This window comes from Salminus brasiliensis, chromosome 2 (genome assembly GCF_030463535.1).
Source record: "Salminus brasiliensis chromosome 2, fSalBra1.hap2, whole genome shotgun sequence".
Taxonomy (NCBI): Eukaryota; Metazoa; Chordata; class Actinopteri; order Characiformes; family Bryconidae; genus Salminus; species Salminus brasiliensis.
Window position 1 is genome coordinate 32,793,033 of NC_132879.1, and position 70,270 is coordinate 32,863,302.

At 40.8% G+C, this 70,270-nt stretch overlaps 6 protein-coding genes and 2 non-coding genes across 8 annotated transcripts; all 8 read left to right on the top strand.

Moving 5' to 3' along the window:
• The first annotated feature begins 3,212 nt into the window (after positions 1-3,212).
• LOC140549671 (testis-specific serine/threonine-protein kinase 6-like) lies at positions 3,213-4,993 on the top strand. The gene is made up of 3 exons (XM_072673420.1): positions 3,213-4,027; positions 4,176-4,848; positions 4,958-4,993. Exons 1-3 carry the CDS (start codon positions 3,213-3,215, stop codon positions 4,991-4,993), a joined length of 1,524 nt encoding a protein of 507 aa, XP_072529521.1.
• A 4,828-nt stretch (positions 4,994-9,821) lies between these two features.
• Positions 9,822-9,961, top strand: LOC140550468 (U4 spliceosomal RNA). Its single transcript, XR_011979165.1, has one exon. It is a non-coding gene; the product is annotated as a U4 spliceosomal RNA (small nuclear RNA).
• A 9,843-nt stretch (positions 9,962-19,804) lies between these two features.
• Positions 19,805-21,585, top strand: LOC140549672 (testis-specific serine/threonine-protein kinase 6-like). The gene is made up of 3 exons (XM_072673421.1): positions 19,805-20,619; positions 20,768-21,440; positions 21,550-21,585. The coding sequence occupies exons 1-3, from the start codon at positions 19,805-19,807 to the stop codon at positions 21,583-21,585; spliced, it is 1,524 nt and encodes a 507-aa protein (XP_072529522.1).
• Positions 21,586-28,444: 6,859 nt separating this feature from the next.
• LOC140549673 (testis-specific serine/threonine-protein kinase 6-like) lies at positions 28,445-30,225 on the top strand. Its single transcript, XM_072673423.1, has 3 exons — positions 28,445-29,259; positions 29,408-30,080; positions 30,190-30,225. Exons 1-3 carry the CDS (start codon positions 28,445-28,447, stop codon positions 30,223-30,225), a joined length of 1,524 nt encoding a protein of 507 aa, XP_072529524.1.
• A 4,781-nt stretch (positions 30,226-35,006) lies between these two features.
• LOC140550473 (U4 spliceosomal RNA) lies at positions 35,007-35,149 on the top strand. The gene has a single exon (XR_011979170.1). It is a non-coding gene; the product is annotated as a U4 spliceosomal RNA (small nuclear RNA).
• Positions 35,150-41,240: 6,091 nt separating this feature from the next.
• LOC140549674 (testis-specific serine/threonine-protein kinase 6-like) lies at positions 41,241-43,021 on the top strand. Its single transcript, XM_072673424.1, has 3 exons — positions 41,241-42,055; positions 42,204-42,876; positions 42,986-43,021. The coding sequence occupies exons 1-3, from the start codon at positions 41,241-41,243 to the stop codon at positions 43,019-43,021; spliced, it is 1,524 nt and encodes a 507-aa protein (XP_072529525.1).
• Positions 43,022-51,464: 8,443 nt separating this feature from the next.
• Positions 51,465-53,245, top strand: LOC140549675 (testis-specific serine/threonine-protein kinase 6-like). The gene is made up of 3 exons (XM_072673425.1): positions 51,465-52,279; positions 52,428-53,100; positions 53,210-53,245. The coding sequence occupies exons 1-3, from the start codon at positions 51,465-51,467 to the stop codon at positions 53,243-53,245; spliced, it is 1,524 nt and encodes a 507-aa protein (XP_072529526.1).
• Positions 53,246-61,686: 8,441 nt separating this feature from the next.
• Positions 61,687-63,467, top strand: LOC140549676 (testis-specific serine/threonine-protein kinase 6-like). Its single transcript, XM_072673426.1, has 3 exons — positions 61,687-62,501; positions 62,650-63,322; positions 63,432-63,467. Exons 1-3 carry the CDS (start codon positions 61,687-61,689, stop codon positions 63,465-63,467), a joined length of 1,524 nt encoding a protein of 507 aa, XP_072529527.1.
• Positions 63,468-70,270: the final 6,803 nt, after the last annotated feature.

The following is a 70,270-nucleotide window of genomic DNA, read 5'->3' on the forward strand; positions in this document are numbered from 1 at the left end:
GAGGGCAGAATGAGAAGGGGGAATGTTTGAATAGTTGGCGGGGGGTCTTAACTGTGTCTTGTCACAGCACATGGACAGACAACCCGAATCGAAAGCCCCCCTCCCTAAAATGAGTAAGATGCTTAGACATCAATCTTTTGAACTGGGTCTTGTTGATTTGTTGAGAAGTAAATTCACAAGACACAGAGACTTTACACACTATTCATGTACAACTGCATCCTATTCCAGGATTGACTATTTTTGAACCCCCAAATTAGAGTTACATGGGGTAATAGACATTATGATACCTCTTATACTCTTTATTTAACTCACTTTTTTTATTTCCTAATGCAAACTGGAAGAAGGAAAAAATGCTATGTATGGAAACATTCTGTCTTATGACTTTAAAAAAATCTTCTGTATTTTTATCACAGATTTTTTGGCAGTTTGGTTTTAGGTTGTGTGGGCTTTCTGTTTAGATTCAGCTTTTGAGCTTTGCGTTCTGTCTCATGCAGTGGGTGAGAAACTAGTAACTTGGTGGTGATTTGTTTTAAGGCTTCCTTGCTTTGCCGCCTTCACAATGCAAAAATACCCATAATGCCTTTTCCTTTTGCTGTTTAAAACATGCCATGGCATTTAAGTGCTTCATATTTGGATAATTGTGTTTTCTTGCATGTATTTGCTTTGAATGTTCTAGTACAATAATAGTATGTTTGTATAACGCAGTTCATAATTCAGAAAGTAAGTGTGATAAACTGGTTACCATTGTTGAAATCTGAAGTAAAGTAGGTGTACATATATACTTCTGAAAAGGGTCAGCGTTGTTTTGTTTTTTTTTTGTTTTTTTTGTAAAAGCATTATCAAAGCTGTTGAGTTTAATTCTGTGTGTGTTCATTACTGGTAAAAAGATCTACCCAATACCCCACCATGCTGATTTGAAATATAATCAACCATGGCATTGTTTTCTTTTTATACAGAATTAAAAGATTGTTTTAAGAATAAGCTTGAATTTTGTTTCAGTATTATCTGTTGCAGTCAAGACAATTTGTTTGGCAGTAGGTTCAGCTTTGTGTTTCATCTCATCAAGTGGGTAAGAGACTATTAACTTGGTGGTGAGTTGTTTTAAGACTGTTTTTATTGTTTTTTTTAATTTTTGCCCATAGTTACAAACACATTTTTTCCTCAAGGGACCCTTGCTTTGTTGTGTTAAGATTCACGTAATGTGTCCGGATTTTGTTATCATTTGTAACGCCACCTTCACAATGCAAAAATACCCATAATGCTTTTTCCTTTTGCTGTTTGCAACATCCCATGCCTTTCTTGTGCTTCATATTTTACTAATTGTGTTTTATTGCTGTTATTTTCTTAAAATTTTGTACAATTCTACAATTTGCTTTTGTTTTTTTGACTTGGAAATATAATCAGCCATGGCAATTTTTTTTGTTCTGTAATGAGACTTGAGTCTTTTGGTTTCGTCTCTCTTTTTTCTCACAGTCAAGGCAGTTTCTTGGCAATTAGTTTTTAGCTTGTGTGGGTATTATGTTTAGGTTCAGCTTTTGAGCTTTGCGTTCTGTCTCATCCAGTGGGTGAGAAAATAGTAACTTGGTGGTGATTTGGCTGGTTTTATTGATTTTTAATTTTTGGCCCATAGTAACAAACACATTTTTCTCAAGGGTCCCGTGCTTTGTTGTGTTAAGATTCCGGTAATGCTTTTGGATTTTTTTGTCAATCGGAACAGCGACTTCACAATGCAAAAATACCCACAATGCTTTTCCCTTTTGCTTTCTACGACATGCCATGGCTTTTAAGTGCTTCATATTTTACTAACTGTGTTTTCTTGCTGCAATTGTCTTAAAATGTATGTTGGTATAACGCAATTCGGAAAGTAATTCAGAAAGTAATTGAAATAACCTGGTTACCATTCTTGAAATCCTCTGTAAAGTAGGTGTACATATATAGAGTTCTAAGTAGATATAACTTCTGTATTTTTGGCAATATTGTAGAGTGTAAATTTAATATGAGGTGTGATCATTGCTGGTTAAAAATACTGAAAGTTGCTGGTTGAAAATGGAGTTTGTATCTTTGGTTTCTTCAGGCTATTTGTGCTGCAATCAAGGCAGTATTATAGCAGTTTGGTTTTAGATTGTGTGGGCATTCTGTTTGGTGGGTTGTTTTAAGACTGCTTTTATTCATTTTTTTAATGTTTTTGCCTATAGATATAATGAGATTTTTCTCAAGGGTCCTTTCCTTTGTTATGTTAAGATTCTCGTGATGTGTTTGGATGTTCTTGTCAATCACAACACCGCCTTGACATTGCAAAAATAACCATACTTTTTCCTTTTGTTGAGCACGGAGAACACAAAGAGCACAAATATGACTAAGAAAGAGCACAAAGAACACACACATGAACCCATACATGAGTACAAATATGGAAATACATTAATAAATAAGTGTAGACATATGGAAACAGATAAATGCCAAAATGTGGCGAAAGAAATAAATACACTAAAACAAACAAAAAAATAGAGAAATTAATGTGAAATTGTGAAAATACCAAAGTAAAGATGTGGAAGTATGTGACTGATTTTACTGACTGCAGTGATTCATGTCCTAAAGTAACTAGACACCCTTTCTTCTGATTAAATTCAGCTGCTTTACGGCATCTGACACAGCTGTATTATTTCCATAGAAAAACACTGACCAATAGAACAGGACTTTCTACAGAAACTTTGTGGTGACAGACCCGGTTTCTAAATCTAGTCTCAGATCAAACAGATCTGACACTAAACTTTAGTATGAGTGAGGCCTTCATTCATCAGACCTGGCTGTATTCAGTCAGCTCAGTCTCATCACTGCAATGTGCTTCATGTGTTGCTAAGGTAACTGAAGGGGCATAGCACTGTACACAGCACTGTGTGTCCATACAGTCCTATACAGCCAATGAAGAGACTGACCTCAGTGACCCGAGTCCTCCTCCATTGTGAGGTCATGTCGATGACATCACAGAGCCTATAAAAAGGCAGGTTCCCCCTCATTGGCTCAGTTCGGATTCAGCAGCTCGGGAGACGCTTGATTCCTGCGTTCACACTGACGCCATTTAGCTGATTTTGCCTAGAACCATCTTATCTAGAACCATAAAGAGGTTCTACATTTGCTTGGGATATACAGGGAACAGTCCTTACAACCTTCTTAACCTTCTGACTTTTATTTCCTCTTTCCATCTACAAGGGAAAATGCAAACCAAAGAAGTCCTGAGGAGTTTGGGCTACGAGGTGGTGGATTTCATTGGTAAAGGGAGTTACGGTGAGGTTAAGCTGGCCACATCTCAAAGGCACTCCAACCATGTGGCTATCAAAATAATGCACCGCAGGCTGGCATCACATATTTTTGTCTCTAAACTTCTGCCCCGGGAACTGGCCATTCTGAAAAGAGTAAAGCACCCTCACATTGTTCAGGTGCATGAAATCTTTGAGATGCCAAACGGACAGGTGTTTATTGTGATGGAGGCTGCCGCAATGGATCTTCAACAGAAGATCTGGGAGCTCGGCCGCATTCCCATTGGCCAAGCAAAAATGTGGTTCTCACAGCTGCTCAGTGCAGTGGCCTATCTACATCAGCAGAACATTGTCCATCGTGATCTTAAATGTAAAAACGTTCTGCTGACTGCTAACGACCAAGTCAAATTAACCGACTTTGGTTTAGGCCGTTTTTCAAGGGGCTTTCCTGACTTAAGCAAGACCTATTATTGCACTCCCGAGTATGGTGCACCTGAGGTGCTTTTGGAACAACCCTATGATCCAAAAAAAAGTGACGTGTGGAGTCTAGGTATTATCTTTTACTCCATGGTCACCGGATCCACACCCTTCAAAGTTAACAGTTTGAAGAGTCTCCTACGTGTCCAGCGAGAACCCTTGGTGTTCCCACGTAGGATCACAGTGGAGGAGCCCTGTCGGGCCTTCATATCTTATATGCTGCAGTACGACCCCTCCACTCGGCCGTCTGTGACAGAGGTGGCACAGCACCCTTGGCTGCAGCCGAGGCAGGAACGGTAAGTAAACCACTGTGCAGGTATACATACATGAAGAACATTTTGAATGGGTCACTCAAAGTAAAGAGCTGTTTTGCAAATAGGTAACATACAGTATTAGTTCACTAACGATAAGTACACTAACACATTGCTTCTGTACTGTCTCCAGGGTTATTGGCAGGTTTGTGGTGGTGCCCGTTGAGGATCTGTGTCCAGACGTCAACCCACTTGAAACGTCAGAGGAAGAGTCTCAGTCTTCCTTCTCTTTGAACAGTAACATAGACAGTATATCCTCTTCTGCCTCTGAAAATGGGCTGGTGTTTTTCAGCACTCATCAGTCGACAGAGGAAGAGTCTCCGTCTTCTTCTTTAAGCAGAGACGTAGACGTTCTCTCATCTCATGGTGTCAGATGCGAAACTCTGATGCCTGAGCAGAAAGACAACAGCAGTGGAGCTGGTGCAAGTCTAACTTGCCAAAGGGTAGAGGCTGTGGAGGAGCACTATGGTTGCGTTAGCTGTAGTCCTGTTTGTGCTGCTATTAAAAGGGCAGCTAATGCTTATGTCAAGGCACCAATTCTCAGAGCCTCCCGGTCACTCCGACGGAGGATGAGGAAGTTATTCAGAGTTAACTCTGTGGTCCATGACACCACCTCTATTTCCCAGCAGAGTGCTCCTCATTCTGCTTCCCCTTCAGAAGCTCCTGCTTGTCTGTGTTCTGAGCAGAGACTCAAGGATGTGACTGTAGATGTCCCTCTCCATGGGCTAGTGGTGGAGACAGCACCTGTTCTCCCACAGCCCACAGTACAGAAAGGAACCAGGAGGCTGAGGTTCCCAAAATTTAAGGTATGTTAGGCAAATGTTGAGCGATCGTCACAGCCTCAGATTTTATACTTTAAATATTTGCTAGAAATGTTTCAGTTGATTCATATGTATCATTTTGTCTCGCCAACAGATCCTGAAGAAGACAGAGATTATTCACCCATTGTAGACATCTATTACGGCCCTGGTGATGACATACTACCGTTACACAATTTATTGGTCATTTATACGTTGTTCTGACCAGAGGAGGATGAGTCCCCCTAGTGAGTCTTGGTTCCTCCCAAGGTTTCTTCCTCCAGCTCTGAGGGAGTTTTTCCTTGCCACTGTCGCCTTTGGCTTGCTCACTTGGGGTTCATGTTGTATTTATTTATTTTTATTTGTCCTGTTTCCCGATTTCTGTAAAGCTGCGTTGCACCATCAGGTTGTAAAAAGCGTCATACACATCATTTGGACTTGTTATGTGAGGGGTAGGAGGGACACTGTCTAAACTGTGTCCATTAAGGGCAGTATAGCTCTGCACTCAGCTGAGGATATTGTTGGGTGGCTGATAGAACACTTTCTCTAGACATTAGGGATTGAGATGCCTCTGTAATGTTGCATGGACCTCGGGAACAGTGCCTCTGGACTGGCAATCCAAGGTTGTGGTCCTCATTAGGAAAGCGAACCAGAGAGTGTGTGGAAACGTTTGAATCATCACACCTCGGTTTCCCTCTAGAAAGTTTATGCCAGGGTAGTGCAAAGACGAGACTCAGAAGGAAAAATGCAGATTCTGTCCTGACCATGAAATTTTGGACCAGCTCTTCACTCTCTTTTGGATAGTTGAGGAGACATGGGAGTTCAGCAGTCCTGTCTACATGTTTTGTGGACTTAAAGGCTTATGACCATGTTCTCTGAGACATCTTGTGAGAAGTGCTCTAGGTGCATGGGATGCAAGGGTCGGTGATGCGAGCTGTGCAGTCCTTGTACTCACTGAGTCAGAGCTGTGTCCATATTTTCAGCACTAAGTCAAGCTTGTTAAGTGTTGCCGTTGGTCTTTGTCAGGGCTGTGCCATGTGTCTGCTCCTGTTTGTGATATTTATAGACGGGATAGCAAGGCGTAGCCAGGGGCAGGATGGTCTGGGGGGCCTCCAACGCACACTTGACTAGTTTGTAGCTAAGTGTATAGTGGTTGGTATGAGAATCAGCACCTTCAAGTCTGAGGCCACAGTGGTATCCCACTCACCTTTCACGACCCAGGACTTGCTAGAGGGATTGTATCTTATAGTATCTTATCTTAAGAATGAAATAGGGGTGCGAATCTCTCTGTGTCAGGTGATTTGATTCAATTCTGATTTTTGAGGTCACGATTCAATTCAGAAACAATCTTTGATTCAGGAACCATTTTTCAATTCAAATGGTCTTTAAATTTGATTTAAATTAAGTGACTGATGAAGATGAAACGACATTGTTGTCATGGTGGGTCAGGCCAGACACAGGGGGATGAACACTCGCAGAGATGGGTGCAATGCAAGTCCTTTAATAACACAATAGAAAATCATACAAAGAGCAAACCAAAGCAAACAAAGCAGCAACTAACGGGAATAAACAGGAAAACAACGTAAACTCGACAAACTAGAGGGCGAACACAAAGCACACCTGAGACCGGGGGACTCTGGGAGCTGAGCTAGATGAGCAGGGCAGGGAACAGAGGGAACCAGCCGCAGAACCAAAAACGGCTAGGCCAACCAAACCTGGCAACGCAGTGTGGAAAAGGGTCGCCTAGCTGGAGCGAGGGTCGTGGGTATAAGGTGGCAGTGAGTGAAAGCATCTCGCTAAACACATGAACATGAAACACGACACTGAACCGACACAATGAACCAAACACACATGAACGCAACTGAACCAGAACCGAGTCACTGAATAGATACAAGAACAGAAACATAACAAAAAGTCCTTAAGTGGGCAGCGGCTCGGAATCGCCGCATTCTTGCTAGTAGAAAATGGAGCATTTTGCTTTCATATTTTGAAGTTTACTTTAGTCTGTTTATGTTCAAAACGGAAAATAAAAAATGTAGTTAATTATGTATTTCAGTGTATTGTGGTTATTCATGTGTGTGTGTGTGTGTGTGTGTATATAGCAAGAATATGTTCTTTGTTCTTCTGTCACTGATAAAGTGGATATATACATTTTTTGCATTATAAATACAAAATTATTTTATATATATCACATATATCAACACCGTGAACCTAACCATACAGCTGTAGCCTATATGATATGGCTATGTAAAAGTGCTGTGTGGTTTTGCAGAATTCATGTGTCAATGGAATTGGGGGCCAGAAAATATGGTTTCAGAATCAGAATCAGAAATACTTTATTAATCCTAGTAGTGAAACTGCAGTTGCTATAGTTGCAGCGGTTTGTGTAAGAATAAACACTCTATAAAGTTTAAAACAAAAATAGAAAAAAGGTTTATAAATTATAAGATTAAATGGTATTTAGAGTATGAATATAGTTTTATGAATAAATGGCAAAGTGACAATAACTGTGATAATAAATATGGAACAGACCGCCCAGAGCATTAGGCCAAATGGTGTTAAATGCACTGGAGAAATCAAAAAACATGATCCTTACAGTGCTGGCTGAATTATAGCATCCTCAACTCCCAGACAGGACTGAGCTTCTCCATGGTCTTCATGATGTGTGACGTCAGTGCCACTGGCCTGTACTCCTAATGTCACTGGGTCACGGCATCTTCTGGACAGGAACAATGCAGTACGTTTTCCACATCCACGGGACATAGTGCAGTACTCCGCAAAGCTGTGTGGCACAGGCCTAGCATAAGGCTTTGGCACAGGCCCCTGGGATGGACCCCATCTGGGAGAACAGAGAACACAAACATGAGTAAGAGAGTAAGCTAATCCAGAGTCTCGTGGAGAAGCCTTAATATGCTAATTTCGAATGTGAGGCATTAACTAACTTACGTTCTCAAATGACTCACCTAAATACATTTGAACATGCAATGATAGATTCTCAACTTCACACAGAGCTTACGTTTACTTGCTATGTTCTTTTGTATTATTCACTGAGATTGGGTAATGAATATATGGTCTCTTATTACTGAAAGGAAAGGAAACTTTTCTTTTCTCGACAAAAGAACAGACGTCTTCATTTGATCAAACAGACACGAGCTAGAAATTACACCAAAAAGAACAATGTGACGTGAAACACTTGAGGACAAACATCAGTTACATGAGTCTGTTTGCTTCACTATATGTGTGTGTGTGTGTGTGTGTTATAGGGTCACTCCAGACAAAGTGCCTCCAGAGGGAGGTGAGAGTTGTGTTGTTAGACGGGGAGTAGAGTGTCTGGGTTGATTCACAAGTACCCCAAGACGTTTTAAGGATCTTGGTCCGAGGTACTCTCCTAAAACTACATGCCATGGCTTTACTAGAATTTGACTAATTGTGTTTTCTTGCTGCTTCTTTCTTAAAATGTTCTTCTACAATAATAGTATGTTCCTTCCAAAAGGAAAACACATTCAACCCTAAATCAAAGCCTTATGCTAGGTAGCCTGTAAAACTCATTTAAAGCTGGTGAGGAATCTCAAGAATGAGTATTAGAGCTAGAAGTCCTGATTCTGAAGTAGGAAACACTCCTGAACACCTGCACAGTTTAAACTCATGCAAATAACCAGAGCTGAATTCACTGATATTTGGACTACACTCACTTCAACCAGAAATCAGCTCTGTGAGCAACACTTGTGAGATGAACAACTCATAGCAGGTACCCCCATCTTTTTAGTCTTTTCCCCCACCCACGCTGCAGGCCTGTTAGGATGCTTGTGAACGTTGGGGCCTTGAACCAGTAAACAGCACTGGCCGCTTCGCCCCGTGTGGAGCAAAATAAAAGAAAATAAAAGGGTAGCGCTAAAATAGCTTCATCAAATGTGAGGCTTGAGTCGTTTCTGGCTCCTTCTCATCCCCTGCCCACTCTTCCACTCTCTGTCTCTCTCTCTCTAGCCTCAGCTCCTGCTAACTGTGCTATGGGGTTGTGTATCCCACTCTCTCCAGGAGAAAGTCAAACTCTCAGTTCTAGCCACTCCGACTACAACAGGTCATCCACAGTACAGCGACAGTCCCTTACTGGTAGCTGACAGTGAACCTGCACCCCAAGCTCGTCTGGCTTCTCCAACCAAACTGAGACCCAGGCTAGCACGGCTGCTCTGCACTCTGAGCTCACTAACTATCAGACTGAAAGTTAGGATGGTTACTCAAACATACTCTGCTAAATCTGTTAGTAAACGGCATTAAAAGATCTAACAGACACTTCTTGTAAGTAATAACAGTGTATTTTACTCCAGAATCCTCAGAGCAAAACTATTGTCCTGCTGTACTTCTGCTGTTTTTCAGCCCTCTCTCCCTGGAGCCCCGCCCCTCTCTCTCAGGAACCAATTGAATACACTGAAAGCGTGTGATCCTGCTAAACTATCCAATTAGAAAGAAGATACAGGAAAACTGACAGATCCACATAACGTTGTAGTGCACTGAGCACATGTTCACCCTGTTCATTTCAACCAAACTCTGGAGCTTCTTTTTTCTCCTTTTTTCAATGATAAACTTCCTTTAACCATTACATGAACGTACAGACTATTAAAACATTAGTTTCCTCACCTTTGCCAACTATATTTTACAAAAGAACCACAAAGATTTTAACACTATTGCTGAAGAAATATTGCTGATAAAAAATAATCATTTCACAAAAAATATTAGTTATTTTTATTTACCTTTTTTCCCTTTTTTCTTTGTGCTGTTTACAACATGCCACGGCTTTTAAGTGCTTCATATTTTACTAATTGTGTTTTCTTGCTGCAATTTTCTTAAAATGTTCTTGTACAATAGTAGTATGTTGGTATAACGCAATTCGGAAAGTAATTCAGAAAGTAATTGTGATAAACTGGTTACGACTCTTGAAATCTTCAGTAAAGTCGATGTACATATATAGTTCTGAGAAGGTCTGTATTATTTTGCAGAGGCAGTATCATAGCTTGTGAGTTTAATCTGAGGTGTGATCATTGCTTGTTGAAAACTTTACCCACTATCCGACCAGGATGATTTGAAATATAGTCAACTATGGACATTTTTTTGTTAGTGTTAGTTAAGAATAAGCTTGAATGTTTTTTTCAGTGCTTTTTGTTGTAGTCAGTTTGGTTTTAGATTGTGTGGGTATTAAGTTTACGTTCAGCTTTTTTCCACTTTCTAGCACTTATTTTTATATCTGTTTAGTCATTTACTGCGTCATATGCTTACTAACTGCTTTTCCATTGTGTTTACAGTCTATTCCCACAGGTATATCAACAAACTAAACAAAAAGCCCAGTAGCAGTTTACCCCTACAACCAGCTTTATTTCAGTGCCCAAATCAACTGCAAGCGGTAAGTCCCTGCTTTTTATGGCTGCTGCTGCTTTTTGACTGTATGAAGTGTGGCATGTTTAGTCTAGAGCCTTTTTCCACCGCTAGTGATAATGATCGTGTTTGTACTGAATGTGAGCTAGTTCACTCTTTGGTGGTTAAAGTGGAGCAGTTAGAGGTGAGCATCACGGCTTTACTAAAGGATAGAGAGCCAGAGTCACTGACAGCAGCCCCGGATGCTTTAGGGAGAGCTAGCACCCCCCTCCACTCCGGAGTTAGCTAAGCTAAGGCTAATGCTAGCGCTAAGACCAAAGCTAACCCACCAGAACACCAAACAGGTTTACCCCTCAGTGAAACACCCGCTGAGGAGCCTGTTCAGCGTACTCTGCTCAGAGGAGACTCTGTTATCTGACACGTGAAGATAGCTCGTCCTTTAGAGGCTCCAGCAGAACCGTTAGCTGTTTACCAGGAGCCAGAGCGCCGGACATTAGCGCCCACCTTAAGCAGGTAGCTAACAGGAGATATTCGAGGGTAGTTATTCATGTAGGGGCAACGATATTCATCTGCGGCAGTCAGAAGTAAGTAAGGATAACATTAAAGAGGGGGTTAAACTGGTCCAGACAATGTCTGATGTGGTCATTTGCTCTGGCCTTATCCCAATGAGGCGCGGCTCTGAGTCTTACAGCCGACTCACAGCGCTAAATCACTGGATGTTCAAGTGGTGTTCGGAAAATCATGTGGGCTTCATAGATAACTGCTTAGAGAGAGAGAGAGAGAGAGAGAGAGAGAGGGAGAGAGAGGGAGAGAGAGAGAGAGAGAGAGAGAGGGAGAGAGAGAGAGAGAGAGAGAGAGAGTCGTGTTTAGTATGAGCTCTTGAAATTTCTACCTTTTTTCATTTTTAAAATGAGATAAATCACAGAAATCAAACTGATTATAATTATAATATCAACAAAACGTCATTTCAGTTTAAAAAGAATTTATTTGGATATAATTAGACAGAAAAACAAGCAAAAATAAGAATCAGAAGGAGAGCAGCTAGCAGAGCAGCAAGCAGCGTAGCCGTTAGCCGTTAGCAGTGGAAGCAGATTCAGCAGAAGCAGAATCAGCTCCAGAAAGAATCCAGAGGAAAACTGAACAGGGAGCTGTAGACCTGCTACACCCACCGCTGAGACCAACCACACCCGACTAAACCAGGAGCAGAGACCAGACAGCCCCCACACCTGCGCCTCACACTGGGGTAAGAGACCCGCTCCCACAGAGCGACAGAGTCACAGACCGGAGACCATCACCCTAAACTAAGGTCTGAACTCAGGTATGAAACTCTAGCTACAGAAGAGGAGAACGTGCTCAGATAGCGCTAACCCCGCTAAGTTTGCTAAAGCAGCTAATCTGGCAGTTACTGCGAGCCTCCTCTGATTGGTCAGCTGCTACAAAAACTGCTACAACCAATGAGAATGGCCTCAGCAGCAGCAGCTCCGCCTTCCCACATGTTTGACTTTCCCACAGACGCTGGATCAGAGAGCAGCAGACAGCAGCATAAACAGAGGCAGCAGAGAGAGAACCCTGAGACCCTGTTTAAAGACTGCAGCTCCATCAGAGGGAGAAACACCACCACCAACCTGCTCTTCTACACTGAGCACAGTCCAGCATGGCATTCGGCTCTGTGCAGATATTTCACACACACCACAAAGAGAGGCATCTGCAAGGGCCGCCAGTTATACATCTTTGAGGATGCAGAAAAAGATGCAGAGAACAGGCTCCTAACAGTGAAGCTGTACCAAAACGGCACAGTGATGGTGCAGGGGAGTGAAGACGCTCTGCTGGAATTTGAAATGGCTTTTCCCAGTCTCACAAACCTGGCCAACCAAGAAAGAGCTGAAGCCCCCAGCACAGTCCCCAGCCCAACCCCCGCACTTGAACAAACACCTGCTGAAGGGGAAACAGAGCCCCCCCACAACATTACTGTAGATCACAGCCCTCCCTCAGTCAGCACGGCCCGGCCCCATAGCCCACGCCTTCACTCCACTGTAGTTAAGGACAGCCTCTCCTTACTGGAACTGGAACTGGTGGAACTGAGGGAGCACATCCACACCCACATCACCACCAGGAAAGACATGAGCCTCCTCAGAGACCAGTACAGCCAGCTAAAGGTATCTGTACAAGAGCTGAAGGGAGACGTAAAGAATCTGCTACAGGAGAGAGAAGCACTAAACAATGAACTGGCAAGGGTTCGAGACAACACACACAAAGAACTGGAACAAATTAAACAGGAACTGAAAACAGAAATTCGGAGCCTCAAGGAAGAGCTGCACCAGAAAGACACCACCATAAAGAACCTAAACACACAGATCCAGACACACACTGAGCAGCTGAACACTCCACTCACTGCCGGCCCCTCACAATCCAGCCAGATTTAAAATCTCCCTGCTACACAGCAAGACCACCACAAGCCCTCGTCTGATAGACCCATAGAGCTCCAGAAGCCTGAAGCAGAGGGAGCAGCAGACCAGCAGACCAGCCACTGTGGAGAAAGACACAGACATTGCCATTCTGATTGATTCAAACGGAAAATTCCTGCAGGAGGATTTACTCTTCCCAGGTCAGAAAACAGCAAAAATATGGTGCCCAAAAATAAAAGATGCCCACAGAATTCTCTCTGATTCCAAACTTAACACTGCTAAATCTATCATTATCCACACTGGCACCAATGACCTCAGAACAGAGCAGGATAGGGTAGGAAGACTGATGTGCAGAGTAGCAGAGAGAGCTGCTGAGTCCTTTCCTAACACCAAAATCATTATCTCCACCCTCCTGCCCTGCAAAGACTTCCACCCAGCCACCATCCACAAGATCAACACAGACATCTCTAGAGGATGTGCCCTCATGCCTAATGTGCACCTGGCCCACCACTCTAACATCACCCCCCACCATCTCTACGAACCATGTGCACATAAGCAAACACATGGTCAGAGAATTTGCCAGGACACTTAAAAATACTACACTTGGCAGACATTCCCACTCAACACAGGAACACGGAGGAATGGTTCCCAAGACCACAACACAGCTTCAGGCACGCAGCCATCAGCCCTACCATCCACAAACACCTCCTGAGAGCCCGACACCTACCTGGACAGCATAATTCTCCTCACACCCCGCCAACTGGACCAGCCTACCGGGTCACACCGTCCAGACCAGCACAACGCCCCCCTCCAACCAGACCAGTGCACCGGCCCCACCCTGAACATGCACCCCGAGCAGCCCCCCTCACTCAGGACAGGGCCCTACAGCAGCAACGCAGCTATGCAGAGGTCCTTCGTACTCCACAGAGCTCTACACAGATGGGTAAAATCAAACAGTTACTACAGTACATCTGTGCAAAACTCCCATAGCTCATATATGCAGCACACTTACAGTCACTACTTCAATCTTTTTCATTATAAAATGAACTTGTAGTGGACTTCTTGTTTTGTTTTTGAATGCATTTATTTATTTTCCCCAATATATTCAGTATTAATAGATTTCTTTATTTATCTCATTTTAATCAGAAAAGGAGATTCACTATTAACATGGCTTCACTCTCAATTAGCATATGGAACATTCAAGGTTTAAAATCATCAACATTTGGGTTTAAAAATCTAGATGAAGACTTTACAAAAACACTGATCTTCTAATACTGCAGGAGACTTGGTGTAGGACTAATACGACCACTCACTGTCCCCAAGGCCACAGAGACATCATCATCCCTTCCCAAAAACTGAACTCAGTGCGTCAGGGCAGAGACTCGGGAGGAATAATCATATGGTACAAAGAAAACCTACACAGTTTTTTAGACACATTGAAAATTGGAAAATTTTAAATTTGCTTAAAATAAAAAAGGCATTATTATCTCTGAAAAAAGATCTGTTTCTCTGTGCCATTTATATTCCTCCAACAGAGTCCCCTTACTGCTCTGAAGAGATGTTCCCAGAGCTAGAAAAGGAAATGTGCCATTTCCAGGCGCAGGGAAATGTGCTGATTTGTGGGGACTTCAATGCTAGAACTGGAACACAGCCTGATTATATTAATATAAAAAATGACAAATACATTAACAATAATATGCCATCCATTACTAATAACCCTTCTTATGCCCATAGAAACAATCAAGATTGCACGGTCAACAAAAGTGGTAAAGACCTCCTGCAGCTCTGTCAAAGCCTGGGTCTGTACATCGTCAACGTTAGGTTACGAGGGGACACTTTAGGAAGGTATACATTTTGCTCACCTCTTGGGAATTGTACAGTAGATTACATCATAACAGATTTAGACCCTTTCTCTCTCAGCGCATTCACTGTAAAAACACTAACCCCTTTGTCTGATCACAGCCAAATCACTGTGTTCATTAAAAGGGCAGAAAATAACAGCAGTGCACACACACAGCCCAGTAAGCTGTACAACAGGTCCGGAGACCATACAGATGGGCCCAAAACAGCACAGAAGAGTTCCAGAAAGCAGCTGCAAACCAAGAAATTCAGACACTTTTAGACTCCTTTCTGGACACCACATATGTTCCCAGTAAAGAAGGAATCAATCTGGCAGTAAGAAATATGAGTATGATTTTTGACAAAACAGCTAAAAAAGCACAATTAAAAAATAGAAACAGATCAAAACCCAAACTCAAAAAAGAAGACAATTGGTTTGATCAGGAGTGCCAAAACATGAGAAAAGAACTTCGAAATTTATCAAATCAGAAACACAGAAATCCAAACAATGCACACATACGCCTTCTTTACTGTGAAACACTAAAGAATTATAAACATACACTCAGAACCAAAAAAGCTCAATATACATACAAGCAACTATCACTACTTGATTCAATAAATACAAATAGATTCTGGAATAATTGGAATAAACTTAAAAAGAAAGATTATGAAGAACTAGCCATACAAAATGGAGATACATGAACAAACCACTTCCAAACACTGTTTAAAAAAATAGAATTTGACCCAAATTCAGAACAAAGCAAGATAAACAGAAAACTAGAAAAATTAGAAATAGCAATTAAAAACAGTCAAAATCCTTTAGACTTCTCAATTACTAAACAGGAGCCCAAAGACAAAATTAAAAAACTAAAACCAAATAAAGCATCTGGACCCGATGGCTTCCTGAATGAGACGCTACAATGTACCAGTTCAAAATTTAATTAGGCCATTTTAAAACTGTTCAATTTAGTTCTGAGTGTAGGTCACTTCCCTGAAACCTGGAACCATGGACTGATAATACCAATCTTTAAAAATGGAGATAAATTTGACCCTAATAATTACCGAGGCATCTGTGTGAACAGTAATTTGGGGAAGCTGATGTGCAGCATCTTAAATTCTAGAATCTTAAACTTCCTTATGAAGCACAGTGTCTTGAATAGAAGTCAAATTGGGTTTTTACCAAATCACCGCACCACTGATCATACTTACACCCTACACACCCTGACTAAAAAACATGTTCATAAAAATAAAACCAGAATATTTGCCTGTTTTATTGACTTTAAAAAAGCATTTGATTCTATTTAAGATAAGATAAGATAAGATAATCCTTTATTAGTCCCGCAGTGGGGAAATTCACAGTGTAGCAGCAGAAAGGGATAGCAGGACACTCAGTTACAAAAAATTTGGATAAATAATTTACACTATATACACACAATATAAATAAGAATTAAAAAAGCAATAAACAATATTATTTACAGTAAAAGACTCTTAATTGCACATGGGGATGGGATATTGCACATAGTATTCCCTGAACATGAACATGTGTGTGTAGTTAAGTGTGTGTGTATGTGGTCCGTTGGGAGCAGTGCTGGTTGTGCAGTCTGACGGCAGCAGGAAGGAAGGACCTGCGATACCGTTCCTTCACACACTTGGGGTGAAGCAGTCTGTCGCTAAAGGAGCTGCCCAGTGCTGCCAGAGTCTCATGCATGGGGTGGGAGCTGTTCTTCCGCATGGATGCCAGCTTGGCTGTCATCCTCCTGTCTCCCACCACCTGCACTGGGTCTAAGAAGCACCCCAGGACAGAGCCGGCCCTCTTTATGAGTTTGTCCAGTCTCTTCTTATCTGCCGTCGAGATGCTACTACCCCAGCAGACCACTCCATAAAAGATGGCAGATGCCACCACTGTGTCGAAGAAATTTGGCACCAATTTGGCACCAATTTGGCACCAAGGATTCTTTTACAGACTTCTAGAAAGTGGTGTAGGGGGTAAAACACATGATCTTATTAAATCAATGTACACAGGAAACAGGTGTGGAATTAAAATCGGTAACAAACAAACAGATTCTCTCGCTCAGGAGTGCGGAGTGAGACAGGGCTGCTGTTTAAGCCCAACCCTATTCAACATTTATATTAATGAACTGGCCAAAATACTAGAGGAGTCTACAGCTCCCGGTCTCACTCTGCACAACTCAGATCAAATTCCTGCTCTATGCAGACGACCTGGTCCTGCTGTCCTCCACAGAGCAGGGTCTACAGCAAAACCTGGACCTGCTGGAGCAGTACTGCCAGACCTGGGCCCTGGCAGTAAACCCCAAAAAGACAAAGATCATGATATTTCAAAAAAGATCCCGATCTCAATTTCTATTAGGCACACAGGAAATCAACCATGCCTCCAACTATAACTATTTAGGCATCACAATCAGTTCCTCCGGAAATTTCCATCAAGCAGTGAATCAGCTGAGAGAAAAAACACGCAGAGCTTTCTACACCATAAAACGTCAAATTTGTGCAGAAATTCCAATTAAAATTTGGCTAAAAATATTTGAGTCAGTAATGGAACCTATTGCCCTTCATGGCAGGGAAGTTTGGGGTCCGCTTACCAATCAACAATTTGACAAATGGGACAAACATCCAATTGAGACTCTGCATGCAGAATTCTGTAAAAACATGCACAAAAACTCCACCAACAACGCATGCAGGACCAGAACATCACTAAACTAATCAGAACAAACCAAATTACAGCTCATTTCAGAGACAAATACAACACCTATTGGGAAACTCAAACACAATTACAGAGTAAAATGCAATGTTATCTGACCCCAAAACGCCAGTACACTGTGGCAGAGTACCTGAGCACAGTGACTGACCCGAAACTGAGGACCACTCTGACCAGGTACAGACTCAGTCAGCACAGCCTGGCTATAGAGACTGGCAGACACAAAAGATCCTGGGTTCCTCAGGAGAAGAGAACATGCCAGCAGTGCCAGCTCAACAAAACAGAGTCAGAGCTGCACTTCCTGACAGAATGCCCCAAATACACCCAGACCCGCCAACAATTCTACACCAAAATCAGCCACAGATACCCCAAATTCCTCAGCCTCTCCGACCCAGAGAAACTGCCCTATCTGCTAGGAGAGCGTAGAGAGTGCTGCTCACTCACAGCTCAGTACACCCTTGCCTGCCACCGTCAGAGAGACAGTGAGTGACCATATCAGCTTCTACACACTGTAACACACACTGACACAAACACTGAAACACACACTGACACACACTTTTTTTTTTTTTTTTATGTTAATAGTTCAAACTGTTCAGTAATGTTTAATCTGTTCACATTTCACAACTTTCCTGTAACCTGTAGCTTTGGCAATACAAATGTAGCTATATTTGTCATGCCAATAAAGCCCCCTGAATTGAAAAGTTAATTGGTTAAAGTTCGAGGACAAGCCTGTTTTTTTAGGTAGGGATGGCGTTCACCCCACACGGGAGGGTGCTGCCCTACTTTCGTGCAGCATAGCTCATAGTCTGCTAGTTAGTCGCTAGAGTCGTGTAAAAGGCTGCTGACAATCCAGAGCCTGGACCAGGCCACAGACAGACTGGCTAAACCGACTGCTTTAAGGCGTCACCCAGGTTTTACCGCATTGAGACTGTGTCTGTGTCCCGAATTAAACCCAAACATAGAATATCTAAATCAGCTCGTTTTAATAATTTAATTAGTGTTAAATTCTCACATTCAAACTATAACAGCACCACCTCAAACCTAAAGCTCGGTCTACTTAATATTAGACCATTAACCTCGTTGTAAATGAAATTATATTTGATCAGAAATTAGATATTTTCTGCCTTACTGAATCCTGGATTAGACCTGATCAATATTTAGCACTAAATGAAGCCACCACCGCAGGTTATAAACATGTACATAGCCCTAGATTATCAGGCAGAGGAGGTGAAGTATGCATACACTTGATATTATTCAAAAACACTGTATCACCTTCACTTCTTTTCAGATTCTCTACATTAATATATCACATTGCATTTATACTAATTCATATTTATAGGCCTCCAGGGCCCTACTCTGAATTTAAAAAAAAAATGAGTGATTTTGCTGCAGACTTGGCAAAGTTATAATAGTAGGAGACTTTAATATTCATTTTGAAAAAGCAGACGATCCATTAACAAAGGCGTTTGCATAGATCTTAGATTCTGTCTGCATGATACAAGACATGACTGAAGCCACACATTACTGTAATCATACCCTAGATTTAGTCCTGACCCTGGGTGTTAGCACTGATCATCTAAATATTCTACCTCAAAGCTCTACCTCCACTCTGACTAAGGACAGCCTTAGTCAATATAGAAAGGTACTCATTAAAGGCATGTACCCAAAACGCTTACATTAGCAGCCATAAAACCAAATCTTGATCTTAGTGTATTGTCTAATTACAGACCCATCTCCAACTTAACATTTATATCCAAGATATTAGAAAAAGCTGTGGCCCAACAACTCTGCTTATACCCGAGTAAAAATGACATGTATGAGAAATTTCAATCTGGACTCAGACCCAATCATAGCACAGACACAGCCTTAGTGAAGATCTCCTTCTTGCCTCTGATCGAGGCTATGTATCTTTATTAGCCCTACTCGACCTCAGTGCAGCCTTCGGTACAATAGTAAAGACATGTGGAAATATGTGACTGATTTTACTGACTGCAGTGATTCATGTCCTAAAGTAACTAGACACCATTTCTTCTGAATAAATTCAACTGCTTTACGGCGTCTGACACAGCTGTATTATTTCCATAGAAAAACACTGACCAATAGAACAGGACTTTCTACAGAAACTTTGTGGTGACAGACCCGGTTTCTAAATCTAGTCTCAGATCATACAGATCTGATGCTAAACTTTAGTATGAGTGAGGTCTTCATTCATCAGACCTGGCTGTATTCAATCAGCTCAGTCTCATCACCGCAATGTGCTTCATGTGTTGCTAAGGTAACTGAAAGGGCATAGCACTGTACACAGCACTGTGTGTCCATACAGTCCTATACAGCCAATGAAGAGACTGACCTCAGTGACCCGAGTCCTCCTCCATTGTGAGGTCATGTCAATGACATCACAGAGCCTATAAAAAGGCAGGTTCCCCCTCACTGGCTCAGTTCGGATTCAGCAGTTCGGGAGATGCTTCATTCCTGCGTTGACACTTACACCATTTAGCTGATTTAGCTGATTTTGTCTAGAACCATCTTATCTAGAACCATAAAGAGGTTCTACATTTGCTTGGAATATACAGGGAACAGTCCTTACAACCTTCTTAACCTTCTGACTTTTATTTCCTCTTTCCATCTACAGGGGAAAATGCAAACCAAAGAAGTCCTGAGGAGTTTGGGCTACGAGGTGGTGGATTTCATTGGTAAAGGGAGTTACGGTGAGGTTAAGCTGGCCACATCTCAAAGGCACTCCAACCATGTGGCCATCAAAATAATGCACCGCAGGCTGGCATCACATCTTTTTGTATCTAAACTTCTGCCCCGGGAACTGGCCATTCTGAAAAGAGTAAAGCACCCTCACATTGTTCAGGTGCATGAAATTTTTGAGATGCCAAACGGACAGGTGTTTATTGTGATGGAGGCTGCCGCAATGGATCTTCAACAGAAGATCTGGGAGCTCGGCCGCATTCCCATTGGCCAAGCAAAAATGTGGTTCTCACAGCTGCTCAGCGCTGTGGCCTATCTACATCAGCAGAACATTGTCCATCGTGATCTTAAATGTAAAAACGTTCTGCTGACTGCTAACGACCAAGTCAAATTAACCGACTTTGGTTTAGGCCGTTTTTCAAGGGGCTTTCCTGACTTAAGCAAGACCTATTATTGCACTCCCGAGTATGGTGCACCTGAGGTGCTTTTGGAAAAACCCTATGATCCAAAAAAAAGTGACGTGTGGAGTCTAGGTATTATCTTTTACTCCATGGTCACCGGATCCACACCCTTCAAAGTTAACAGTTTGAAGAGTCTCCTACGTGTCCAGCGAGAACCCTTGGTGTTCCCACGTAGGATCACAGTGGAGGAGCCCTGTCGGGCCTTCATATCTTATATGCTGCAGTACGACCCCTCCACTCGGCCGTCTGTGACAGAGGTGGCACAGCACCCTTGGCTACAGCTGAGGCAGGAACGGTAAGTAATCCACTGTGCAGGTATACATACATGAAGAACATTTTGAATGGGTCACTCAAAGTAAAGAGCTGTTTTGCAAATAGGTAACATACAGTATTAGTTCACTAACGATAAGTACACTAACACATTGCTTCTGTACTGTCTCCAGGGTTATTGGCAGGTTTGTGGTGGTGCCCGTTGAGGATCTGTGTCCAGACGTCAACCCACTTGAAACGTCAGAGGAAGAGTCTCAGTCTTCCTTCTCTTTGAACAGTAACATAGACAGTATATCATCTTCTGCCTCTGAAAATGGGCTGGTGTTTTTCAGCACTCCTCAGTCGACAGAGGAAGAGTCTCCGTCTTCTTCTTTAAGCAGAGACGTAGACGTTCTCTCATCTCATGGTGTCAGATGCGAGACTCTGAAGCCTGAGCAGAAAGGCGACAGCAATGGAGCTGGTGCAAGTCTGACTTGCCAAAGGGTAGAGGCTGTGGAGGAGCACTATGGTTGCGTTAGCTGTAGTCCTGTTTGTGCTGCTATTAAAAGGGCAGCTAATGCTTATGTCAAGGCACCAATTCTCAGAGCCTCCCGGTCACTCCGACGGAGGATGAGGAAGTTATTCAGAGTTAACTCTGTGGTCCATGACACCACCTCTATTTCCCAGCAGAGTGCTCCTCATTCTGCTTCCCCTTCAGATGCTCATGCTTGTTTGTGTTCTGAGCAGAGACTCAAGGATGTGACTGTAGATGTCCCTCTCCATGGGCTAGTGGTGGAGACAGCATCTGTTCTCCCACAGCCCACAGTATGGAAAGGAACCAGGAGGCTGAGGTTCCCTAAATTTAAGGTATGTTAGGCAAGTGTTGAGCGATCGTCACAGCCTCAGATTTTATACTTTAAATATTTGCTAGAAATGTTTCAGTTGATTCATATGTGTCATTTTGTCTCGCCAACAGATCCTGAAGAAGACGAAGATGATTCACCCATTGTAGACATCTAGCACGGCCCTGGTGATAACATACTACCTTTACACAATTTATTGGTCATTTATACGTTGTTTTGACCAGAGGAGGATGGGTCCCCCTAGTGAGTCTTGGTTCCTCCCAAGGTTTCTTCCTCCAGCTCTGAGGGAGTTTTTCCTTGCCACTGTCGCCTTTGGCTTGCTCACTTGGGGTTCATGTTGTATTTATTTATTTTTATTTGTCCTATTTCCGGATTTTTGTAAAGCTGCGTTGCACCATGAGGTTGTAAAAAGCGACATACACATCATTTGGAGTTGACTTGTTATGTAAGGGGTAGGAGGGACACTGTCTAAACTGATTGAGATGCCTCTGTAATGTTGCATGGACCTCAGGAACAGTGCCTCTGGACTGGCAATCCAAGGTTGTGGTCCTCATTAAGAAAGTGAACCAGAGAGTGTGTGGAAACTTTTGAAGCATCACACCTCGGTTTCCCTCTAGAAAGTTTATGCCAGGGTAGTGCAAAGATGAGACTCAGGAGGAGAAATGCAGATTCTGTCCTGACCATGAAATTTTGGACCAGCTCTTCACTCTCTTTTGGATAGTTGAGGAGACATGGGAGTTCAGCAGTCCTGTCTACATGTTTTGTGGACTTGAAGGCTCATGACCATGTTCTCTGAGACATCTTGTGAGAAGTGCTCTAGGTGCATGGGATGCAAGGGTCGGTGATGCGAGCTGTGCAGTCCTTGTACTCACTGAGTCAGAGCTGTGTCCATATTTTCAGCACTAAGTCAAGCTTGTTGAGTGTTGCCGTTGGTCTTTGTCAGGGCTGTGCCATGTGTCTGCTCCTGTTTGTGATATTCATAGACGGGACAGCAAGGCGTAGCCAGGGGCAGGATGGTCTACGGGGGCCTTCAACGCACACTTGACTAGTTTGTAGCTAAGTGTATAGCGGTTGGTATGAGAATCAGCACCTTCAAGTCTGAGGCCACAGTGGTATCCCACTCACCTTTCACGACCCAGGACTTGCTAGAGTGATTGTATCTTATAGTATCTTATCTTAAGAATTAAATAGGGGTGTGAATCTCTCTGTGTCAGGCGATTTGATTCAATTCTGATTTTTGAGGTCACGATTCAATTCAGAAACAATTTTTGATTCAGGAACCATTTTTCAATTTAAATGGTCTTTAAATTTGATTTAAATTAAGGGATTGACGAAGAAGAAATGACATTGTTGTCATGGTGGGTCAGGCCAGACACAGAGGGATGAACACTCCCAGACATGGGTGCAATGCAAGTACTTTAATAACACAATAGAAAATCATACAAAGAGCAAACTAAAGCAAACAAAGCAGCAACTAACGAGAATAAACAGGAAAACAACGTAAACTCGACAAACTAGAGGGCGAACACAAAGCACACCTGAGACCGGGGGGCTCTAGGAGCTGAGCTAGATGAGCAGGGCAGGGAACAGGGGGAACCAGCCGCAGAACCAAAAACGGCTAGGCCGACCAAACCTGGCAACGCAGTGTGGAAAAGGGTCGCCTAGCTGGAGCGAGGGTCGTGGGTATAAGGTGGGAGTGAGCGAAAGCATCTCGCTAAACACATGAACATGAAACACGACACTGAACCGACACAATAAACCAAACATGAACCAAACACACATGAACGCAACTGAACCAGAACCGAGTCACTGAATAGATACAAGAACAGAAACATAACAAAAAGTCCTTAAGTGGGCGGCGGCTCGGAATCGCTGCATTCTTGCAAGTAGAAAATGGAGCATTTTACTTTCTTATTTTGAAGTTTACTTTAGTCTGTTTATGTTCAAAACGGAAAATAAAAAATGTAGTTAATTATGTATTTCAGTGTATTGTGGTTATTCGTGTGTGTGTGTGTGTGTGTGTGTAAATGTGTATAGCTATGTTCTTTGTTTAAACTCTGTCACTGATAAAGTGGAGATATACATTTTTTGCATTATAAATATAAAATTATTTTATATATATCACATATATCAACAATGTGAACCATACAGCTGTAGCCTATAAGTGCTGTGTGGTTTTGCAGAATTCATGTGTCAATGGCATTGGGGGCCAGAAAATATGGTTTCAGAATCAGAAATACTTTATTAATCCTAGTAGTGAAACTGCAGTTGCCATAGTTGCAGCGGTTTGTGTAAGAATAAACACTCTATAAAGTTTAAAACAAAAACAGAAAAATAAGGTTTATAATATATATTATATGATATGACATATATTATGATATGATTAAATGGTATTTATAGTATGAATATAGTTTTATGAATAAAAGCAAAGTGACAATAACTGTGATAATAAATATGGAACAGACCATATGAAACATTTTGAATTACTGCACCTCTGAGTTATTTCACAGATATTAAAATGAATTGCATTACTATTATTATTGCACATATGAACAGTATAATTAGAGAACTGCACAGATGATCCATAGTGTCACACATTGAGGGAGGAGTTATAGAGTTTGATGAGCACAGGTAAGAATGACCCCCTGTGGCGCTCTGTGGTGCATTTTGGTGGACTGAGTTTTGCACTGACTGTGCTCCAGTGTCTCAACACCGTGTTGTAAAGTGGGTGGGAGCCATCAGTGTTCTTAGCCCTGTTTGTAGTTCTCCACAGTGTCCACACTGACCCCACTGACGGACACAGGGGTCATCGGTGCCTTGTCTCTTCTCAGGTCCACCAATAGTTCTTTGGTCACATTGAGATGCAGATGGTTTAGCTCACACCATGTGACAAAGTTCTTCATCGTCACCAAATCCTCATCCTCATCACTTCTGTAAAAGAGTGTAGAAGAAGAGAGAGAGAGAGAGGATAGGTCCCTACGAGGCTCCAATGTTGCTGACCACTCTGTCCGACACACAGTTCTGCAGTCTTTTTTTTAAGGGGCTACACTTGTCTTTGTTGGTTTCTTTAATCAAGGCAGGTTTTTTGGCAGTTGGGTTCTTTGCGTTCTTTCTCATTCAGTGGGTGAGAAACTAGTAACTTGGTGTTGAGTTGTTGAGTTGTTTTTAAATTTTTATCCATAGTTACAATCATATTTTATTCTCAAAGGTTTCTTGCTTTGTGGTAGTAAGATTTTCGTAATGAGTCCAGATTTTGTCGTCCATCGAAACACCGCCTTCAAAATGCAAAAATACCCATAATGCCTTTTTCTTTTGCTGTTCACAACATGCCATGGCTTTTAAGTGCTTCACATTTTACTAATTGTGTTTTCTTGCTGCTATTTTCTTAGAATGTTCTTGTACAATAATAGTATGTTGGTATAATATTTTTGTAAATAATTTAGAAATTAATTGCAAATATAAATATATTACCCGGCGAGGCCTGTGCCCCCTCGACACGCAGTACTTCAACAAGTTCAAACCAGGCCTCATCCACTTGGACTGAAACTGAAACTTCAGGTATGACTGATGAAGAAATCAAGTCAGATATCCTAGCCTCACTGAGGGAAGATATATCCAAAATAATAAGGCAAGAATTGGAGTGTGTGTTTACTGACAATTTTAATGCTCTACAAAGTGAGTTGATGTGGCGGGAGGTCTGTTGACATGGTCTGATGAAGTGATTACTGACTGCTGAAACTTGCCTTAAAAGCCAAGTTGAAACCCTTAAAGAAAAGAATGATGATTAGAGGGCAGAATGAGAAGGGGGAATGTTTGAATAGTTGGCGGGGGGTCTTAACTGTGTCTTGTCACAGCACATGGACAGACAACCCGAATCGAAAGCCCCCCTCCCTAAAATGAGTAAGATGCTTAGACATCAATCTTTTGAACTGGGTCTTGTTGATTTGTTGAGAAGTAAATTCACAAGACACAGAGACTTTACACACTATTCATGTACAACTGCATCCTATTCCAGGATTGACTATTTTTGAACCCCCAAATTAGAGTTACATGGGGTAATAGACATTATGATACCTCTTATACTCTTTATTTAACTCACTTTTTTTATTTCCTAATGCAAACTGGAAGAAGGAAAAAATGCTATGTATCGAAACATTCTGTCTCATGACTTTAAAAAAATCTTCTGTATTTTTATCACAGATTTTTTGGCAGTTTGGTTTTAGGTTGTGTGGGCTTTCTGTTTAGGTTCAGCTTTTGAGCTTTGCGTTCTGTCTCATGCAGTGGATGAGAAACTAGTAACTTGGTGGTGATTTGTTTTAAGGCTTCCTTGCTTTGCCGCCTTCACAATGCAAAAATACCCATAATGCCTTTTCCTTTTGCTGTTTAAAACATGCCATGGCATTTAAGTGCTTCATATTTGGATAATTGTGTTTTCTTGCATGTATTTGCTTTGAATGTTCTAGTACAATAATAGTATGTTTGTATAACGCAGTTCATAATTCAGAAAGTAAGTGTGATAAACTGGTTACCATTGTTGAAATCTGAAGTAAAGTAGGTGTACATATATACTTCTGAAAAGGGTCAGCGTTGTTTTGTTTTTTTTTTGTTTTTTTTGTAAAAGCATTATCAAAGCTGTTGAGTTTAATTCTGTGTGTGTTCATTACTGGTAAAAAGATCTACCCAATACCCCACCATGCTGATTTGAAATATAATCAACCATGGCATTGTTTTCTTTTTATACAGAATTAAAAGATTGTTTTAAGAATAAGCTTGAATTTTGTTTCAGTATTATCTGTTGCAGTCAAGACAATTTGTTTGGCAGTAGGTTCAGCTTTGTGTTTCATCTCATCAAGTGGGTAAGAGACTATTAACTTGGTGGTGAGTTGTTTTAAGACTGTTTTTATTGTTTTTTTTAATTTTTGCCCATAGTTACAAACACATTTTTTCCTCAAGGGACCCTTGCTTTGTTGTGTTAAGATTCACGTAATGTGTCCGGATTTTGTTATCATTTGTAACGCCACCTTCACAATGCAAAAATACCCATAATGCTTTTTCCTTTTGCTGTTTGCAACATCCCATGCCTTTCTTGTGCTTCATATTTTACTAATTGTGTTTTATTGCTGTTATTTTCTTAAAATTTTGTACAATTCTACAATTTGCTTTTGTTTTTTTGACTTGGAAATATAATCAGCCATGGCAATTTTTGTTGTTCTGTAATGAGACTTGAGTCTTTTGGTTTCGTCTCTCTTTTTTCTCACAGTCAAGGCAGTTTCTTGGCAATTAGTTTTTAGCTTGTGTGGGTATTATGTTTGGGTTCAGCTTTTGAGCTTTGCGTTCTGTCTCATCCAGTGGGTGAGAAAATAGTAACTTGGTGGTGATTTGGCTGGTTTTATTGATTTTTAATTTTTGGCCCATAGTAACAAACACATTTTTCTCAAGGGTCCCGTGCTTTGTTGTGTTAAGATTCCGGTAATGCTTTTGGATTTTTTTGTCAATCGGAACAGCGACTTCACAATGCAAAAATACCCACAATGCTTTTCCCTTTTGCTTTCTACGACATGCCATGGCTTTTAAGTGCTTCATATTTTACTAACTGTGTTTTCTTGCTGCAATTGTCTTAAAATGTATGTTGGTATAACGCAATTCGGAAAGTAATTCAGAAAGTAATTGAAATAACCTGGTTACCATTCTTGAAATCCTCTGTAAAGTAGGTGTACATATATAGAGTTCTAAGTAGATATAACTTCTGTATTTTTGGCAATATTGTAGAGTGTAAATTTAATATGAGGTGTGATCATTGCTGGTTAAAAATACTGAAAGTTGCTGGTTGAAAATGGAGTTTGTATCTTTGGTTTCTTCAGGCTATTTGTGCTGCAATCAAGGCAGTATTATAGCAGTTTGGTTTTAGATTGTGTGGGCATTCTGTTTGGTGGGTTGTTTTAAGACTGCTTTTATTCATTTTTTTAATGTTTTTGCCTATAGATATAATGAGATTTTTCTCAAGGGTCCTTTCCTTTGTTATGTTAAGATTCTCGTGATGTGTTTGGATGTTCTTGTCAATCACAACACCGCCTTGACATTGCAAAAATAACCATACTTTTTCCTTTTGTTGAGCACGGAGAACACAAAGAGCACAAATATGACTAAGAAAGAGCACAAAGAACACACACATGAACCCATACATGAGTACAAATATGGAAATACATTAATAAATAAGTGTAGACATATGGAAACAGATAAATGCCAAAATGTGGCGAAAGAAATAAATACACTAAAACAAACAAAAAAATAGAGAAATTAATGTGAAATTGTGAAAATACCAAAGTAAAGATGTGGAAGTATGTGACTGATTTTACTGACTGCAGTGATTCATGTCCTAAAGTAACTAGACACCCTTTCTTCTGATTAAATTCAGCTGCTTTACGGCATCTGACACAGCTGTATTATTTCCATAGAAAAACACTGACCAATAGAACAGGACTTTCTACAGAAACTTTGTGGTGACAGACCCGGTTTCTAAATCTAGTCTCAGATCAAACAGATCTGACACTAAACTTTAGTATGAGTGAGGCCTTCATTCATCAGACCTGGCTGTATTCAGTCAGCTCAGTCTCATCACTGCAATGTGCTTCATGTGTTGCTAAGGTAACTGAAGGGGCATAGCACTGTACACAGCACTGTGTGTCCATACAGTCCTATACAGCCAATGAAGAGACTGACCTCAGTGACCCGAGTCCTCCTCCATTGTGAGGTCATGTCGATGACATCACAGAGCCTATAAAAAGGCAGGTTCCCCCTCATTGGCTCAGTTCGGATTCAGCAGCTCGGGAGACGCTTGATTCCTGCGTTCACACTGACGCCATTTAGCTGATTTAGCTGATTTTGCCTAGAACCATCTTATCTAGAACCATAAAGAGGTTCTACATTTGCTTGGGATATACAGGGAACAGTCCTTACAACCTTCTTAACCTTCTGACTTTTATTTCCTCTTTCCATCTACAAGGGAAAATGCAAACCAAAGAAGTCCTGAGGAGTTTGGGCTACGAGGTGGTGGATTTCATTGGTAAAGGGAGTTACGGTGAGGTTAAGCTGGCCACATCTCAAAGGCACTCCAACCATGTGGCTATCAAAATAATGCACCGCAGGCTGGCATCACATATTTTTGTCTCTAAACTTCTGCCCTGGGAACTGGCCATTCTGAAAAGAGTAAAGCACCCTCACATTGTTCAGGTGCATGAAATCTTTGAGATGCCAAACGGACAGGTGTTTATTGTGATGGAGGCTGCCGCAATGGATCTTCAACAGAAGATCTGGGAGCTCGGCCGCATTCCCATTGGCCAAGCAAAAATGTGGTTCTCACAGCTGCTCAGTGCAGTGGCCTATCTACATCAGCAGAACATTGTCCATCGTGATCTTAAATGTAAAAACGTTCTGCTGACTGCTAACGATCAAGTCAAATTAACCGACTTTGGTTTAGGCCGTTTTTCAAGGGGCTTTCCTGACTTAAGCAAGACCTATTATTGCACTCCCGAGTATGGTGCACCTGAGGTGCTTTTGGAAAAACCCTATGATCCAAAAAAAAGTGACGTGTGGAGTCTAGGTATTATCTTTTACTCCATGGTCACCGGATCCACACCCTTCAAAGTTAACAGTTTGAAGAGTCTCCTACGTGTCCAGCGAGAACCCTTGGTGTTCCCACGTAGGATCACAGTGGAGGAGCCCTGTCGGGCCTTCATATCTTATATGCTGCAGTACGACCCCTCCACTCGGCCGTCTGTGACAGAGGTGGCACAGCACCCTTGGCTGCAGCCGAGGCAGGAACGGTAAGTAAACCACTGTGCAGGTATACATACATGAAGAACATTTTGAATGGGTCACTCAAAGTAAAGAGCTGTTTTGCAAATAGGTAACATACAGTATTAGTTCACTAACGATAAGTACACTAACACATTGCTTCTGTACTGTCTCCAGGGTTATTGGCAGGTTTGTGGTGGTGCCCGTTGAGGATCTGTGTCCAGACGTCAACCCACTTGAAACGTCAGAGGAAGAGTCTCAGTCTTCCTTCTCTTTGAACAGTAACATAGACAGTATATCCTCTTCTGCCTCTGAAAATGGGCTGGTGTTTTTCAGCACTCATCAGTCGACAGAGGAAGAGTCTCCGTCTTCTTCTTTAAGCAGAGACGTAGACGTTCTCTCATCTCATGGTGTCAGATGCGAAACTCTGATGCCTGAGCAGAAAGACAACAGCAGTGGAGCTGGTGCAAGTCTAACTTGCCAAAGGGTAGAGGCTGTGGAGGAGCACTATGGTTGCGTTAGCTGTAGTCCTGTTTGTGCTGCTATTAAAAGGGCAGCTAATGCTTATGTCAAGGCACCAATTCTCAGAGCCTCCCGGTCACTCCGACGGAGGATGAGGAAGTTATTCAGAGTTAACTCTGTGGTCCATGACACCACCTCTATTTCCCAGCAGAGTGCTCCTCATTCTGCTTCCCCTTCAGAAGCTCCTGCTTGTCTGTGTTCTGAGCAGAGACTCAAGGATGTGACTGTAGATGTCCCTCTCCATGGGCTAGTGGTGGAGACAGCACCTGTTCTCCCACAGCCCACAGTACAGAAAGGAACCAGGAGGCTGAGGTTCCCAAAATTTAAGGTATGTTAGGCAAATGTTGAGCGATCGTCACAGCCTCAGATTTTATACTTTAAATATTTGCTAGAAATGTTTCAGTTGATTCATATGTATCATTTTGTCTCGCCAACAGATCCTGAAGAAGACAGAGATTATTCACCCATTGTAGACATCTATTACGGCCCTGGTGATGACATACTACCGTTACACAATTTATTGGTCATTTATACGTTGTTCTGACCAGAGGAGGATGAGTCCCCCTAGTGAGTCTTGGTTCCTCCCAAGGTTTCTTCCTCCAGCTCTGAGGGAGTTTTTCCTTGCCACTGTCGCCTTTGGCTTGCTCACTTGGGGTTCATGTTGTATTTATTTATTTTTATTTGTCCTGTTTCCCGATTTCTGTAAAGCTGCGTTGCACCATCAGGTTGTAAAAAGCGTCATACACATCATTTGGACTTGTTATGTGAGGGGTAGGAGGGACACTGTCTAAACTGTGTCCATTAAGGGCAGTATAGCTCTGCACTCAGCTGAGGATATTGTTGGGTGGCTGATAGAACACTTTCTCTAGACATTAGGGATTGAGATGCCTCTGTAATGTTGCATGGACCTCGGGAACAGTGCCTCTGGACTGGCAATCCAAGGTTGTGGTCCTCATTAGGAAAGCGAACCAGAGAGTGTGTGGAAACGTTTGAATCATCACACCTCGGTTTCCCTCTAGAAAGTTTATGCCAGGGTAGTGCAAAGACGAGACTCAGAAGGAAAAATGCAGATTCTGTCCTGACCATGAAATTTTGGACCAGCTCTTCACTCTCTTTTGGATAGTTGAGGAGACATGGGAGTTCAGCAGTCCTGTCTACATGTTTTGTGGACTTAAAGGCTTATGACCATGTTCTCTGAGACATCTTGTGAGAAGTGCTCTAGGTGCATGGGATGCAAGGGTCGGTGATGCGAGCTGTGCAGTCCTTGTACTCACTGAGTCAGAGCTGTGTCCATATTTTCAGCACTAAGTCAAGCTTGTTAAGTGTTGCCGTTGGTCTTTGTCAGGGCTGTGCCATGTGTCTGCTCCTGTTTGTGATATTTATAGACGGGATAGCAAGGCGTAGCCAGGGGCAGGATGGTCTGGGGGGCCTCCAACGCACACTTGACTAGTTTGTAGCTAAGTGTATAGTGGTTGGTATGAGAATCAGCACCTTCAAGTCTGAGGCCACAGTGGTATCCCACTCACCTTTCACGACCCAGGACTTGCTAGAGGGATTGTATCTTATAGTATCTTATCTTAAGAATGAAATAGGGGTGCGAATCTCTCTGTGTCAGGTGATTTGATTCAATTCTGATTTTTGAGGTCACGATTCAATTCAGAAACAATCTTTGATTCAGGAACCATTTTTCAATTCAAATGGTCTTTAAATTTGATTTAAATTAAGTGACTGATGAAGATGAAACGACATTGTTGTCATGGTGGGTCAGGCCAGACACAGGGGGATGAACACTCGCAGAGATGGGTGCAATGCAAGTCCTTTAATAACACAATAGAAAATCATACAAAGAGCAAACCAAAGCAAACAAAGCAGCAACTAACGGGAATAAACAGGAAAACAACGTAAACTCGACAAACTAGAGGGCGAACACAAAGCACACCTGAGACCGGGGGACTCTGGGAGCTGAGCTAGATGAGCAGGGCAGGGAACAGAGGGAACCAGCCGCAGAACCAAAAACGGCTAGGCCAACCAAACCTGGCAACGCAGTGTGGAAAAGGGTCGCCTAGCTGGAGCGAGGGTCGTGGGTATAAGGTGGCAGTGAGTGAAAGCATCTCGCTAAACACATGAACATGAAACACGACACTGAACCGACACAATGAACCAAACACACATGAACGCAACTGAACCAGAACCGAGTCACTGAATAGATACAAGAACAGAAACATAACAAAAAGTCCTTAAGTGGGCAGCGGCTCGGAATCGCCGCATTCTTGCTAGTAGAAAATGGAGCATTTTGCTTTCATATTTTGAAGTTTACTTTAGTCTGTTTATGTTCAAAACGGAAAATAAAAAATGTAGTTAATTATGTATTTCAGTGTATTGTGGTTATTCATGTGTGTGTGTGTGTGTGTGTGTATATAGCAAGAATATGTTCTTTGTTCTTCTGTCACTGATAAAGTGGATATATACATTTTTTGCATTATAAATACAAAATTATTTTATATATATCACATATATCAACACCGTGAACCTAACCATACAGCTGTAGCCTATATGATATGGCTATGTAAAAGTGCTGTGTGGTTTTGCAGAATTCATGTGTCAATGGAATTGGGGGCCAGAAAATATGGTTTCAGAATCAGAATCAGAAATACTTTATTAATCCTAGTAGTGAAACTGCAGTTGCTATAGTTGCAGCGGTTTGTGTAAGAATAAACACTCTATAAAGTTTAAAACAAAAATAGAAAAAAGGTTTATAAATTATAAGATTAAATGGTATTTAGAGTATGAATATAGTTTTATGAATAAATGGCAAAGTGACAATAACTGTGATAATAAATATGGAACAGACCGCCCAGAGCATTAGGCCAAATGGTGTTAAATGCACTGGAGAAATCAAAAAACATGATCCTTACAGTGCTGGCTGAATTATAGCATCCTCAACTCCCAGACAGGACTGAGCTTCTCCATGGTCTTCATGATGTGTGACGTCAGTGCCACTGGCCTGTACTCCTAATGTCACTGGGTCACGGCATCTTCTGGACAGGAACAATGCAGTACGTTTTCCACATCCACGGGACATAGTGCAGTACTCCGCAAAGCTGTGTGGCACAGGCCTAGCATAAGGCTTTGGCACAGGCCCCTGGGATGGACCCCATCTGGGAGAACAGAGAACACAAACATGAGTAAGAGAGTAAGCTAATCCAGAGTCTCGTGGAGAAGCCTTAATATGCTAATTTCGAATGTGAGGCATTAACTAACTTACGTTCTCAAATGACTCACCTAAATACATTTGAACATGCAATGATAGATTCTCAACTTCACACAGAGCTTACGTTTACTTGCTATGTTCTTTTGTATTATTCACTGAGATTGGGTAATGAATATATGGTCTCTTATTACTGAAAGGAAAGGAAACTTTTCTTTTCTCGACAAAAGAACAGACGTCTTCATTTGATCAAACAGACACGAGCTAGAAATTACACCAAAAAGAACAATGTGACGTGAAACACTTGAGGACAAACATCAGTTACATGAGTCTGTTTGCTTCACTATATGTGTGTGTGTGTGTGTGTGTGTGTTATAGGGTCACTCCAGACAAAGTGCCTCCAGAGGGAGGCGAGAGTTGTGTTGTTAGACGGGGAGTAGAGTGTCTGGGTTGATTCACAAGTACCCCAAGACGTTTTAAGGATCTTGGTCCGAGGTACTCTCCTAAAACTACATGCCATGGCTTTACTAGAATTTGACTAATTGTGTTTTCTTGCTGCTTCTTTCTTAAAATGTTCTTCTACAATAATAGTATGTTCCTTCCAAAAGGAAAACACATTCAACCCTAAATCAAAGCCTTATGCTAGGTAGCCTGTATAACTCATTTAAAGCTGGTGAGGAATCTCAAGAATGAGTATTAGAGCTAGAAGTCCTGATTCTGAAGTAAGAAACACTCCTGAACACCTGCACAGTTTAAACTCATGCAAATAACCAGAGCTGAATTCACTGATATTTGGACTACACTCACTTCAACCAGAAATCAGCTCTGTGAGCAACACTTGTGAGATGAACAACTCATAGCAGGTACCCCCATCTTTTTAGTCTTTTCCCCCACCCACGCTGCAGGCCTGTTAGGATGCTTGTGAACGTTGGGGCCTTGAACCAGTAAACAGCACTGGCCGCTTCGCCCCGTGTGGAGCAAAATAAAAGAAAATAAAAGGGTAGCGCTAAAATAGCTTCATCAAATGTGAGGCTTGAGTCGTTTCTGGCTCCTTCTCATCCCCTGCCCACTCTTCCATTCTCTGTCTCTCTCTCTAGCCTCAGCTCCTGCTAACTGTGCTATGGGGTTGTGTATCCCACTCTCTCCAGGAGAAAGTCAAACTCTCAGTTCTAGCCACTCCGACTACAACAGGTCATCCACAGTACAGCGACAGTCCCTTACTGGTAGCTGACAGTGAACCTGCACCCCAAGCTCGTCTGGCTTCTCCAACCAAACTGAGACCCAGGCTAGCACGGCTGCTCTGCACTCTGAGCTCACTAACTATCAGACTGAAAGTTAGGATGGTTACTCAAACATACTCTGCTAAATCTGTTAGTAAACGGCATTAAAAGATCTAACAGACACTTCTTGTAAGTAATAACAGTGTATTTTACTCCAGAATCCTCAGAGCAAAACTATTGTCCTGCTGTACTTCTGCTGTTTTTCAGCCCTCTCTCCCTGGAGCCCCGCCCCTCTCTCTCAGGAACCAATTGAATACACTGAAAGCGTGTGATCCTGCTAAACTATCCAATTAGAAAGAAGATACAGGAAAACTGACAGATCCACATAAAGTTGTAGTGCACTGAGCACATGTTCACCCTGTTCATTTCAACCAAACTCTAGAGCTTCTTTTTTCTCCTTTTTTCAATGATAGACTTCCTTTAACCATTACATGAACGTACAGACTATTAAAACATTAGTTTCCTCACCTTTGCCAACTATATTTTACAAAAGAACCACAAAGATTTTAACACTATTGCTGAATGAAACAATAAAAAATAATCATTTCACAAAAAATATTAGTTATTTTTATTGACCTTTTTTCCCTTTTTTCTTTGTGCTGTTTACAACATGCCACGGCTTTTAAGTGCTTCATATTTTACTAACTGTGTTTTCATGCTGCAATTTTCTTTAAATTTTCTTCAGAAAGTAATTGTGATAAACTGGTTACGACTCTTGAAATCTTCAGTAAAGTCGATGTACATATATAGTTCTGAGAAGGTCTGTATTATTTTGCAGAGGCAGTATCATAGCTTGTGAGTTTAATCTGAGGTGTGATCATTGCTTGTTGAAAACTTTACCCACTATCCGACCAGGATGATTTGAAATATAGTCAACTATGGCCATTTTTTTGTTAGTGTTAGTTAAGAATAAGCTTGAATGTTTTTTTCAGTGCTTTTTGTTGTAGTCAGTTTGGTTTTAGATGGTGTGGGTATTAAGTTTACGTTCAGCTTTTTTCCACTTTCTAGCACTTATTTTTATATCTGTTTAGTCCTTTACTGCGTCATATGCTTACTAACTGCTTTTCCATTGTGTTTACAGTCTATTCCCACAGGTATATCAACAAACTAAACAAAAAGCCCAGTAGCAGTTTACCCCTACAACCAGCTTTATTTCAGTGCCCAAATCAACTGCAAGCGGTAAGTCCCTGCTTTTTATGGCTGCTGCTGCTTTTTGACTGTATGAAGTGTGGCATGTTTAGTCTAGAGCCTTTTTCCACCGCTAGTGATAATGATCGTGTTTGTACTGAATGTGAGCTAGTTCACTCTTTGGTGGTTAAAGTGGAGCAGTTAGAGGTGAGCATCACGGCTTTACTAAAGGATAGAGAGCCAGAGTCACTGACAGCAGCCCCGGATGCTTTAGGGAGAGCTAGCACCCCCCTCCACTCCGGAGTTAGCTAAGCTAAGGCTAATGCTAGCGCTAAGACCAAAGCTAGCCCACCAGAACACCAAACAGGTTTACCCCTCAGTGAAACACCCGCTGAGGAGCCTGTTCAGCGTACTCTGCTCAGAGGAGACTCTGTTATCTGACACGTGAAGATAGCTCGTCCTTTAGAGGCTCCAGCAGAACCGTTAGCTGTTTACCAGGAGCCAGAGCGCCGGACATTAGCGCCCACCTTAAGCAGGTAGCTAACAGGAGATATTCGAGGGTAGTTATTCATGTAGGGGCAACGATATTCATCTGCGGCAGTCAGAAGTAAGTAAGGATAACATTAAAGAGGGGGTTAAACTGGTCCAGACAATGTCTGATGTGGTCATTTGCTCTGGCCTTATCCCAATGAGGCGCGGCTCTGAGTCTTACAGCTGACTCACAGCGCTAAATCACTGGATGTTCAAGTGGTGTTCGGAAAATCATGTGGGCTTCATAGATAACTGCTTAGAGAGAGAGAGAGAGAGAGAGAGAGTCGTGTTTAGTATGAGCTCTTGAAATTTCTACCTTTCTTCATTTTTAAAATGAGATAAATCACAGAAATCAAACTGATTATAATTATAATATCAACAAAACGTCATTTCAGTTTAAAAAGAATTTATTTGGATATAATTAGACAGAAAAACAAGCAAAAATAAGAATCAGAAGGAGAGCAGCTAGCAGAGCAGCAAGCAGCGTAGCCGTTAGCCGTTAGCAGTGGAAGCAGATTCAGCAGAAGCAGAATCAGCTCCAGAAAGAATCCAGAGGAAAACTGAACAGGGAGCTGTAGACCTGCTACACCCACCGCTGAGACCAACCACACCCGACTAAACCAGGAGCAGAGACCAGACAGCCCCCACACCTGCGCCTCACACTGGGGTAAGAGACCCGCTCCCACAGAGCGACAGAGTCACAGACCGGAGACCATCACCCTAAACTAAGGTCTGAACTCAGGTATGAAACTCTAGCTACAGAAGAGGAGAACGTGCTCAGATAGCGCTAACCCCGCTAAGTTTGCTAAAGCAGCTAATCTGGCAGTTACTGCGAGCCTCCTCTGATTGGTCAGCTGCTACAAAAACTGCTACAACCAATGAGAATGGCCTCAGCAGCAGCAGCTCCGCCTTCCCACATGTTTGACTTTCCCACAGACGCTGGATCAGAGAGCAGCAGACAGCAGCATAAACAGAGGCAGCAGAGAGAGAACCCTGAGACCCTGTTTAAAGACTGCAGCTCCATCAGAGGGAGAAACATCACCACCAACCTGCTCTTCTACACTGAGCACAGTCCAGCATGGCATTCGGCTCTGTGCAGATATTTCACACACACCACAAAGAGAGGCATCTGCAAGGGCCGCCAGTTATACATCTTTGAGGATGCAGAAAAAGATGCAGAGAACAGGCTCCTAACAGTGAACCTGTACCAAAACGGCACAGTGATGGTGCAGGGGAGTGAAGACGCTCCTCTGAAATTTGAAATGGCTTTTCCCAGTCTCACAAACCTGGCCAACCAAGAAAGAGCTGAAGCCCCCAGCACAGTCCCCAGCCCAACCCCCACACTTGAACAAACACCTGCTGAAGGGGAAACAGAGCCCCCCCACAACATTACTGTAGATCACAGCCCTCGCTCAGTCAGCACTAAACAATGAACTGGCAAGGGTTCGAGACAACACACACAAAGAACTGGAACAAATTAAACAGGAACTGAAAACAGAAATTTGGAGCCTCAAGGAAGAGCTGCACCAGAAAGAACCTAAACACACAGATCCAGACACACACTGAGGAGCTGAACACTCCACTCACTGCCAGCCCCTCACAATCCAGACAGATTTAAAATCTCCCTGCTACACAGCAAGACCACCACAAGCCCTCGTCTGAGGGAGCAGCTGAGCAGCAGAGCAGCAGACCAGCCACCGTGGAGAAAGACACAGACATTGCCATTCTGATTGATTCAAACGCAAAATTCCTGCAGGAGGATTTACTCTTCCCAGGTCAGAAAACAGCAAAAATATGGTGCCCAAAAATAAAAGATGCCCACAGAATTCTCTCTGATTCCAAACTTAACACTGCTAAATCTATCATTATCCACACTGGCACCAATGACCTCAGAACAGAGCAGGATAGGGTAGGAAGACTGATGTGCAGAGTAGCAGAGAGAGCTGCTGAGTCCTTTCCTAACACCAAAATCATTATCTCCACCCTCCTGCCCTGCAAAGACTTCCACCCAGCCACCATCCACAAGATCAACACAGACATCTCTAGAGGATGTGCCCTCATGCCTAATGTGCACCTGGCCCACCACTCTAACATCACCCCCCACCATCTCTACGAACCATGTGCACATAAGCAAACACATGGTCAGAGAATTTGCCAGGACACTTAAAAATACTACACTTGGCAGACATTCCCACTCAACACAGGAACACAGAGGAATGGTTCCCAAGACCACAACACAGCTTCAGGCACGCAGCCATCAGCCCTACCATCCACAAACACCTCCTGAGAGCCCGACACCTACCTGGACAGCATAATTCTCCTCACACCCTGCCAACTGGACCAGCCTACCGGGTCACACCGTCCAGACCAGCACAACGCCCCCCTCCAACCAGACCAGCTCATGTATTACCAGCAACGGACCAGCACAACGCCCCCCTCCAACCAGACCAGTGCACCGGCCCCACCCTGAACATGCACCCCGAGCAGCCCCCCTCACTCAGGACAGGGCCCTACAGCAGCAACGCAGCTATGCAGAGGTCCTTCGTACTCCACAGAGCTCTACACAGATGGGTGAAATCAAACAGTTGCTACAGTACATCTGTGCAAAACTCCCATAGCTCATATATGCAGCACACTTACAGTCACTACTTCAATCTTTTTCATTATAAAATGAACTTGTAGTGGACTTCTTGTTTTGTTTTTGAATGCATTTATTTATTTTCCCCAATATATTCAGTATTAATAGATTTCTTTATTTATCTCATTTTAATCAGAAAAGGAGATTTACTATTAACATGGCTTCACTCTCAATTAGCATAGAACATTCAAGGTTTAAAATCATCAACATTTGGGTTTAAAAATCTAGATGAAGACTTTCAAAACAATATCAAAAACACTGATCTTCTAATACTGCAGGAGACTTGGTGTAGGACTGATACGACCACTCACTGTCCCCAAGGCCACAGAGAGATCATCATCCCTTCCCAAAAACTGAACTCAGTGCGTCAGGGCAGAGACTCGGGAGGAATAATCATATGGTACAAAGAAAACCTACACAGTTTTTTAGACACATTGAAAATTGGAAGATTTTACATTTGGCTTAAAATAAAAAAGGCATTATTATCTCTGAAAAAAGATCTGTTTCTCTGTGCCATATATATTCCTCCAACAGAGTCCCCTTACTGCCCTGAGGAGATGTTCCCAGAGCTAGGAAAGGAAATATGCCATTTCCAGGCGCAGGGAAACGTGCTGATTTGTGGGGACTTCAATGCTAGAACTGGAACACAGCCTGATTATATTAATATAAAAAATGACAAATACATTAACAATAATATGCCATCCATTACTAATAACCCTTCTTATGCCCATAGAAACAATCAAGATTGCACGGTCAACAAAAGTGGTAAAGACCTCCTGCAGCTCTGTCAAAGCCTGGGTCTGTACATCGTCAAAGGTAGGTTACGAGGGGACACTTTAGGAAGGTATACATTTTGCTCACCTCTTGGGAATTGTACAGTAGATTACATCATAACAGATTTAGACCCTTTCTCTCTCAGCGCATTCACTGTAAAAACACTAACCCCTTTGTCTGATCACAGCCAAATCACTGTGTTCATTAAAAGGGCAGAAAATAACAGCAGTGCACACACACAGCCCAGTTAGCTGTACAACAGGTCCGGAGACCATACAGATGGGCCCAAAACAGCACAGAAGAGTTCCAGAAAGCAGCTGCAAACCAAGAAATTCAGACACTTTTAGACTCCTTTCTGGACACCACATATGTTCCCAGTAAAGAAGGAATCAATCTGGCAGTAAGAAATATGAGTATGATTTTTGACAAAACAGCTAAAAAAGCACAATTAAAAAATAGAAACAGATCAAAACCCAAACTCAAAAAAGAAGACAATTGGTTTGATCAGGAGTGCCAAAACATGAGAAAAGAACTTCGAAATTTATCAAATCAGAAACACAGAAATCCAAACAATGCACACATACGCCTTCTTTACTGTGAAACACTAAAGAATTATAAACATACACTCAGAACCAAAAAAGCTCTATATACATACAAGCAACTATCACTACTTGATTCAATAAATACAAATAGATTCTGGAATAATTGGAATAAACTTAAAAAGAAAGATTATGAAGAACTAGCCATACAAAATGGAGATACATGGACAAACCACTTCCAAACACTGTTTAAAAAAATAGAATTTGACCCAAATTCAGAACAAAGCAAGATAAACAGAAAACTAGAAAAAATAGAAATAGCAATTAAAAACAATCAAAATCCTTTAGACTTCTCAATTACTAAACAGGAGCCCAAAGACAAAATTAAAAAACTAAAACCAAATAAAGCATCTGGACCCGATGGCTTCCTGAATGAGACGCTACAATGTACCAGTTCAAAATTTAATTAGGCCATTTTAAAACTGTTCAATTTAGTTCTGAGTGTACGTCACTTCCCTGAAACCTGGAACCATGGACTGATAACACCAATCTTTAAAAATGGAGATAAATTTGACCCTAATAATTACTGAGGCATCTGTGTGAACAGTAATTTGGGGAAGCTAATGTGCAGCATCTTAAATTCTAGAATCTTAAACTTCCTTATAAAGCACAGTGTCTTGAATAGAAGTCAAATTGGGTTTTTACCAAATCACCGCACCACTGATCATACTTACACCCGACACACCTATGTTGAAAAACATCAATATAAAACCAGAATATTTGCCTGTTTTATTGACTTTAAAAAAGCATTTGATTCTATTTGGCACCAAGGATTCTTTTACAGACTTCTAGAAAGTGATGTAGGGGGTAAAACATATGATCTCATTAAATCAATGTACACAGGAAACAGGTGTGGAATTGAAAGGTTTCACTGTTTAAGCCAAACCCTATTCATATTCCCCATTTATATTAATGAACTGGCCAAAATACTAGAGGAGTCTACAGTCCAATGCAATGTGCTTCATGTGTTGCTAAGGTAACTGAAGGGGCATAGCACTGTACACAGCACTGTGTGTCCATACAGTCCTATACAGCCAATTAAGAGACTGACCTCAGTGACCCGAGTCCTCCTCCATTGTGAGGTCATGTCGATGACATCACAGAGCCTATAAAAAGGCAGGTTCCCCCTCACTGGCTCAGTTCGGATTCAGCAGCTCGGGAGATGCTTCATTCCTGCGTTCACACTGACACCATTTAGCTGATTTAGTCTAGAACCGTCTTATCTAGAACCATAAAGAGGTTCTACATTTGCTTGGAATATACAGGGAACAGTCCTTACAACCTTCTTAACCTTCTGACTTTTATTTCCTCTTTCCATCTACAGGGGAAAATGCAAACCAAAGAAGTCCTGAGGAGTTTGGGCTACGAGGTGGTGGATTTCATTGGTAAAGGGAGTTACGGTGAGGTTAAGCTGGCCACATCTCAAAGGCACTCCAACCATGTGGCCATCAAAATAATGCACCGCAGGCTGGCATCACATATTTTTGTCTCTAAACTTCTGCCCCGGGAACTGGCCATTCTGAAAAGAGTAAAGCACCCTCACATTGTTCAGGTGCATGAAATCTTTGAGATGCCAAACGGACAGGTGTTTATTGTGATGGAGGCTGCCGCAATGGATCTTCAACAGAAGATCTGGGAGCTCGGCCGCATTCCCATTGGCCAAGCAAAAATGTGGTTCTCACAGCTGCTCAGCGCTGTGGCCTATCTACATCAGCAGAACATTGTCCATCGTGATCTTAAATGTAAAAACGTTCTGCTGACTGCTAACGACCAAGTCAAATTAACTGACTTTGGTTTAGGCCGTTTTTCAAGGGGCTTTCCTGACTTAAGCAAGACCTATTATTGCACTCCCGAGTATGGTGCACCTGAGGTGCTTTTGGAAAAACCCTATGATCCAAAAAAAAGTGACGTGTGGAGTCTAGGTATTATCTTTTACTCCATGGTCACCGGATCTACACCCTTCAAAGTTAACAGTTTGAAGAGTCTCCTACGTGTCCAGCGAGAACCCTTGGTGTTCCCACGTAGGCTCACAGTGGAGGAGCCCTGTCGGGCCTTCATATCTTATATGCTGCAATACGACCCCTCCACTCGGCCATCTGTGACAGAGGTGGCACAGCACCCTTGGCTGCAGCCGAGGCAGGAACGGTAAGTAAACCACTGTGCAGGTATACATACATGAAGAACATTTTGAATGGGTCACTCAAAGTAAAGAGCTGTTTTGCAAATAGGTAACATACAGTATTAGTTCACTAACGATAAGTACACTAACACATTGCTTCTGTACTGTCTCCAGGGTTATTGGCAGGTTTGTGGTGGTGCCCGTTGAGGATCTGTGTCCAGACGTCAACCCACTTGAAACGTCAGAGGAAGAGTCTCAGTCTTCCTTCTCTTTGAACAGTAACATAGACAGTATATCATCTTCTGCCTCTGAAAATGGGCTGGTGTTTTTCAGCACTCCTCAGTCGACAGAGGAAGAGTCTCCGTCTTCTTCTTTAAGCAGAGACGTAGACGTTCTCTCATCTCATGGTGTCAGATGCGAGACTCTGATGCCTGAGCAGAAAGGCGACAGCAATGGAGCTGGTGCAAGTCTGACTTGCCAAAGGGTAGAGGCTGTGGAGGAGCACTATGGTTGCGTTAGCTGTAGTCCTGTTTGTGCTGCTATTAAAAGGGCAGCTAATGCTTATGTCAAGGCACCAATTCTCAGAGCCTCCCGGTCACTCCGACGGAGGATGAGGAAGTTATTCAGCGTTAACTCTGTGGTCCATGACACCACCTCTATTTCCCAGCAGAGTGCTCCTCATTCTGCTTCCCCTTCAGATGCTCATGCTTGTTTGTGTTCTGAGCAGAGACTCAAGGATGTGACTGTAGATGTCCCTCTCCATGGGCTAGTGGTGGAGACAGCATCTGTTCTCCCACAGCCCACAGTATGGAAAGGAACCAGGAGGCTGAGGTTCCCTAAATTTAAGGTATGTTAGGCAAGTGTTGAGCGATCGTCACAGCCTCAGATTTTATACTTTAAATATTTGCTAGAAATGTTTCAGTTGATTCATATGTGTCATTTTGTCTCGCCAACAGATCCTGAAGAAGACGAAGATGATTCACCCATTGTAGACATCTAGCACGGCCCTGGTGATAACATACTACCTTTACACAATTTATTGGTCATTTATACGTTGTTTTGACCAGAGGAGGATGGGTCCCCCTAGTGAGTCTTGGTTCCTCCCAAGGTTTCTTCCTCCAGCTCTGAGGGAGTTTTTCCTTGCCACTGTCGCCTTTGGCTTGCTCACTTGGGGTTCATGTTGTATTTATTTATTTTTATTTGTCCTATTTCCGGATTTTTGTAAAGCTGCGTTGCACCATGAGGTTGTAAAAAGCGACATACACATCATTTGGAGTTGACTTGTTATGTAAGGGGTAGGAGGGACACTGTCTAAACTGATTGAGATGCCTCTGTAATGTTGCATGGACCTCAGGAACAGTGCCTCTGGACTGGCAATCCAAGGTTGTGGTCCTCATTAAGAAAGTGAACCAGAGAGTGTGTGGAAACTTTTGAAGCATCACACCTCGGTTTCCCTCTAGAAAGTTTATGCCAGGGTAGTGCAAAGATGAGACTCAGGAGGAGAAATGCAGATTCTGTCCTGACCATGAAATTTTGGACCAGCTCTTCACTCTCTTTTGGATAGTTGAGGAGACATGGGAGTTCAGCAGTCCTGTCTACATGTTTTGTGGACTTGAAGGCTCATGACCATGTTCTCTGAGACATCTTGTGAGAAGTGCTCTAGGTGCATGGGATGCAAGGGTCGGTGATGCGAGCTGTGCAGTCCTTGTACTCACTGAGTCAGAGCTGTGTCCATATTTTCAGCACTAAGTAAAGCTTGTTGAGTGTTGCCGTTGGTCTTTGTCAGGGCTGTGCCATGTGTCTGCTCCTGTTTGTGATATTCATAGACGGGACAGCAAGGCGTAGCCAGGGGCAGGATGGTCTACGGGGGCCTTCAACGCACACTTGACTAGTTTGTAGCTAAGTGTATAGCGGTTGGTATGAGAATCAGCACCTTCAAGTCTGAGGCCACAGTGGTATCCCACTCACCTTTCATGACCCAGGACTTGCTAGAGGGATTGTATCTTATAGTATCTTATCTTAAGAATTAAATAGGGGTGTGAATCTCTCTGTGTCAGGCGATTTGATTCAATTCTGATTTTTGAGGTCACGATTCAATTCAGAAACAATTTTTGATTCAGGAACCATTTTTCAATTTAAATGGTCTTTAAATTTGATTTAAATTAAGTGATTGACGAAGAAGAAATGACATTGTTGTCATGGTGGGTCAGGCCAGACACAGAGGGATGAACACTCCCAGACATGGGTGCAATGCAAGTACTTTAATAACACAATAGAAAATCATACAAAGAGCAAACTAAAGCAAACAAAGCAGCAACTAACGAGAATAAACAGGAAAACAACGTAAACTCGACAAACTAGAGGGCGAACACAAAGCACACCTGAGACCGGGGGGCTCTAGGAGCTGAGCTAGATGAGCAGGGCAGGGAACAGGGGGAACCAGCCGCAGAACCAAAAACGGCTAGGCCGACCAAACCTGGCAACGCAGTGTGGAAAAGGGTCGCCTAGCTGGAGCGAGGGTCGTGGGTATAAGGTGGGAGTGAGCGAAAGCATCTCGCTAAACACATGAACATGAAACACGACACTGAACCGACACAATGAACCAAACATGAACCAAACACACATGAACGCAACTGAACCAGAACCGAGTCACTGAATAGATACAAGAACAGAAACATAACAAAAAGACCTTAAGTGGGCGGCGGCTCGGAATCGCTGCATTCTTGCAAGTAGAAAATGGAGCACTTTGCTTTATTATTTTGAAGTTTACTTTAGTCTGTTTATGTTCAAAACGGAAAATAAAAAATGTAGTTAATTATGTATTTCAGTGTATTGTGGTTATTCGTGTGTGTGTGTGTGTGTGTGTGTGTGTGTAAATGTGTATAGCTATGTTCTTTGTTTAAACTCTGTCACTGATAAAGTGGAGATATACATTTTTTACATTATAAATATAAAATTATTTTATATATATCACATATATCAACAATGTGAACCATACAGCTGTAGCCTATAAGTGCTGTGTGGTTTTGCAGAATTCATGTGTCAATGGCATTGGGGGCCAGAAAATATGGTTTCAGAATCAGAAATACTTTATTAATCCTAGTAGTGAAACTGCAGTTGCCATAGTTGCAGCGGTTTGTGTAAGAATAAACACTCTATAAAGTTTAAAACAAAAACAGAAAAATAAGGTTTATAATATATATTATATGATATGACATATATTATGATATGATTAAATGGTATTTATAGTATGAATATAGTTTTATGAATAAAAGCAAAGTGACAATAACTGTGATAATAAATATGGAACAGACCATATGAAACATTTTGAATTACTGCACCTCTGAGTTATTTCACAGATATTAAAATGAATTGCATTACTATTATTATTGCACATATGAACAGTATAATCATAGAACTGCACAGATGAACCATAGTGTCACACATTGAGGGAGGAGTTATAGAGTTTGATGAGCACAGGTAAGAATGACCCCCTGTGGCGCTCTGTGGTGCATTTTGGTGGACTGAGTTTTGTACTGACTGTGCTCCAGTGTCTCAACACCGTGTTGTAAAGTGGGTGGGAGCCATCAGTGTTCTTAGCCCTGTTTGTAGTTCTCCACAGTGTCCACACTGACCCCACTGACGGACACAGGGGTCATCGGTGCCTTGTCTCTTCTCAGGTCCACCAATAGTTCTTTGGTCACATTGAGATGCAGATGGTTTAGCTCACACCATGTGACAAAGTTCTTCATCGTCACCAAATCCTCATCCTCATCACTTCTGTAAAAGAGTGTAGAAGAAGAGAGAGAGAGAGAGGATAGGTCCCTACGAGGCTCCAATGTTGCTGACCACTCTGTCCGACACACAGTTCTGCAGTCTTTTTTTTAAGGGGCTACACTTGTCTTTGTTGGTTTCTTTAATCAAGGCAGGTTTTTTGGCAGTTGGGTTCTTTGCGTTCTTTCTCATTCAGTGGGTGAGAAACTAGTAACTTGGTGTTGAGTTGTTGAGTTGTTTTTAAATTTTTACCCATAGTTACAATCACATTTTATTCTCAAAGGTTTCTTGCTTTGTGGTAGTAAGATTTTCGTAATGCGTCCAGATTTTGTCGTCCATCGAAACACCGCCTTCAAAATGCAAAAATACCCATAATGCCTTTTTCTTTTGCTGTTTACAACATGCCATGGCTTTTAAGTGCTTCACATTTTACTAATTGTGTTTTCTTGCTGCTATTTTCTTAGAATGTTCTTGTACAATAATAGTATGTTGGTATAATATTTTTGTAAATAATTTAGAAATTAATTGCAAATATAAATATATTACCCGGCGAGGCCTGTGCCCCCTCGACACGCAGTACTTCAACAAGTTCAAACCAGGCCTCATCCACTTGGACTGAAACTGAAACTTCAGGTATGACTGATGAAGAAATCAAGTCAGATATCCTAGCCTCACTGAGGGAAGATATATCCAAAATAATAAGGCAAGAATTGGAGTGTGTGTTTACTGACAATTTTAATGCTCTACAAAGTGAGTTGATGTGGCGGGAGGTCTGTTGACATGGTCTGACGAAGTGATTACTGACTGCTGAAACTTGCCTTAAAAGCCAAGTTGAAACCCTTAAAGAAAAGAATGATGATTAGAGGGCAGAATGAGAAGGGGGAATGTTTGAATAGTTGGCGGGGGGTCTTAACTGTGTCTTGTCACAGCACATGGACAGACAACCCGAATCGAAAGCCCCCCTCCCTAAAATGAGTAAGATGCTTAGACATCAATCTTTTGAACTGGGTCTTGTTGATTTGTTGAGAAGTAAATTCACAAGACACAGAGACTTTACACACTATTCATGTACAACTGCATCCTATTCCAGGATTGACTATTTTTGAACCCCCAAATTAGAGTTACATGGGGTAATAGACATTATGATACCTCTTATACTCTTTATTTAACTCACTTTTTTTATTTCCTAATGCAAACTGGAAGAAGGAAAAAATGCTATGTATGGAAACATTCTGTCTTATGACTTTAAAAAAATCTTCTGTATTTTTATCACAGATTTTTTGGCAGTTTGGTTTTAGGTTGTGTAACTTTCTGTTTAGGTTCAGCTTTTGAGCTTTGCGTTCTGTCTCATGCAGTGGGTGAGAAACTAGTAACTTGGTGGTGATTTGTTTTAAGGCTTCCTTGCTTTGCCGCCTTCACAATGCAAAAATACCCATAATGCCTTTTCCTTTTGCTGTTTAAAACATGCCATGGCATTTAAGTGCTTCATATTTGGATAATTGTGTTTTCTTGCATGTATTTGCTTTGAATGTTCTAGTACAATAATAGTATGTTTGTATAACGCAGTTCATAATTCAGAAAGTAAGTGTGATAAACTGGTTACCATTGTTGAAATCTGAAGTAAAGTAGGTGTACATATATACTTCTGAAAAGGGTCAGCGTTGTTTTGTTTTTTTTTGTTTTTTTTGTAAAAGCATTATCAAAGCTGTTGAGTTTAATTCTGTGTGTGTTCATTACTGGTAAAAAGATCTACCCAATACCCCACCATGCTGATTTGAAATATAATCAACCATGGCATTGTTTTCTTTTTATACAGAATTAAAAGATTGTTTTAAGAATAAGCTTGAATTTTGTTTCAGTATTATCTGTTGCAGTCAAGACAATTTGTTTGGCAGTAGGTTCAGCTTTGTGTTTCATCTCATCAAGTGGGTAAGAGACTATTAACTTGGTGGTGAGTTGTTTTAAGACTGTTTTTATTGTTTTTTTTTATTTTTGCCCATAGTTACAAACACATTTTTTCCTCAAGGGACCCTTGCTTTGTTGTGTTAAGATTCACGTAATGTGTCCGGATTTTGTTATCATTTGTAACGCCACCTTCACAATGCAAAAATACCCATAATGCTTTTTCCTTTTGCAACATCCCATGCCTTTCTTGTGCTTCATATTTTACTAATTGTGTTTTATTGCTGTTATTTTCTTAAAATGTTCTTGTACAATAGTAGTATGTTGGTATAATGCAATTATACCATTCTTGAAATCCTCTGTAAAGTAGGTGTACATGTATAGTTCTAAGAAAAGCAAGCTTTCTTTTGCAGCGGCTTTATATAATCTGTGAGAGTAATCTGAGGTATGGTAATACCTTGTTCAAAACTTTACCCAAAACCTTCCCACCCTTAATTGAAATATATTGTGTCATGGCAAATTGTGTTAGTTTTTTGGGGGGTTTCTCAGGCTCTTTTTGCTGCAAGGTAGATTTTATTGGTGGTTTGGTTATAGATTGTGTAGGCATTTTGTTTAGGTTCAGCTTTTGAGCTTTGCGTTTTATCTTATCCAGTGGGTAAAAAACTATTAACTTGGTGGTGAGTTACTTGAAGACTGTTTTAATTGAATTTTACATTTTTTAAAATGATCCATAAATGCAAAAATACCCATAATGATTTTTTTCCTACTGCCATGCCTTTTAAGTGCTTCATAATAAACTAATTGTGTTTTCTTATAATAATAATTATAAAATAATAGTATGTTGGTACAAGGCAATTTGGAAAGTAATTCAGAAAGTAAATGTGATAAATTGGTTACCATTCTTGAAATCCTGAGTAAAGTAGGTGAACATTTTTTGTGGGGTTTTTTTTCTGCAAAGGCAATGTCATAGTTTTTGAGTTTAATTCAGTGCATGGTCATTACTGTTTAAAATATTTACTCAATACCCCACCATGATGGTTTGAAATATAGTCCATCATGGCAATTTGTGTTTTTATAGAGACTCAAAAATCTTTTCGTTTTTTTGGCAGTTTGGTTTTAGATTGTGTGGCCAACGTGTTTAGTTTCAGGTTTTGAGCTTTGCTTTTCATCTTATCCAGTGGGTAAGAAACTTGGTGGAGAGTTATTTTAAGACTGATTTTATTATTTTTTAAATGTTTGTGCCCATAGTTACAATCACAGTCAACACAGTCTTTTGGCAGTTTGTTTTTAGGTTGTGTGTGCATTATATTTATGTTCAGGTTTTGAGCTTTGTGTTTTGTCTCATCTAGTGAGTAAGAAACTAGTAACTTGGTTGTGAGTTGTTTTAAGACTGGTTTTATTGTTGTTGTTTTATTGGTGTTGCCCACAGTTATAAACATTTTTTTCCTCAAGGGTCCCTTGCTTTGTTGTGGTAAGATTCGCATGCGTATAGATTTTGTTGTCAATTGTATCCCCGCCTTCACAATGCAAAAATACCCATAATGCTTTTTCCTTTTGCGTTCTACGACATGCCATGTCTTTGTATTGCTTCATATTTTCCTAATTGTATTTTTTTGCTGCTAATTACTTAGAATCTTTCATGTACAACAATAGTAAGTTGGAACAACACAATTTGGAAAGTAGTTGAGAAAGTAATTGCTATAAACTGGTTACCATTCTTGAAATCCTCAGTACATTAGGTGTGTATATATCTATATATATCTATATATATATATTTATATATTTCCTTTTAAGAAGATTTAGTGTTTTTTTACTTAGAACCAATGTCATGGTTTATGAGATTAATTCGAGGCGTTGCTATTTGTGGTTGAAAACTTTTTTTGACTTGGAAATATAATCAGCCATGGCAATTTTTGTTATTCTGTAATGAGACTTGAGTCTTTTGGTTTCGTCTCTCTTTTTTCTCACAGTCAAGGCAGTTTCTTGGCAATTTGTTTTTAGCTTGTGTGGGTATTATGTTTAGGTTCAGCTTTTGAGCTTTGCGTTCTGTCTCATCCAGTGGGTGAGAAAATAGTAACTTGGTGGTGATTTGGCTGGTTTTATTGATTTTTAATTTTTGGCCCATAGTAACAAACACATTTTTCTCAAGGGTCCCGTGCTTTGTTGTGTTAAGATTCCGGTAACGCTTTTGGATTTTTTTGTCAATCGGAACAGCGACTTCACAATGCAAAAATACCCACAATGCTTTTCCCTTTTGCTTTCTACGACATGCCATGGCTTTTAAGTGCTTCATATTTTACTAACTGTTTTCTTGCTGCAATTGTCTTAAAATGTTCTTGTACAATAGTAGTATGTTGGTATAACGCAATTCGGAAAGTAATTCAGAAAGTAATTGAAATGACCTGGTTACCATTCTTGAAATCCTCTGTAAAGTAGGTGTACATATATAGAGGTCTAAGTCGATATAAGTTCTGTATTTTTGGCAATATTGTAGAGTGTAAATTTAATATGAGGTGTGATCATTACTGGTTAAAAATATTACACAATACTTTGCCAGCATGTTTGGAAATATAGTCAGCCAAGACGTATTTTACATAGTTTTTGCAGGGAATTGAATGTTTATGTGAAAATGAAGTTTGTATCTTTGGTTTCTTCAGGCTATTTGTGCTGCAATCAAGGCAGTTTTATAGCAGTCTGGTTTTAGATTGTGTGGGCATTCTGTTTGGTGGGTTGTTTTAAGACTGCTTTTATTCATTTCTTAATATTTTTGCCTATAGATACAATGACATTTGTCTCAAGGGTCCTTTCCTTTGTTATGTTAAGATTCTCGTGATGTGTTTGGATGTTCTTGTCAATCGCAACACCGCCTTGACATTGCAAAAATAACCATACTTTTTCCTTTTGTTGAGCACGGAGAACACAAAGAACACAAATATGACTAAGAAAGAGCACAAAGAACACACACATAAACCCATACATGAGTACAAATATGGAAATACATTAATAAATAAATGTAGACATACAGAAACAGATGAATGCCAAAATGTGGCGAAATACATAAATAAAATAAAATAATAATAATAAAAAAAAAAATAGAGAAATTAATGTGAAATTGTGGAAATACCAAAGTAAAGATGTGGAAGTATGTGACTGATTTTACTGACTGCAGTGATTCATGTCCTAAAGTAACTAGACACCCTTTCTTCTGAATAAATTCAGCTGCTTTACGGCATCTGACACGGATGTTTCCATAGAAACGCACTGACCAATAGAACAGGACTCTATAAAGAAACTTTGTGGTGACAGATCCGGTTTCTAAATCTAGTCTCAGATCATACAGATCTGATGCTAAACTTTAGTATGAGTAAGGCCTTAATTCATCAGGCCTGGCTGTATTTAATCAGCTCAGTCTGATCACTGCAATTTGCTTCATGTGTTGCTGAGGTAAATGAAGGGGCATAGCACTGTACACAGCACTGTGTGTCCATACAGTCCTATACAGCCAATGAAGAGACTGACCTCAGTGACCCGAGTCCTCCTCCATTGTGAGGTCATGTCGATGACATCACAGAGCCTATAAAAAGGCAGGTTCCCCTTCACTGGCTCAGTTCGGATTCAGCAGCTCGAGAGACGCTTCATTCCTGCGTTCACACTGACACTGACGCCATTTAGCTGACGCTCTTCTCTAGAACCATCTTATCTAGAACCAGAAAGAGGTTCTACTTTTGCTTCTCCTTTCAAATAGGACAGAGTAGAAAAATGCAAACCAAAGAAGTCCTGAGGAGTTTGGGCTACGAGGTGGTGGATTTCATTGGTAAAGGGAGTTACGGTGAGGTTAAGCTGGCCACATCTCAAAGGCACTCCAACCATGTGGCCATCAAAATAATGCACCGCAGGCTGGCATCACATATTTTTGTCTCTAAACTTCTGCCCCGGGAACTGGCCATTCTGAAAAGAGTAAAGCACCCTCACATTGTTCAGGTGCATGAAATCTTTGAGATGCCAAACGGACAGGTGTTTATTGTGATGGAGGCTGCCGCAATGGATCTTCAACAGAAGATCTGGGAGCTCGGCCGCATTCCCATTGGCCAAGCAAAAATGTGGTTCTCACAGCTGCTCAGCGCTGTGGCCTATCTACATCAGCAGAACATTGTCCATCGTGATCTTAAATGTAAAAACGTTCTGCTGACTGCTAACGACCAAGTCAAATTAACTGACTTTGGTTTAGGCCGTTTTTCAAGGGGCTTTCCTGACTTAAGCAAGACCTATTATTGCACTCCCGAGTATGGTGCACCTGAGGTGCTTTTGGAAAAACCCTATGATCCAAAAAAAAGTGACGTGTGGAGTCTAGGTATTATCTTTTACTCCATGGTCACCGGATCTACACCCTTCAAAGTTAACAGTTTGAAGAGTCTCCTACGTGTCCAGCGAGAACCCTTGGTGTTCCCACGTAGGCTCACAGTGGAGGAGCCCTGTCGGGCCTTCATATCTTATATGCTGCAATACGACCCCTCCACTCGGCCATCTGTGACAGAGGTGGCACAGCACCCTTGGCTGCAGCCGAGGCAGGAACGGTAAGTAAACCACTGTGCAGGTATACATACATGAAGAACATTTTGAATGGGTCACTCAAAGTAAAGAGCTGTTTTGCAAATAGGTAACATACAGTATTAGTTCACTAACGATAAGTACACTAACACATTGCTTCTGTACTGTCTCCAGGGTTATTGGCAGGTTTGTGGTGGTGCCCGTTGAGGATCTGTGTCCAGACGTCAACCCACTTGAAACGTCAGAGGAAGAGTCTCAGTCTTCCTTCTCTTTGAACAGTAACATAGACAGTATATCATCTTCTGCCTCTGAAAATGGGCTGGTGTTTTTCAGCACTCCTCAGTCGACAGAGGAAGAGTCTCCGTCTTCTTCTTTAAGCAGAGACGTAGACGTTCTCTCATCTCATGGTGTCAGATGCGAGACTCTGATGCCTGAGCAGAAAGGCGACAGCAATGGAGCTGGTGCAAGTCTGACTTGCCAAAGGGTAGAGGCTGTGGAGGAGCACTATGGTTGCGTTAGCTGTAGTCCTGTTTGTGCTGCTATTAAAAGGGCAGCTAATGCTTATGTCAAGGCACCAATTCTCAGAGCCTCCCGGTCACTCCGACGGAGGATGAGGAAGTTATTCAGCGTTAACTCTGTGGTCCATGACACCACCTCTATTTCCCAGCAGAGTGCTCCTCATTCTGCTTCCCCTTCAGATGCTCATGCTTGTTTGTGTTCTGAGCAGAGACTCAAGGATGTGACTGTAGATGTCCCTCTCCATGGGCTAGTGGTGGAGACAGCATCTGTTCTCCCACAGCCCACAGTATGGAAAGGAACCAGGAGGCTGAGGTTCCCTAAATTTAAGGTATGTTAGGCAAGTGTTGAGCGATCGTCACAGCCTCAGATTTTATACTTTAAATATTTGCTAGAAATGTTTCAGTTGATTCATATGTGTCATTTTGTCTCGCCAACAGATCCTGAAGAAGACGAAGATGATTCACCCATTGTAGACATCTAGCACGGCCCTGGTGATAACATACTACCTTTACACAATTTATTGGTCATTTATACGTTGTTTTGACCAGAGGAGGATGGGTCCCCCTAGTGAGTCTTGGTTCCTCCCAAGGTTTCTTCCTCCAGCTCTGAGGGAGTTTTTCCTTGCCACTGTCGCCTTTGGCTTGCTCACTTGGGGTTCATGTTGTATTTATTTATTTTTATTTGTCCTATTTCCGGATTTTTGTAAAGCTGCGTTGCACCATGAGGTTGTAAAAAGCGACATACACATCATTTGGAGTTGACTTGTTATGTAAGGGGTAGGAGGGACACTGTCTAAACTGATTGAGATGCCTCTGTAATGTTGCATGGACCTCAGGAACAGTGCCTCTGGACTGGCAATCCAAGGTTGTGGTCCTCATTAAGAAAGTGAACCAGAGAGTGTGTGGAAACTTTTGAAGCATCACACCTCGGTTTCCCTCTAGAAAGTTTATGCCAGGGTAGTGCAAAGATGAGACTCAGGAGGAGAAATGCAGATTCTGTCCTGACCATGAAATTTTGGACCAGCTCTTCACTCTCTTTTGGATAGTTGAGGAGACATGGGAGTTCAGCAGTCCTGTCTACATGTTTTGTGGACTTGAAGGCTCATGACCATGTTCTCTGAGACATCTTGTGAGAAGTGCTCTAGGTGCATGGGATGCAAGGGTCGGTGATGCGAGCTGTGCAGTCCTTGTACTCACTGAGTCAGAGCTGTGTCCATATTTTCAGCACTAAGTAAAGCTTGTTGAGTGTTGCCGTTGGTCTTTGTCAGGGCTGTGCCATGTGTCTGCTCCTGTTTGTGATATTCATAGACGGGACAGCAAGGCGTAGCCAGGGGCAGGATGGTCTACGGGGGCCTTCAACGCACACTTGACTAGTTTGTAGCTAAGTGTATAGCGGTTGGTATGAGAATCAGCACCTTCAAGTCTGAGGCCACAGTGGTATCCCACTCACCTTTCATGACCCAGGACTTGCTAGAGGGATTGTATCTTATAGTATCTTATCTTAAGAATTAAATAGGGGTGTGAATCTCTCTGTGTCAGGCGATTTGATTCAATTCTGATTTTTGAGGTCACGATTCAATTCAGAAACAATTTTTGATTCAGGAACCATTTTTCAATTTAAATGGTCTTTAAATTTGATTTAAATTAAGTGATTGACGAAGAAGAAATGACATTGTTGTCATGGTGGGTCAGGCCAGACACAGAGGGATGAACACTCCCAGACATGGGTGCAATGCAAGTACTTTAATAACACAATAGAAAATCATACAAAGAGCAAACTAAAGCAAACAAAGCAGCAACTAACGAGAATAAACAGGAAAACAACGTAAACTCGACAAACTAGAGGGCGAACACAAAGCACACCTGAGACCGGGGGGCTCTAGGAGCTGAGCTAGATGAGCAGGGCAGGGAACAGGGGGAACCAGCCGCAGAACCAAAAACGGCTAGGCCGACCAAACCTGGCAACGCAGTGTGGAAAAGGGTCGCCTAGCTGGAGCGAGGGTCGTGGGTATAAGGTGGGAGTGAGCGAAAGCATCTCGCTAAACACATGAACATGAAACACGACACTGAACCGACACAATGAACCAAACATGAACCAAACACACATGAACGCAACTGAACCAGAACCGAGTCACTGAATAGATACAAGAACAGAAACATAACAAAAAGACCTTAAGTGGGCGGCGGCTCGGAATCGCTGCATTCTTGCAAGTAGAAAATGGAGCACTTTGCTTTATTATTTTGAAGTTTACTTTAGTCTGTTTATGTTCAAAACGGAAAATAAAAAATGTAGTTAATTATGTATTTCAGTGTATTGTGGTTATTCGTGTGTGTGTGTGTGTGTGTGTGTGTGTAAATGTGTATAGCTATGTTCTTTGTTTAAACTCTGTCACTGATAAAGTGGAGATATACATTTTTTACATTATAAATATAAAATTATTTTATATATATCACATATATCAACAATGTGAACCATACAGCTGTAGCCTATAAGTGCTGTGTGGTTTTGCAGAATTCATGTGTCAATGGCATTGGGGGCCAGAAAATATGGTTTCAGAATCAGAAATACTTTATTAATCCTAGTAGTGAAACTGCAGTTGCCATAGTTGCAGCGGTTTGTGTAAGAATAAACACTCTATAAAGTTTAAAACAAAAACAGAAAAATAAGGTTTATAATATATATTATATGATATGACATATATTATGATATGATTAAATGGTATTTATAGTATGAATATAGTTTTATGAATAAAAGCAAAGTGACAATAACTGTGATAATAAATATGGAACAGACCATATGAAACATTTTGAATTACTGCACCTCTGAGTTATTTCACAGATATTAAAATGAATTGCATTACTATTATTATTGCACATATGAACAGTATAATCATAGAACTGCACAGATGAACCATAGTGTCACACATTGAGGGAGGAGTTATAGAGTTTGATGAGCACAGGTAAGAATGACCCCCTGTGGCGCTCTGTGGTGCATTTTGGTGGACTGAGTTTTGTACTGACTGTGCTCCAGTGTCTCAACACCGTGTTGTAAAGTGGGTGGGAGCCATCAGTGTTCTTAGCCCTGTTTGTAGTTCTCCACAGTGTCCACACTGACCCCACTGACGGACACAGGGGTCATCGGTGCCTTGTCTCTTCTCAGGTCCACCAATAGTTCTTTGGTCACATTGAGATGCAGATGGTTTAGCTCACACCATGTGACAAAGTTCTTCATCGTCACCAAATCCTCATCCTCATCACTTCTGTAAAAGAGTGTAGAAGAAGAGAGAGAGAGAGAGGATAGGTCCCTACGAGGCTCCAATGTTGCTGACCACTCTGTCCGACACACAGTTCTGCAGTCTTTTTTTTAAGGGGCTACACTTGTCTTTGTTGGTTTCTTTAATCAAGGCAGGTTTTTTGGCAGTTGGGTTCTTTGCGTTCTTTCTCATTCAGTGGGTGAGAAACTAGTAACTTGGTGTTGAGTTGTTGAGTTGTTTTTAAATTTTTACCCATAGTTACAATCACATTTTATTCTCAAAGGTTTCTTGCTTTGTGGTAGTAAGATTTTCGTAATGCGTCCAGATTTTGTCGTCCATCGAAACACCGCCTTCAAAATGCAAAAATACCCATAATGCCTTTTTCTTTTGCTGTTTACAACATGCCATGGCTTTTAAGTGCTTCACATTTTACTAATTGTGTTTTCTTGCTGCTATTTTCTTAGAATGTTCTTGTACAATAATAGTATGTTGGTATAATATTTTTGTAAATAATTTAGAAATTAATTGCAAATATAAATATATTACCCGGCGAGGCCTGTGCCCCCTCGACACGCAGTACTTCAACAAGTTCAAACCAGGCCTCATCCACTTGGACTGAAACTGAAACTTCAGGTATGACTGATGAAGAAATCAAGTCAGATATCCTAGCCTCACTGAGGGAAGATATATCCAAAATAATAAGGCAAGAATTGGAGTGTGTGTTTACTGACAATTTTAATGCTCTACAAAGTGAGTTGATGTGGCGGGAGGTCTGTTGACATGGTCTGACGAAGTGATTACTGACTGCTGAAACTTGCCTTAAAAGCCAAGTTGAAACCCTTAAAGAAAAGAATGATGATTAGAGGGCAGAATGAGAAGGGGGAATGTTTGAATAGTTGGCGGGGGGTCTTAACTGTGTCTTGTCACAGCACATGGACAGACAACCCGAATCGAAAGCCCCCCTCCCTAAAATGAGTAAGATGCTTAGACATCAATCTTTTGAACTGGGTCTTGTTGATTTGTTGAGAAGTAAATTCACAAGACACAGAGACTTTACACACTATTCATGTACAACTGCATCCTATTCCAGGATTGACTATTTTTGAACCCCCAAATTAGAGTTACATGGGGTAATAGACATTATGATACCTCTTATACTCTTTATTTAACTCACTTTTTTTATTTCCTAATGCAAACTGGAAGAAGGAAAAAATGCTATGTATGGAAACATTCTGTCTTATGACTTTAAAAAAATCTTCTGTATTTTTATCACAGATTTTTTGGCAGTTTGGTTTTAGGTTGTGTAACTTTCTGTTTAGGTTCAGCTTTTGAGCTTTGCGTTCTGTCTCATGCAGTGGGTGAGAAACTAGTAACTTGGTGGTGATTTGTTTTAAGGCTTCCTTGCTTTGCCGCCTTCACAATGCAAAAATACCCATAATGCCTTTTCCTTTTGCTGTTTAAAACATGCCATGGCATTTAAGTGCTTCATATTTGGATAATTGTGTTTTCTTGCATGTATTTGCTTTGAATGTTCTAGTACAATAATAGTATGTTTGTATAAAGCAGTTCATAATTCAGAAAGTAAGTGTGATAAACTGGTTACCATTGTTGAAATCTGAAGTAAAGTAGGTGTACATATATACTTCTGAAAAGGGTCAGCGTTGTTTTGTTTTTTTTTGTTTTTTTTGTAAAAGCATTATCAAAGCTGTTGAGTTTAATTCTGTGTGTGTTCATTACTGGTAAAAAGATCTACCCAATACCCCACCATGCTGATTTGAAATATAATCAACCATGGCATTGTTTTCTTTTTATACAGAATTAAAAGATTGTTTTAAGAATAAGCTTGAATTTTGTTTCAGTATTATCTGTTGCAGTCAAGACAATTTGTTTGGCAGTAGGTTCAGCTTTGTGTTTCATCTCATCAAGTGGGTAAGAGACTATTAACTTGGTGGTGAGTTGTTTTAAGACTGTTTTTATTGTTTTTTTTTATTTTTGCCCATAGTTACAAACACATTTTTTCCTCAAGGGACCCTTGCTTTGTTGTGTTAAGATTCACGTAATGTGTCCGGATTTTGTTATCATTTGTAACGCCACCTTCACAATGCAAAAATACCCATAATGCTTTTTCCTTTTGCAACATCCCATGCCTTTCTTGTGCTTCATATTTTACTAATTGTGTTTTATTGCTGTTATTTTCTTAAAATGTTCTTGTACAATAGTAGTATGTTGGTATAATGCAATTATACCATTCTTGAAATCCTCTGTAAAGTAGGTGTACATGTATAGTTCTAAGAAAAGCAAGCTTTCTTTTGCAGCGGCTTTATATAATCTGTGAGAGTAATCTGAGGTATGGTAATACCTTGTTCAAAACTTTACCCAAAACCTTCCCACCCTTAATTGAAATATATTGTGTCATGGCAAATTGTGTTAGTTTTTTGGGGGGTTTCTCAGGCTCTTTTTGCTGCAAGGTAGATTTTATTGGTGGTTTGGTTATAGATTGTGTAGGCATTTTGTTTAGGTTCAGCTTTTGAGCTTTGCGTTTTATCTTATCCAGTGGGTAAAAAACTATTAACTTGGTGGTGAGTTACTTGAAGACTGTTTTAATTGAATTTTACATTTTTTAAAATGATCCATAAATGCAAAAATACCCATAATGATTTTTTTCCTACTGCCATGCCTTTTAAGTGCTTCATAATAAACTAATTGTGTTTTCTTATAATAATAATTATAAAATAATAGTATGTTGGTACAAGGCAATTTGGAAAGTAATTCAGAAAGTAAATGTGATAAATTGGTTACCATTCTTGAAATCCTGAGTAAAGTAGGTGAACATTTTTTGTGGGGTTTTTTTTCTGCAAAGGCAATGTCATAGTTTTTGAGTTTAATTCAGTGCATGGTCATTACTGTTTAAAATATTTACTCAATACCCCACCATGATGGTTTGAAATATAGTCCATCATGGCAATTTGTGTTTTTATAGAGACTCAAAAATCTTTTCGTTTTTTTGGCAGTTTGGTTTTAGATTGTGTGGCCAACGTGTTTAGTTTCAGGTTTTGAGCTTTGCTTTTCATCTTATCCAGTGGGTAAGAAACTTGGTGGAGAGTTATTTTAAGACTGATTTTATTATTTTTTAAATGTTTGTGCCCATAGTTACAATCACAGTCAACACAGTCTTTTGGCAGTTTGTTTTTAGGTTGTGTGTGCATTATATTTATGTTCAGGTTTTGAGCTTTGTGTTTTGTCTCATCTAGTGAGTAAGAAACTAGTAACTTGGTTGTGAGTTGTTTTAAGACTGGTTTTATTGTTGTTGTTTTATTGGTGTTGCCCACAGTTATAAACATTTTTTTCCTCAAGGGTCCCTTGCTTTGTTGTGGTAAGATTCGCATGCGTATAGATTTTGTTGTCAATTGTATCCCCGCCTTCACAATGCAAAAATACCCATAATGCTTTTTCCTTTTGCGTTCTACGACATGCCATGTCTTTGTATTGCTTCATATTTTCCTAATTGTATTTTTTTGCTGCTAATTACTTAGAATCTTTCATGTACAACAATAGTAAGTTGGAACAACACAATTTGGAAAGTAGTTGAGAAAGTAATTGCTATAAACTGGTTACCATTCTTGAAATCCTCAGTACATTAGGTGTGTATATATCTATATATATCTATATATATATATTTATATATTTCCTTTTAAGAAGATTTAGTGTTTTTTTACTTAGAACCAATGTCATGGTTTATGAGATTAATTCGAGGCGTTGCTATTTGTGGTTGAAAACTTTTTTTGACTTGGAAATATAATCAGCCATGGCAATTTTTGTTATTCTGTAATGAGACTTGAGTCTTTTGGTTTCGTCTCTCTTTTTTCTCACAGTCAAGGCAGTTTCTTGGCAATTTGTTTTTAGCTTGTGTGGGTATTATGTTTAGGTTCAGCTTTTGAGCTTTGCGTTCTGTCTCATCCAGTGGGTGAGAAAATAGTAACTTGGTGGTGATTTGGCTGGTTTTATTGATTTTTAATTTTTGGCCCATAGTAACAAACACATTTTTCTCAAGGGTCCCGTGCTTTGTTGTGTTAAGATTCCGGTAACGCTTTTGGATTTTTTTGTCAATCGGAACAGCGACTTCACAATGCAAAAATACCCACAATGCTTTTCCCTTTTGCTTTCTACGACATGCCATGGCTTTTAAGTGCTTCATATTTTACTAACTGTTTTCTTGCTGCAATTGTCTTAAAATGTTCTTGTACAATAGTAGTATGTTGGTATAACGCAATTCGGAAAGTAATTCAGAAAGTAATTGAAATGACCTGGTTACCATTCTTGAAATCCTCTGTAAAGTAGGTGTACATATATAGAGGTCTAAGTCGATATAAGTTCTGTATTTTTGGCAATATTGTAGAGTGTAAATTTAATATGAGGTGTGATCATTACTGGTTAAAAATATTACACAATACTTTGCCAGCATGTTTGGAAATATAGTCAGCCAAGACGTATTTTACATAGTTTTTGCAGGGAATTGAATGTTTATGTGAAAATGAAGTTTGTATCTTTGGTTTCTTCAGGCTATTTGTGCTGCAATCAAGGCAGTTTTATAGCAGTCTGGTTTTAGATTGTGTGGGCATTCTGTTTGGTGGGTTGTTTTAAGACTGCTTTTATTCATTTCTTAATATTTTTGCCTATAGATACAATGACATTTGTCTCAAGGGTCCTTTCCTTTGTTATGTTAAGATTCTCGTGATGTGTTTGGATGTTCTTGTCAATCGCAACACCGCCTTGACATTGCAAAAATAACCATACTTTTTCCTTTTGTTGAGCACGGAGAACACAAAGAACACAAATATGACTAAGAAAGAGCACAAAGAACACACACATAAACCCATACATGAGTACAAATATGGAAATACATTAATAAATAAATGTAGACATACAGAAACAGATGAATGCCAAAATGTGGCGAAATACATAAATAAAATAAAATAATAATAATAAAAAAAAAAATAGAGAAATTAATGTGAAATTGTGGAAATACCAAAGTAAAGATGTGGAAGTATGTGACTGATTTTACTGACTGCAGTGATTCATGTCCTAAAGTAACTAGACACCCTTTCTTCTGAATAAATTCAGCTGCTTTACGGCATCTGACACGGATGTTTCCATAGAAACGCACTGACCAATAGAACAGGACTCTATAAAGAAACTTTGTGGTGACAGATCCGGTTTCTAAATCTAGTCTCAGATCATACAGATCTGATGCTAAACTTTAGTATGAGTAAGGCCTTAATTCATCAGGCCTGGCTGTATTTAATCAGCTCAGTCTGATCACTGCAATTTGCTTCATGTGTTGCTGAGGTAAATGAAGGGGCATAGCACTGTACACAGCACTGTGTGTCCATACAGTCCTATACAGCCAATGAAGAGACTGACCTCAGTGACCCGAGTCCTCCTCCATTGTGAGGTCATGTCGATGACATCACAGAGCCTATAAAAAGGCAGGTTCCCCTTCACTGGCTCAGTTCGGATTCAGCAGCTCGAGAGACGCTTCATTCCTGCGTTCACACTGACACTGACGCCATTTAGCTGACGCTCTTCTCTAGAACCATCTTATCTAGAACCAGAAAGAGGTTCTACTTTTGCTTCTCCTTTCAAATAGGACAGAGTAGAAAAATGCAAACCAAAGAAGTCCTGAGGAGTTTGGGCTACGAGGTGGTGGATTTCATTGGTAAAGGGAGTTACGGTGAGGTTAAGCTGGCCACATCTCAAAGGCACTCCAACCATGTGGCCATCAAAATAATGCACCGCAGGCTGGCATCACATATTTTTGTCTCTAAACTTCTGCCCCGGGAACTGGCCATTCTGAAAAGAGTAAAGCACCCTCACATTGTTCAGGTGCATGAAATCTTTGAGATGCCAAACGGACAGGTGTTTATTGTGATGGAGGCTGCCGCAATGGATCTTCAACAGAAGATCTGGGAGCTCGGCCGCATTCCCATTGGCCAAGCAAAAATGTGGTTCTCACAGCTGCTCAGCGCTGTGGCCTATCTACATCAGCAGAACATTGTCCATCGTGATCTTAAATGTAAAAACGTTCTGCTGACTGCTAACGACCAAGTCAAATTAACTGACTTTGGTTTAGGCCGTTTTTCAAGGGGCTTTCCTGACTTAAGCAAGACCTATTATTGCACTCCCGAGTATGGTGCACCTGAGGTGCTTTTGGAAAAACCCTATGATCCAAAAAAAAGTGACGTGTGGAGTCTAGGTATTATCTTTTACTCCATGGTCACCGGATCTACACCCTTCAAAGTTAACAGTTTGAAGAGTCTCCTACGTGTCCAGCGAGAACCCTTGGTGTTCCCACGTAGGCTCACAGTGGAGGAGCCCTGTCGGGCCTTCATATCTTATATGCTGCAATACGACCCCTCCACTCGGCCATCTGTGACAGAGGTGGCACAGCACCCTTGGCTGCAGCCGAGGCAGGAACGGTAAGTAAACCACTGTGCAGGTATACATACATGAAGAACATTTTGAATGGGTCACTCAAAGTAAAGAGCTGTTTTGCAAATAGGTAACATACAGTATTAGTTCACTAACGATAAGTACACTAACACATTGCTTCTGTACTGTCTCCAGGGTTATTGGCAGGTTTGTGGTGGTGCCCGTTGAGGATCTGTGTCCAGACGTCAACCCACTTGAAACGTCAGAGGAAGAGTCTCAGTCTTCCTTCTCTTTGAACAGTAACATAGACAGTATATCATCTTCTGCCTCTGAAAATGGGCTGGTGTTTTTCAGCACTCCTCAGTCGACAGAGGAAGAGTCTCCGTCTTCTTCTTTAAGCAGAGACGTAGACGTTCTCTCATCTCATGGTGTCAGATGCGAGACTCTGATGCCTGAGCAGAAAGGCGACAGCAATGGAGCTGGTGCAAGTCTGACTTGCCAAAGGGTAGAGGCTGTGGAGGAGCACTATGGTTGCGTTAGCTGTAGTCCTGTTTGTGCTGCTATTAAAAGGGCAGCTAATGCTTATGTCAAGGCACCAATTCTCAGAGCCTCCCGGTCACTCCGACGGAGGATGAGGAAGTTATTCAGCGTTAACTCTGTGGTCCATGACACCACCTCTATTTCCCAGCAGAGTGCTCCTCATTCTGCTTCCCCTTCAGATGCTCATGCTTGTTTGTGTTCTGAGCAGAGACTCAAGGATGTGACTGTAGATGTCCCTCTCCATGGGCTAGTGGTGGAGACAGCATCTGTTCTCCCACAGCCCACAGTATGGAAAGGAACCAGGAGGCTGAGGTTCCCTAAATTTAAGGTATGTTAGGCAAGTGTTGAGCGATCGTCACAGCCTCAGATTTTATACTTTAAATATTTGCTAGAAATGTTTCAGTTGATTCATATGTGTCATTTTGTCTCGCCAACAGATCCTGAAGAAGACGAAGATGATTCACCCATTGTAGACATCTAGCACGGCCCTGGTGATAACATACTACCTTTACACAATTTATTGGTCATTTATACGTTGTTTTGACCAGAGGAGGATGGGTCCCCCTAGTGAGTCTTGGTTCCTCCCAAGGTTTCTTCCTCCAGCTCTGAGGGAGTTTTTCCTTGCCACTGTCGCCTTTGGCTTGCTCACTTGGGGTTCATGTTGTATTTATTTATTTTTATTTGTCCTATTTCCGGATTTTTGTAAAGCTGCGTTGCACCATGAGGTTGTAAAAAGCGACATACACATCATTTGGAGTTGACTTGTTATGTAAGGGGTAGGAGGGACACTGTCTAAACTGATTGAGATGCCTCTGTAATGTTGCATGGACCTCAGGAACAGTGCCTCTGGACTGGCAATCCAAGGTTGTGGTCCTCATTAAGAAAGTGAACCAGAGAGTGTGTGGAAACTTTTGAAGCATCACACCTCGGTTTCCCTCTAGAAAGTTTATGCCAGGGTAGTGCAAAGATGAGACTCAGGAGGAGAAATGCAGATTCTGTCCTGACCATGAAATTTTGGACCAGCTCTTCACTCTCTTTTGGATAGTTGAGGAGACATGGGAGTTCAGCAGTCCTGTCTACATGTTTTGTGGACTTGAAGGCTCATGACCATGTTCTCTGAGACATCTTGTGAGAAGTGCTCTAGGTGCATGGGATGCAAGGGTCGGTGATGCGAGCTGTGCAGTCCTTGTACTCACTGAGTCAGAGCTGTGTCCATATTTTCAGCACTAAGTAAAGCTTGTTGAGTGTTGCCGTTGGTCTTTGTCAGGGCTGTGCCATGTGTCTGCTCCTGTTTGTGATATTCATAGACGGGACAGCAAGGCGTAGCCAGGGGCAGGATGGTCTACGGGGGCCTTCAACGCACACTTGACTAGTTTGTAGCTAAGTGTATAGCGGTTGGTATGAGAATCAGCACCTTCAAGTCTGAGGCCACAGTGGTATCCCACTCACCTTTCATGACCCAGGACTTGCTAGAGGGATTGTATCTTATAGTATCTTATCTTAAGAATTAAATAGGGGTGTGAATCTCTCTGTGTCAGGCGATTTGATTCAATTCTGATTTTTGAGGTCACGATTCAATTCAGAAACAATTTTTGATTCAGGAACCATTTTTCAATTTAAATGGTCTTTAAATTTGATTTAAATTAAGTGATTGACGAAGAAGAAATGACATTGTTGTCATGGTGGGTCAGGCCAGACACAGAGGGATGAACACTCCCAGACATGGGTGCAATGCAAGTACTTTAATAACACAATAGAAAATCATACAAAGAGCAAACTAAAGCAAACAAAGCAGCAACTAACGAGAATAAACAGGAAAACAACGTAAACTCGACAAACTAGAGGGCGAACACAAAGCACACCTGAGACCGGGGGGCTCTAGGAGCTGAGCTAGATGAGCAGGGCAGGGAACAGGGGGAACCAGCCGCAGAACCAAAAACGGCTAGGCCGACCAAACCTGGCAACGCAGTGTGGAAAAGGGTCGCCTAGCTGGAGCGAGGGTCGTGGGTATAAGGTGGGAGTGAGCGAAAGCATCTCGCTAAACACATGAACATGAAACACGACACTGAACCGACACAATGAACCAAACATGAACCAAACACACATGAACGCAACTGAACCAGAACCGAGTCACTGAATAGATACAAGAACAGAAACATAACAAAAAGACCTTAAGTGGGCGGCGGCTCGGAATCGCTGCATTCTTGCAAGTAGAAAATGGAGCACTTTGCTTTATTATTTTGAAGTTTACTTTAGTCTGTTTATGTTCAAAACGGAAAATAAAAAATGTAGTTAATTATGTATTTCAGTGTATTGTGGTTATTCGTGTGTGTGTGTGTGTGTGTGTGTGTGTGTAAATGTGTATAGCTATGTTCTTTGTTTAAACTCTGTCACTGATAAAGTGGAGATATACATTTTTTACATTATAAATATAAAATTATTTTATATATATCACATATATCAACAATGTGAACCATACAGCTGTAGCCTATAAGTGCTGTGTGGTTTTGCAGAATTCATGTGTCAATGGCATTGGGGGCCAGAAAATATGGTTTCAGAATCAGAAATACTTTATTAATCCTAGTAGTGAAACTGCAGTTGCCATAGTTGCAGCGGTTTGTGTAAGAATAAACACTCTATAAAGTTTAAAACAAAAACAGAAAAATAAGGTTTATAATATATATTATATGATATGACATATATTATGATATGATTAAATGGTATTTATAGTATGAATATAGTTTTATGAATAAAAGCAAAGTGACAATAACTGTGATAATAAATATGGAACAGACCATATGAAACATTTTGAATTACTGCACCTCTGAGTTATTTCACAGATATTAAAATGAATTGCATTACTATTATTATTGCACATATGAACAGTATAATCATAGAACTGCACAGATGAACCATAGTGTCACACATTGAGGGAGGAGTTATAGAGTTTGATGAGCACAGGTAAGAATGACCCCCTGTGGCGCTCTGTGGTGCATTTTGGTGGACTGAGTTTTGTACTGACTGTGCTCCAGTGTCTCAACACCGTGTTGTAAAGTGGGTGGGAGCCATCAGTGTTCTTAGCCCTGTTTGTAGTTCTCCACAGTGTCCACACTGACCCCACTGACGGACACAGGGGTCATCGGTGCCTTGTCTCTTCTCAGGTCCACCAATAGTTCTTTGGTCACATTGAGATGCAGATGGTTTAGCTCACACCATGTGACAAAGTTCTTCATCGTCACCAAATCCTCATCCTCATCACTTCTGTAAAAGAGTGTAGAAGAAGAGAGAGAGAGAGAGGATAGGTCCCTACGAGGCTCCAATGTTGCTGACCACTCTGTCCGACACACAGTTCTGCAGTCTTTTTTTTAAGGGGCTACACTTGTCTTTGTTGGTTTCTTTAATCAAGGCAGGTTTTTTGGCAGTTGGGTTCTTTGCGTTCTTTCTCATTCAGTGGGTGAGAAACTAGTAACTTGGTGTTGAGTTGTTGAGTTGTTTTTAAATTTTTACCCATAGTTACAATCACATTTTATTCTCAAAGGTTTCTTGCTTTGTGGTAGTAAGATTTTCGTAATGCGTCCAGATTTTGTCGTCCATCGAAACACCGCCTTCAAAATGCAAAAATACCCATAATGCCTTTTTCTTTTGCTGTTTACAACATGCCATGGCTTTTAAGTGCTTCACATTTTACTAATTGTGTTTTCTTGCTGCTATTTTCTTAGAATGTTCTTGTACAATAATAGTATGTTGGTATAATATTTTTGTAAATAATTTAGAAATTAATTGCAAATATAAATATATTACCCGGCGAGGCCTGTGCCCCCTCGACACGCAGTACTTCAACAAGTTCAAACCAGGCCTCATCCACTTGGACTGAAACTGAAACTTCAGGTATGACTGATGAAGAAATCAAGTCAGATATCCTAGCCTCACTGAGGGAAGATATATCCAAAATAATAAGGCAAGAATTGGAGTGTGTGTTTACTGACAATTTTAATGCTCTACAAAGTGAGTTGATGTGGCGGGAGGTCTGTTGACATGGTCTGACGAAGTGATTACTGACTGCTGAAACTTGCCTTAAAAGCCAAGTTGAAACCCTTAAAGAAAAGAATGATGATTAGAGGGCAGAATGAGAAGGGGGAATGTTTGAATAGTTGGCGGGGGGTCTTAACTGTGTCTTGTCACAGCACATGGACAGACAACCCGAATCGAAAGCCCCCCTCCCTAAAATGAGTAAGATGCTTAGACATCAATCTTTTGAACTGGGTCTTGTTGATTTGTTGAGAAGTAAATTCACAAGACACAGAGACTTTACACACTATTCATGTACAACTGCATCCTATTCCAGGATTGACTATTTTTGAACCCCCAAATTAGAGTTACATGGGGTAATAGACATTATGATACCTCTTATACTCTTTATTTAACTCACTTTTTTTATTTCCTAATGCAAACTGGAAGAAGGAAAAAATGCTATGTATGGAAACATTCTGTCTTATGACTTTAAAAAAATCTTCTGTATTTTTATCACAGATTTTTTGGCAGTTTGGTTTTAGGTTGTGTAACTTTCTGTTTAGGTTCAGCTTTTGAGCTTTGCGTTCTGTCTCATGCAGTGGGTGAGAAACTAGTAACTTGGTGGTGATTTGTTTTAAGGCTTCCTTGCTTTGCCGCCTTCACAATGCAAAAATACCCATAATGCCTTTTCCTTTTGCTGTTTAAAACATGCCATGGCATTTAAGTGCTTCATATTTGGATAATTGTGTTTTCTTGCATGTATTTGCTTTGAATGTTCTAGTACAATAATAGTATGTTTGTATAACGCAGTTCATAATTCAGAAAGTAAGTGTGATAAACTGGTTACCATTGTTGAAATCTGAAGTAAAGTAGGTGTACATATATACTTCTGAAAAGGGTCAGCGTTGTTTTGGTTTTTTTTGTTTTTTTTGTAAAAGCATTATCAAAGCTGTTGAGTTTAATTCTGTGTGTGTTCATTACTGGTAAAAAGATCTACCCAATACCCCACCATGCTGATTTGAAATATAATCAACCATGGCATTGTTTTCTTTTTATACAGAATTAAAAGATTGTTTTAAGAATAAGCTTGAATTTTGTTTCAGTATTATCTGTTGCAGTCAAGACAATTTGTTTGGCAGTAGGTTCAGCTTTGTGTTTCATCTCATCAAGTGGGTAAGAGACTATTAACTTGGTGGTGAGTTGTTTTAAGACTGTTTTTATTGTTTTTTTTTATTTTTGCCCATAGTTACAAACACATTTTTTCCTCAAGGGACCCTTGCTTTGTTGTGTTAAGATTCACGTAATGTGTCCGGATTTTGTTATCATTTGTAACGCCACCTTCACAATGCAAAAATACCCATAATGCTTTTTCCTTTTGCAACATCCCATGCCTTTCTTGTGCTTCATATTTTACTAATTGTGTTTTATTGCTGTTATTTTCTTAAAATGTTCTTGTACAATAGTAGTATGTTGGTATAATGCAATTATACCATTCTTGAAATCCTCTGTAAAGTAGGTGTACATGTATAGTTCTAAGAAAAGCAAGCTTTCTTTTGCAGCGGCTTTATATAATCTGTGAGAGTAATCTGAGGTATGGTAATACCTTGTTCAAAACTTTACCCAAAACCTTCCCACCCTTAATTGAAATATATTGTGTCATGGCAAATTGTGTTAGTTTTTTGGGGGGTTTCTCAGGCTCTTTTTGCTGCAAGGTAGATTTTATTGGTGGTTTGGTTATAGATTGTGTAGGCATTTTGTTTAGGTTCAGCTTTTGAGCTTTGCGTTTTATCTTATCCAGTGGGTAAAAAACTATTAACTTGGTGGTGAGTTACTTGAAGACTGTTTTAATTGAATTTTACATTTTTTAAAATGATCCATAAATGCAAAAATACCCATAATGATTTTTTTCCTACTGCCATGCCTTTTAAGTGCTTCATAATAAACTAATTGTGTTTTCTTATAATAATAATTATAAAATAATAGTATGTTGGTACAAGGCAATTTGGAAAGTAATTCAGAAAGTAAATGTGATAAATTGGTTACCATTCTTGAAATCCTGAGTAAAGTAGGTGAACATTTTTTGTGGGGTTTTTTTTCTGCAAAGGCAATGTCATAGTTTTTGAGTTTAATTCAGTGCATGGTCATTACTGTTTAAAATATTTACTCAATACCCCACCATGATGGTTTGAAATATAGTCCATCATGGCAATTTGTGTTTTTATAGAGACTCAAAAATCTTTTCGTTTTTTTGGCAGTTTGGTTTTAGATTGTGTGGCCAACGTGTTTAGTTTCAGGTTTTGAGCTTTGCTTTTCATCTTATCCAGTGGGTAAGAAACTTGGTGGAGAGTTATTTTAAGACTGATTTTATTATTTTTTAAATGTTTGTGCCCATAGTTACAATCACAGTCAACACAGTCTTTTGGCAGTTTGTTTTTAGGTTGTGTGTGCATTATATTTATGTTCAGGTTTTGAGCTTTGTGTTTTGTCTCATCTAGTGAGTAAGAAACTAGTAACTTGGTTGTGAGTTGTTTTAAGACTGGTTTTATTGTTGTTGTTTTATTGGTGTTGCCCACAGTTATAAACATTTTTTTCCTCAAGGGTCCCTTGCTTTGTTGTGGTAAGATTCGCATGCGTATAGATTTTGTTGTCAATTGTATCCCCGCCTTCACAATGCAAAAATACCCATAATGCTTTTTCCTTTTGCGTTCTACGACATGCCATGTCTTTGTATTGCTTCATATTTTCCTAATTGTATTTTTTTGCTGCTAATTACTTAGAATCTTTCATGTACAACAATAGTAAGTTGGAACAACACAATTTGGAAAGTAGTTGAGAAAGTAATTGCTATAAACTGGTTACCATTCTTGAAATCCTCAGTACATTAGGTGTGTATATATCTATATATATCTATATATATATATTTATATATTTCCTTTTAAGAAGATTTAGTGTTTTTTTACTTAGAACCAATGTCATGGTTTATGAGATTAATTCGAGGCGTTGCTATTTGTGGTTGAAAACTTTTTTTGACTTGGAAATATAATCAGCCATGGCAATTTTTGTTATTCTGTAATGAGACTTGAGTCTTTTGGTTTCGTCTCTCTTTTTTCTCACAGTCAAGGCAGTTTCTTGGCAATTTGTTTTTAGCTTGTGTGGGTATTATGTTTAGGTTCAGCTTTTGAGCTTTGCGTTCTGTCTCATCCAGTGGGTGAGAAAATAGTAACTTGGTGGTGATTTGGCTGGTTTTATTGATTTTTAATTTTTG

Bases quoted from the DNA above. Each gene is read 5' to 3' on its own strand.
- LOC140549671 (XM_072673420.1), top strand. From the start codon at position 3,213: ATGCAAACCAAAGAAGTCCTGAGGAGTTTGGGCTACGAGGTGGTGGAT. The intron at 4,028-4,175 runs GTAAGTAAACCA...TACTGTCTCCAG, and splicing joins CTGCAGCCGAGGCAGGAACG to GGTTATTGGCAGGTTTGTGG. The intron at 4,849-4,957 runs GTATGTTAGGCA...TCTCGCCAACAG, and splicing joins TGAGGTTCCCAAAATTTAAG to ATCCTGAAGAAGACAGAGAT.
- LOC140549672 (XM_072673421.1), top strand. From the start codon at position 19,805: ATGCAAACCAAAGAAGTCCTGAGGAGTTTGGGCTACGAGGTGGTGGAT. The intron at 20,620-20,767 runs GTAAGTAATCCA...TACTGTCTCCAG, and splicing joins CTACAGCTGAGGCAGGAACG to GGTTATTGGCAGGTTTGTGG. The intron at 21,441-21,549 runs GTATGTTAGGCA...TCTCGCCAACAG, and splicing joins TGAGGTTCCCTAAATTTAAG to ATCCTGAAGAAGACGAAGAT.
- LOC140549673 (XM_072673423.1), top strand. From the start codon at position 28,445: ATGCAAACCAAAGAAGTCCTGAGGAGTTTGGGCTACGAGGTGGTGGAT. The intron at 29,260-29,407 runs GTAAGTAAACCA...TACTGTCTCCAG, and splicing joins CTGCAGCCGAGGCAGGAACG to GGTTATTGGCAGGTTTGTGG. The intron at 30,081-30,189 runs GTATGTTAGGCA...TCTCGCCAACAG, and splicing joins TGAGGTTCCCAAAATTTAAG to ATCCTGAAGAAGACAGAGAT.
- LOC140549674 (XM_072673424.1), top strand. From the start codon at position 41,241: ATGCAAACCAAAGAAGTCCTGAGGAGTTTGGGCTACGAGGTGGTGGAT. The intron at 42,056-42,203 runs GTAAGTAAACCA...TACTGTCTCCAG, and splicing joins CTGCAGCCGAGGCAGGAACG to GGTTATTGGCAGGTTTGTGG. The intron at 42,877-42,985 runs GTATGTTAGGCA...TCTCGCCAACAG, and splicing joins TGAGGTTCCCTAAATTTAAG to ATCCTGAAGAAGACGAAGAT.
- LOC140549675 (XM_072673425.1), top strand. From the start codon at position 51,465: ATGCAAACCAAAGAAGTCCTGAGGAGTTTGGGCTACGAGGTGGTGGAT. The intron at 52,280-52,427 runs GTAAGTAAACCA...TACTGTCTCCAG, and splicing joins CTGCAGCCGAGGCAGGAACG to GGTTATTGGCAGGTTTGTGG. The intron at 53,101-53,209 runs GTATGTTAGGCA...TCTCGCCAACAG, and splicing joins TGAGGTTCCCTAAATTTAAG to ATCCTGAAGAAGACGAAGAT.
- LOC140549676 (XM_072673426.1), top strand. From the start codon at position 61,687: ATGCAAACCAAAGAAGTCCTGAGGAGTTTGGGCTACGAGGTGGTGGAT. The intron at 62,502-62,649 runs GTAAGTAAACCA...TACTGTCTCCAG, and splicing joins CTGCAGCCGAGGCAGGAACG to GGTTATTGGCAGGTTTGTGG. The intron at 63,323-63,431 runs GTATGTTAGGCA...TCTCGCCAACAG, and splicing joins TGAGGTTCCCTAAATTTAAG to ATCCTGAAGAAGACGAAGAT.